This window comes from Triticum dicoccoides, chromosome 4A (genome assembly GCF_002162155.2).
Source record: "Triticum dicoccoides isolate Atlit2015 ecotype Zavitan chromosome 4A, WEW_v2.0, whole genome shotgun sequence".
Lineage (NCBI taxonomy): Eukaryota > Viridiplantae > Streptophyta > Magnoliopsida > Poales > Poaceae > Triticum > Triticum dicoccoides.
Window position 1 is genome coordinate 202,557,900 of NC_041386.1, and position 66,599 is coordinate 202,624,498.

At 49.5% G+C, this 66,599-nt stretch overlaps 1 protein-coding gene across 4 annotated transcripts; it reads right to left on the reverse strand.

Annotated features, from left to right (window-relative positions):
* Window positions 1-4,849: 4,849 nt before the first annotated feature.
* LOC119285639 (SAC3 family protein C-like) lies at window positions 4,850-45,632 on the reverse strand. 4 transcript variants are annotated; one of them, XM_037564977.1, is made up of 7 exons: window positions 45,333-45,632; window positions 45,045-45,145; window positions 20,038-20,259; window positions 19,252-19,473; window positions 19,059-19,144; window positions 18,733-18,829; window positions 4,850-5,357 (listed from the first exon to the last, which is right to left on the reverse strand). In XM_037564977.1, the coding sequence occupies exons 1-7, from the start codon at window positions 45,526-45,528 to the stop codon at window positions 5,325-5,327; spliced, it is 957 nt and encodes a 318-aa protein (XP_037420874.1). In that variant the 5' UTR covers window positions 45,529-45,632; the 3' UTR covers window positions 4,850-5,324. The 4 variants fall into 4 exon arrangements, with proteins under 4 accessions (XP_037420874.1, XP_037420873.1, XP_037420875.1 ...); XM_037564976.1 differs by having other exon boundaries at window positions 4,850-5,360; window positions 45,333-45,631; XM_037564978.1 differs by lacking the exon at window positions 4,850-5,357 and adding an exon at window positions 7,508-10,330.
* Window positions 45,633-66,599: the final 20,967 nt, after the last annotated feature.

The window sequence follows — 66,599 nt, forward strand, 5'->3', positions numbered from 1 at the left end:
GAGAGGGGCAGCAAGGGGTGCCCCAAGTAGGAGTAATCATACTTGGGCGCCTCCCACAAGTCGGCCTCCCCCCCTTCCTTATGCATCGGAGGGGGAAGGAAAGAGAGGGGGAAGGGGAAGGAAAGGGGGAGGCTGAATCCTCCCCTTTTCTTCTCCCTTCCCTCCTTTCCTTCCCCTCCTATTTCGGCCTATAGGAGGCGCATGCCACACACCAACCCCTTAGGGGCTGATTTGTCCCTCTCTTGGCCCATTAGGCCCATATAGTTTGCCGGGGGTTGCCCGGAACCCCTTCCGGTGACTTGATACATAGCCGGTACCCCCAGAACACTTCCGGTCTCCGAATACTATCGTCCTATATATGAATCATTACCTCTTGACCATTTCGAGACTCCTCGTCATGTCCGTGATCTCATCCGGGACTCTGAACAACATTCGGTCACCAAATCACATAACTCGTATAATACAAAATCGTTATCGAACGTTAAGCGTGCGGACCCTACGGGTTCGAGAACTATGTAGACATGACCGAGACACCTCTCTGGTCAATAACCAACAGCGGAACTTGGATACTCATATTGGTTCCTACATATTCTATGAAGATCTTTATTGGTCGTACTGTAATGACAACATATGTTATTCCCTTTGTCATCCGTATGTTACTAGCCCGAGATTCGATCGTCGGTATCTTCATACCTAGTTCAATCTCGTTACCGACAAGTCTCTTTACTCATTCCATACTACATCATTCCGCAACTAACTCATTAGTCACGTTGCTTGCAAGGCTTATTATGATGTGCATTACCGAGAGGGCCCAGAGATACCTCTCCGATACTCGGAGTGACAAATCCTAAGCTCGATCTATGCCAACCCAACAAACACCTTCGGAGATACCTGTAGAGCATCTTTATAATCATCCAGTTACATTGTGACGTTTGATAGCACACAAGATATTCCTTCGTTATCCGGGAGTTGCATGATCTCATAGTAAAAGGAATATGTATTTGACATGAAGAAAGCAATAGCAATGAAACTGAACGATCAACATGCTAAGCTAATGGATGGGTCTTGTCCATCACATCATTCTCCTAATGATGTGATCACATTCATCAAATGACAACACATGTCTATGGTTAGGGAACTTAACAATCTTTAATTAACAAGCTAGTCTAGTAGAGGCTTACTAGGGACACTGTGTTTTGTCTATGTATCCACACATGTATCAAGTTTCGGTTAATACAATTCTAGCATGAATAATAAACATTTATCATTATATAAGAAAATATAAATAACAACTTTATTATTGCCTCTAGGGCATATTTCCTTCATCTACCGCCATAAGATTGTCGACGAACTCCTCGCCCTCGAAGCGGCAAGCGAGCTGCACCGGGCTCACCCCTGCAGCGTGGGCAGCGGCCATAGCAGAGGGGTTGGCAGCAGCAGATGGCGCCGAGCGAAGCGCAGGCGACGAGGACGGAGTCGATGAGGCGCTCAGGATGGGCGAGTAAGAAGTCGTGATGGCCGAGCCCAACGGACGCGCGCCACCACAACCCAAAGACGGGGATTTCACACCCACATTAGCCGAGGCAGGGGCTGGGGAGTTGAGGGAGGAGGCCAGCAGCGGCAGAGCACCTGGGGCCAGGTTCGAGCCATTCTGGTTGACCGGGAGCAGGGGCAAGCCTTCTTCTCGCCTGAGCATGTGGGGGATATCCACCGGAGGGAGACACGGAGACGCTGCCTTGCCCAAGGGAGCACTGGGATCCTCCGCCACTGGTGCCGTTGCCGGCAGGCCCGACACCCCGGAAGAGACCACCGCTGAAGAGCTGACGTCCTTGGACTTCCTGGCCTTGGCCCCCGCCGCATCCCACTCAGCTGTGTTCAGACTCGGGGCCGATTCATCGTTGTCATTGGGATCCTCGTTAGACCGGGGGCGAGGAGGGGAGGGCGGTGGGGGAGGCGGAGCAAGAGGGACTCCGAGCTCACGCTTCACCCGCATCATGAAGCCATTGGGGTCGCGAAAGATTTCAAATAGCCCATTGATCACGGCAGGGTCTCTGCACCAAATCTTGGCCCTCACCGGCGCTCCACGGTGGCCACCCATATCCGGCCAGACAATGGACAACTCGTCGATGACCACAACCTTGCCCACCACACGGAGAAATTCATGCATCAGGTTTGGTTGTTGCAGCTTGTCAGGGATACCGGTGACCCGCACCCAGCATTCTTGCAGCCTCAAAATCGCATGAGGCTCTCGAAGCAGCTCCCCCACCTCAGCCTTGTGCTCACTGATCAGGAGGGTGATAGTGCCGCTCTTCTTGTCCATCCACAACACTTCTTTGGATGGGTATACCACCGAGAAGCAGTTCTTACGCACCTCCGTGATCTGCCAGTCCCAATATGCATCCCACATGTCATCCAAATCCCGCCGAATGGAATCCACCGAAGTTTGCCCTCACGTAACCACCAAAGACGTAGCATTTGTTGGCAGCTCAACTTCTTCATCCATCCATCCCCCCTCAAGCAGGTAGAACCCTTGCCCCTTCACTCCAAAGCCGTACATGACAAGCTCCGGCTTGGCCTGACGAGTCGGGCAGTGGCTCAAAGTGTGGCCCTCTTGTTTGCACACAAAGCACAACGGATCGAACTCGCACTCAATCTGAAAGTGCCCTTTCCGGCCACACTTGAAGTAGAGCACCTCCGAGATATCCCTCTCGCCTGCTGCCTGATGCCGAACCGGCCTAGCCGCCCCGCCCGCACCGTCCCAGGAGTGGCGGTCATCCTTGTCGCCCCGGGCAACACGACCCCACCTCCACGCGAGGCCCCGGAAGACGCGCCCAGCAACATAGGACGGCCCGACTAGGGCTGCAAGGACTGGCCAGGGGGCGCCCGGGAGGAGGGGGAAGTGGAGGGGAGGCCTCCCGCGACGAGCCGCGGCCATGAGCGACGAGCGCCGCGGCGACCGCGAGCCGCGACCCAGCGACGCATCTCGCCCCACCCGCGCCTGTGCCTCAGAGCGCAAGGAGAGCTGAGATCGAAGATCCTGCTCACGGGCGAGCTCACCCTCGTCCACTAGAGGATCCTCCCGAGGCCGCTTGTTGCGCCCATGCACCTGCAGACGCCGTTCCTTCTCCATCTGAATGCCTGCAGCCACCAACGCCGGAGCCGCCGCCGAGAGAAATCGCGCCGCCTTCCCCCAACGTCGGATGTCCCAATGAGCTACTGGATACCCTAACTGGAAATCACACTCCCCCTCCGCACCCACCACCACCTTTTAATACAGGGATGCCGAGCCGGGCCAGGCAAGGTAGGGCCTCGCCCCGGAGATGGCCCACCGAACTGACAAGGCCCACAAACTAAAGGGGGGCGGGCAGCCAGATCCACGAAACTAAACCTAAAAGAGGGGCCCAATTTGCGGCCCACCTCTCTAGAACCCTCATCCCCCACCTCCAGCCTCCTGCCACCGCCCAACGGGGGAAAATCCTCATCGGAGAATGCCGGTGCAGACAGCACCGAAGGGGCCACACCCCCAGCCCGGGGACAGGACAAGTACCAAAAAATTTCGACACGCCAAGTAATTAATCCTATGATGAAGTTTTCATGGATTCATGTTATGGATTGGTTCTCACTTTTTTCTCATAACCTTTTATTATCTGATGATTTTTTGCTTTTTTGTTTTTGCTCTTGATATTTCTGTTTGCAGAACGTTGATTAGATATTGGAGAATTAATGAATTATGCCTACTGCCAAGTATGCCTTCAGAAGTACACGATTCAAGAGATTTTCTATTTTGGCAGAAGTTGGTGTGTCTACTGACACGTGTGCTCTGAAAAATAGTCAATTACTGCGAAAATGCATGCACCCATCTTCTTGCCCTCCACATCCGGACCGATGGATCGGCGTGTTACCTGAGCCAGGCTGAGCCATCCACTCCACCGGTATCCATAGGCGAGTAGACATGCATGCTTTAAATGCACGCACCCATCGTCTTGGCCTCCACATCCGGATTAAGGATGGCAATGGGTCGGGTTTGGATCGGGTTGAACAACATTAAATCCATATCCATATCCATGAAGACAGTCTTTGTCCATCCACAAAAAATCCATGGCTGATAAATTGTGTCCATGTCCATACCCGATGGATATCCATTGGGTCCTCTCAAGAAATATAAATTACACATAACACAGTGTTAACATAAGCTCCTCCATTCTTCACCTTGTAGCAGGCTAGGCCTTACTTATGCTAATTATCAACTTATGGTAAATCAACATTCACTAACAAGCTAAGATCATTCAGTATTTTTCTAATAGTTGTGAATGACGAGTCATTTAACAAGGAGATAAAAATAAGGGAAAGGGCATTGGAGTATATTACAGAGGGGATTGAATGTCAACTAATAAAAGTTACGACGGAGATTGTGCAATTTCTTTTACATGTTTTAGATAACAAAGTGTAAAATTGCAGTGGGACATGTGACTGTGGGGTAGGAATAGCAGATTTTGGCCCATTAAGTCACACTATCGGGTCGGGTTTGAATATATCCACGGGTACAATATTATATCCATACCCTACCCACGAGCAATCGGGTCGGGTTTGGACGGTGTCCATGGACACAAAAGCATATCCAGACCCTGTCCATTCGGATCGGATATCCATGGATATCCATGTCCATGGATAAAATTGCCATCCTTAATCCGGACGCACTCAACGGAAAAAAAAATCCCCATTTCATAGTAGCAGCGACCATTGTCATAGCCCTCCAAATCTAGTGAGAATCCCCATTTTAATGCATGCGGTTATTTTTTGGGTTTCCCCAGCAATCACATCTTGCTGAAAATGAGACCAAACTGAGTTCTGGCAAACTGCAATTTATTTAGATTAAAAAACCGGCACATCGAACATGTCCTAGCAAATATTTTAATTTCACACTTAAGTTACAGTCTGCGAAATGCATAAGTCATAAATTATTAAGAAACAAACATAAGTTTACATTCTACCACATGCCTCTCCTAACTGAGGAACAAGCGTGGAGCAAAGCTCACAGAAAAACACCAGAAAATACTCGGAACTACAATAAATTATAAAAAATCAGTTTTCATATTTCAGCAACACCCATCCGCCTAGTGCAAGTGGTTCGACGATGTCCTTCCATGCTGCAATTCTTGCCCTTCCCAGGCCTCCGCGGTTTTTTGGGTGCATCCCCTCTTTCAGGACACGTAGTCCGCTTCTTTGGTGATGTTAGCCCATACAGAGCATTCACACCGACAGAGTTCCTAGTGCTAATGCATTTTTTGGCAATATCGTCGCCAACATAAGAAATCTCTCCGTTCCTAGGTAATGTACTCCCTCCGGTCCTTTTTACTTTGCTGCGTATTAGATTTGTGTCAAGTCAAACTCTACAAAGTTTGATCAAATATATATTAAAAAATATCAACATATACAATACCAAATATATATTTCATGAAACTACATTGCGTAATGAATTTAAAAATATTTATTTGGCATTGTGAATGTTGATACTTTTTGCTATAAGTTTGGTCAAACTAGAGATACTTTGACTTCGAACAAAATTATATGGGGACTAAAAGGAGAGGAGGGAGTACCAGGAACTAGGCCTACCATGCAGTCTTCAAAACCTAGACCATCCCTCCTCTCGGCAAAAGGTGCTCACCATTAGAGCATCCAGACCAGCAAGGCCTCGTTTGTTTCGCATGGGTCGGAGGGGTTTTCAGGGGATTAACCCCGCGAGGCCCAGAATCCTCGCAAAACCCCGTCGGACTGTTTGGTATGCGAGGTTACATGGGCCCAACCCCCTCGCCTCCCATTCGATCCACGTCTTCCCATGCACTTCAGAACCCTCGAGGGGGGGCTCGAGGATTAGGAGATGTCGCTACTCGACTCGTGAAGACGTCGCCGCCCCCGACTCCTCTCCAAGACTCCGCCGCCCGGCGCCTCCCCAGGATGTCGTCGCCCGACGCCTCGACGCCGGTGTACCTCCACCGACGTACTGGACTTCTCTCTGGTGGTAAGTCCTCGCCTCCCCTCCTTTCCCCTCGTCGTCTGGTTTGCCATCGGCCATGGCTGCTGCATCTTCCTCCCCAGCCACGCGGTCTCCAAGGTGCTTGATCCCCGCCTCGTCCAAACCGGCCGTCACCAAGTCGTGGGCGACGATGTAGGGCTCGGTGCCGGAGTTGCCGGACTTGTAGTAGAGGTGGAGCGGCATGGAGCAGCGTCCACATCCCTCTGCCTCTGCTGCTGCTGCGCAATTCCCTCCGGCGCCGCCACCACCCGTCGCCCCGCCGCCTTCGCCGCCAGTGTCGATCTTTGGCATGCCCGTCTTGGTCATCCCAACTCCACCGTTATGCGTCCGATTCTTTAGAGTTTTTTCTTCTCATGTAATAAGGTCGACGATCACACTTGTGAGGCTTGTCGTCTTGGCAAGCACGTTTGTCTTCCCTTTAACGAGTCTACAAACATTTCCACCTTTCCGTTTCAGTTATTGCGTAGTGATGTTTGGATGCCCCCGGTTGCTAGCAACACGGGCTATTTATACTATCTGGTGATATTGGATGATTTTACTCATTATGTGTGGACCTTCCCTCTCCGTTGTAAGTCCGACGCTCTTGCCTCACTCACCGCCTTTTATTCATATGTCACCACACAGTTTGGTCGTCCTATTCTCGCCTTGCAAACTGACAACGGCAAGGAGTTTGGCAACGTCGCCGTCCGCAATTTACTTGCGTCCCACGGCACCATCTTTCGCCTCACCTGCCCCTACACGTCTCAGCAGAATGGTCGCGCCGAGCGCGTCCTTCATACGCTAAATGACTGTGTTCGCACGTTGCTCTTTCACTCCTACGGGCCTCCTCGGTTCTGGCCGGACGCGCTCGCGACCGCCAGCCTACTCATTAACATTCGCCCCTGTCGTTCCCGCTGGAACTACACCCCTCATCAGCTCCTCTTTGGTGCGGTTCCATCTTATGATGGTCTTCGCATTTTCGGGTGTCTCTGTTATCCTAGCACCGCGTCCACTGCTCCTCACAAACTCGCGCCCCGGTCCCTTCCTTGCATCTTTCTTGGATATCCTCCCAACACCAAAGGTTACCAGTGCTATGATCCAGTCTCCCACCGCGTTTTCACTTCGCGGCATGTGTACTTTGATGAGCACGTGTTCCCGTTTCAGCAGGTACCGTCACCTTCGGAGTCTTCTGCGGCGCGGTTCGTCCCTGCCCCCACCTTTGGCGGACCGCCCAGCCGCGCCCCGGGTCCGGCCCTGCCCGCGCTCCCCGCGCCGGCGGCCCCCGGCTCCTGCCACGGCCCCCGACGCAGCGGCCTCCTCTGCGGCCCCCGCCGCGGCCCCCGCTGCGGACCTCGTCGCGGCCCCCTTGGACGGCCCCGCTGCGGGTCTCGCGGCCGCCCCCGCCGCGGACCCCGTCGCGGCCCCCGTCACCGTGGCCCCCTCGGCCGGCCCCGCTGCGGCTCCCGCAGCTGCCCCCGACGCAGCCCCCGTCGTGGCTCCCGTCGCCGCGGCCCCCGGCACTGCGGCCGCACCCCTCATCGGTGTGGTCACTCGGGCTCGGACTGGGACGCTGTGTCCCAGCACGTGCTACCCGTCGGACGAGTACGCGTGCGCGACTTCTACCTCGACACCGTCCCCGCTCCCCACCTCTGCTCGCGCAGCCCTTCGGGATCCGAACTGGCTAGCTGCGATGCGTGAGGAGTTTGACGCCCTACAGCGCAACCGCACATGGCAGCTTGTCCCGCGGCCACCCCGTGCCAATGTCATCACTTGCAAGTGGGTCTTCCGCCACAAGACTCGCCCCGACGGTTCTCTCGAGCGCTACAAGGCGCGTTGGGTGGTGTGCGGCTTTCGCCAGCGCGCCGGCGTGGACTTCACCGACACCTTCGCCCCGGTTGTCAAACCGGACACGATTCGCGTTGTTCTCCAGCTTGCTGTTTCTCGCGCTCAGCCTGTTCACCAGCTCGACGTGTCTAATGCTTTCTTGTATGGTCATCTCGACGAGCAGGTGTTCTGTTAGCAGCCGACTGGTTTCGTCGACACTGCCTATCCGGACCACGTGTGCTTGCTCTCCCGTTCTCTATACGGGTTGAAGCAGGCACCTCGGGCCTGGTACCAGCGGATCGCGGCCTTCCTCCAGCAGCAGGGGTTCCGGTCCACAAGGTCCGATGCCTCCCTGTTTGTCTACCACTAGGGCCCTGCCACCGCGTACCTCCTACTGTACGTCGATGACATCATCCTGACTGCGTCCTCGCCAGCGCTTCTTCAGCAGATCACAGCTCGCCTCGGCACCGAGTTCACCCACAAGGACTTGGGGGCTCTCCACTACTTCCTCGGCATCGAGGTCGTGCGTCGGGCTACTGGCTTCTTCCTGCACCAGCAGAAGTACGCCTACGAGCTTCTGGAGCGAGCGGGCATGCTTAACTGCAAGCCTGCTTCCACGCCTGTCGATACAAAGGCTAAGGTGTCCTCCGTCGAGGGCTCTCCAGCGTCCGACACTCCCTTCTACCGCTCCATCGTCGGTGCGCTTCAATACCTCACACTGACGCGTCCGGACATTCAGTATGCTGTCCAGCAGGTGTGCCTTCACATGCACACTCCTCGTGACACCCATTGGGCTCTCGTGAAACGTATACTTCGGTACATATGTGGCACCACAGCCATGGGTCTCACCCTGACGGCCTCGCCGGACACCAGCCTTGTCGCCTACTCCGACACCGACTGGGCTGGGTGTCCCGACACTCGACGCTCCACTTCCGGCTACTGTGTCTACCTCGGGCCCTCTCTGATTTCGTGGTCATCTAAACAACAACCCACGGTCTCACGATCGAGCGCCGAGGCCGAGTATCGCGCCGTAGCCAACGCCATCGCGGAGTGTTCATGGCTACGACAGCTACTTCAGGAGTTGCTATGTGCGGTCACCAAGGCGACGCTCGTCTACTGCGATAACGTCTCCGCGGTGTACCTCGCTGCCAACCCTATCCATCATCGACGGACGAAGCACATCGAGCTCGACATCCACTTCGTCCGGGAGCACGTTGCACTTGGTCGTGTTCGTGTTCTACATGTGCCCACCGATCAGCAGTTCGCCGATGTAATGACGAAGGGACTACCCACCTCGACTTTCAAGGGCTTTCGGTCCAGTCTTTGTGTCACCGGCGACGCTTCGACTGCGCGGGGTGTTGAACATGTGTACATGTACGTAGGTCTGGGTCCTGTATGCAGTGCCTGTTGTATCTGTCTCCCTCTGTATGTACGTGTATCTTAGGAGACAAGATACCGGTCGCACCCCTTGTACCTATATATATGTGCCTAGTGCACGATCAATCAATTATCGACGCACCAAATCATTCTCTACAGAAACAGCGAAAATATTTGATTGCAATGCGATTTCATTGTTGTTGTTTATGAAAGCTTTTCGTGATGCGATATGTTTTGGATGGAAGGTTTTAAACCCACCATTCGATATGATTTGATTGGTGCCTTATATGGAAGGGTGCGATCGCTGGAAGGATGGAAGGGTTGGTTTGGTTTTTTTTAACATGGGACGTGTGGGTTTGGTGATGAATTAAAACCACTGTTGGTTTTCGGAGGGAGGGGGAAAATCGGTGGGAGGGAGATCGCTTGGTGGGAAACGAACGAAACCAACGAACGGCCTACGGACTGAGACATTAGGAGTAGAGATACATAATACATGTAACTTTTTTCATCTTATCACTTGCTTGCAGAGCACCCCCATTAATTAATCTGGTTGTTTCATGTCTAAGCATATTTGCTTGCAAGATTTCTGCACTTATTTTTTTCCACATACGTACTAGTATATCTTGTTGTTCATAGATAGATTACTGTATGATTTGTATATATCACTGTCTGTAGGTGTCATAGAGAGATTAATTGTCTGAACTATTGTAGATGTCCTTATCACATTGCTTAGTGGCGCCACACGTGTCCAGGTCCTCGCTATCCTCGCCAATGTTTCGCATATGAAGGGATAATCCTGGTAATTTTTGGGTGTGGAAATGATCTTGCTTTGAACGATGACTTCTAGTCGTTGCATCTGTGTGTATTTGAATGTTGTAATTCGCTGAGCGAACTGTTGTGAGTAGAGAGTACTAGAACATAGGTTGGCCTATTTAGCTTTCTTGTACTAGTCATCTGTCTGACTTGTTGGCCTATTTAAAAAGCTCATCTCCTTTTGTTTTAGCAGGCTCTAGAGAAGCAAGCTGGACAAACTTTTGGCCATTCAAAAACTCGATGATCATGACATCGTAAGAGCAATTCATCTGTATGACAACATCATTCTCATCCTTGCTTAGTCTGTAAAAATATAATTGATTGTGAGCGATTGCAAAAGTACCCTGTATAGCATTATGTTTGGCGTTGTGAAAGATCATGTTGCTATGAAGATATTATTGGTTTCAAGTCATGCTGCTATGAGAGATTATGTTCTTGATGTGAAGAACTGCTGTCACATTTTTATTAGGTGTCATTCACAATTTTATAGCAAGTTTGTCTAGCTATGATGCTATTTAACCTGTAAAGATTGGATTTTTAACTGTTTTACACCTTTTTAACTCAATAGGGCGATCTCTGCCTACCAAACAATGTTTTATATGAAGGGGATTGTGGCTGGAGAGGGATTTGAGGTTTCAAGGGGACCTGAGGGGATTGGGTGGAAGAGGGGGATTCACCAAATCCCCTGAAATCCCTGTTAGATTGTATATGTATACGTAGACTTGTTTATACGTAGACTTGTGTATACACCTTGTACTTGTACCCTTTGGTACTTATATATAATGAGATAGCCGCACCCCCCTAAGGGTGTCGAGCAGTTGCCCAATATTCTGGTTTAACATGGTATCAGACTAAGGTTTTTGTGTCTTCCGCTGCACCTCCTAGCGCCGCCGCCGCGATGGCCTCCTCCAAATGAGATAGCCGCACCCCCCTAAGGGTGTCGAGCAGTTGCCCAATATTCTGGTTTAACATGGTATCAGACTAAGGTTTTTGTGTCTTCCGCTGCACCTCCTAGCGCCGCCGCCGCGATGGCCTCCTCCAACCCCGCCGCCGCCCCGGCTGCCTCCACCGCCGGCGCGCCGATCGCCCCCTCGTCAACCTTCCATGCATCGCCCCCGCTCGCCACAACCTGGCGGCAGCCTCCGCTGCCCGGCGGACCCTCCGCGGGCCCTCTGGTCGAGCAGGGCGGGCAGGAGCAGGGATGGCAGGGCAATCTGCAGTCGCCGATCGCCGCCAGCGGCGCTACTCCCTCGACCATCGCCTTGGCGCCGCCGCTGCTTCGTGGCCCTGCGCCGACTGCCTATGGGGTGGCTCCGCCTCAGCCCTACGGCGCCCCTCCGCCCTACGGCGCCCCTCAACCCTATGGCGCGCCCCAGTCCTACGCCCCGTGGTACGGCGCCCCTGCATCAACATATGGCGCTGCGCCACCGCTGCCCCCTGCCTGGCCAGCATCACCCTACGGGTCAGGGCTTCCGTCATCTCAGGTGGCTCCGTCGCATCTGCAGCCCTATGGGGCGGCTTACGGTGCTGCACCCGTCGTGTCCTCGGGAATCCCGCACGATCCGGTCGATGCCCCAGCTGCTCCTGGCTATGAGGCGTCTTTGGCGCTTGCTCCTCATGTTGCTGATCCGATGATGGGCCTTCATGCGCCACCGACACATGCTCCTGCGAGTTATGCTCCGACGCCATCGCCGTTTTACTTCTCGCATCTCCTTCCGGTGAAGCTTACGCCGGAAAACTACTTGTCATGGCGGGCGCAGGTGCTACCCCTCCTCCGGAGTCGCTACTTGGAGGGCTATGTTGATGGCTCCATCCCGTGTCCGCCGCCGTATCATCCGGCTCATCATGTGTGGGTGGCTCAAGACCAGGCGATACTTTCTGCCATTCAGTCCTCGCTCACTCCGAGCGTATCGTCGCTTGTCATCTTCGCTGTGACATCTTGGGATGCTTGGTCTGCGCTTCACAACAGTTTTGCCTCTCAGTCTCAGGCGCGTGCTCACTCTATCCGCACTGAGTTGGGGGATGCCAAGCTTGATGCCCTCACTATCACGGAGTACTTCAACAAGATGTCCGGTCTTGCAGATACGTTGGCCTCAATTGGCCAGCCCCTCGGAGATGAGGATTTCACCACCCATGTGCTCAATGGCCTCGATGATGACTATGATAATCTTATTGAGAACGTCCATGGTCGCGAGGCGCCTATCCCGCCACGGGAACTGTACGTGCGTCTTCTTGGTCGCAAACAGCGCATCAAAGCGCGTCGGACTGCTTCGAGTTTTGCCTCCGCTAATGCCGCGACCCATGGCAAATCACAGAAGCCGTCGCTCCCTGCCAAGCCGGCAGCTCCATCTCAGCAGACTTCGCGGGGCACCGCGCCATCCATCACAGGCGGATCACAACCGGTGGCTTGCTGCCCCTATTGCGGTGCTCAGCAGGCCTGCCAACTGTGTGGCATTGAGCGCCACATAGCTTCTCGCTGTCATCGCCGCTACAAGCAAGATTTCCTTGGCCTAGGCAACAATGGCAAGGGGAATGAAAAACAGGCGGCCGCTGCGGTCGTGAGTCATGAGCACGGACGTACTCCATCCTACTCGATTGATCCTACATGGTACATGGACACGGGAGCTACGAACCACCTCACCAACGACATGGGCAAGCTTTCCACTCAGGAGCCATATCGCGGCCATGATCAGGTGCACACCGCAAACGGAGCAGGTATGCGCATCTCCCATGTTGGTCAGGCATCCCTTCTTGCACACAATTCGCGAAAACTGCATCTTTCTAATATTCTTTGTATTCCCACTGCTACGCGTAGTTTGTTGTCTGTTCCACAACTTACTCGTGACAATAATGTCCTTGCTGAATTTCACCCTTTTTGTTTCTTTATCAAGGATCGGGACACGAGGGTCGTTCTGCTTAGCGGTCGTCTTCGCCGTGGCTTGTATGCACTTGACGCGCCGACTGCACCTCCCATGCAGTTTTCTCCTCAGGCGTTCAGTGGTGTTCGTGTCTCACCCACACATTGGCATGCGCGACTTGGTCATCCTGCTGTTCCCATAGTCCGTCATGTGTTGCATCGTCATGAACTACCGGTTGTGCCAAATAAAACTGCTGAAACTATTTGTGATGCCTGTCAGCAGGGCAAGAGTCACCAACTCCCGTTTTCAGAGTCTAGTCGTGTTGTGAAACATCCTCTTGAACTTGTGTTTTCCGATGTATGGGGTCATGCCCAAACGTCTGTCAGTGGCCACCATTATTATGTCAGTTTCATTGATGCTTATAGTCGGTTTACTTGGCTTTATCTTATTAAGAAAAAATCTGATATGTTTGATGTGTTTCTACAGTTCCAAGCACATGTTGAGCGTCTCCTTAGCCAGAAAATTATTCATGTTCAAAGCGACTGGGGGGTGAATATCACAACCTCAACTCGTTCTTTAACAAACTTGGGATTGCACATCGTGTGTCTTGTCCTCATACACATCAGCAGAATGGGACTGCTGAACGTAAGCATCGTCATCTTGTAGAAACTGGCATTACTTTATTAGCTCATGCCTCCGTACCTTTTAGGTTCTGGAGTGATGCTTTCTCCACTGCCTGTTTTTTGATCAATAGGCTGCCCTCACGACTACTGAATATGAAAACTCCGCTTGAACTCTTGCTCAATGAAATCCCAGACTACACCTTTCTCAAAGTCTTCGGGTGTGCATGTTGGCCTCATTTGCGTCCATATAACAAACATAAGCTAGAGTTTTGGTCGAAAAAGTGTGTTTTTCTTGGGTATAGTTCCCTTCACAAAGGGTACAAATGCCTACATGTTCCCACCAATCGTGTCTACATCTCTCGTGACGTTGTATTTGATGAGAATGTGTTTCCCTTTCATGCACTTCCGAACACCTCTATCACTCCTATGTCAGACGTTTCTTCTACCACACCTACGCCTGATCAATTTGTGGATGTTGCAAATGCTCCTGTGTTGCTTCCTAACCATGCTACAGGTGTTGGACGTGGTGCTCGTCTTGAGCTCCTTGAGGAACAGGCACCGACGCACGCTCCGAATCTGGAGGATGATCGCGTGCATGGGGCATGCATACCGGGCGGTACCCAGCAACCCGCCGGAACTGCACCGCAGCCGCCTCACGGGCATCGCCCTCGCCCACCTCGCGGGCATCGCCCTCACCCGCAGTCACCTCGCGGGCATCGCCCTCGCCCGCCTTGCGGGTGTCGCCCGAGGTTGCTTCGCGGGTGGCTTCTCCTGGGCCGGCCACTTCCTCTCCTGGCACAGGTGCCTTGCGAGCGGGGAGGCGCTTGATCGCGTCCCAAACCTCCTCCACGCTGAAGGGAGCGTCCAGGCTCGCCAGATCACAAGGCTCAATGAGCCCCTCCAGGTTGAGCGTAAGGTCGCGGTCGGCGGCCGTGCCCAGGATCTCGCCAAAGTGCTCGAAAGCAGCCTGCGCCATCGCGTCCTGGTCGGTGAGCGTGTGCCCATCCACGGCCAGGCTGAAGATTCGATTCTTCTGACGGCGAAAGGAGCATTGCCGGTGGAAGAATCCCGTGCTAGCGTCGCCGTCCTTGAGCGTGGCGATGCGGGCACGCTGCCTGGCGATGGTGCGCTCCAACGAAGCGAGGCCAAGGTACGAGACCTTGAGGCGCTTTCGCAGCCAATCCTCCTCCGGAGTGAGAGCTCGATCCTCCTGGGCCTTGTCAAAGCGCGATATGAGCTCACGAGAAATGGCCAACTTGTCGCGAATACTGCCTGTCTTCTTGGCACTCCAGCTTGTGAGCCTGCGCGCCGTGGCCTGGAAGCGCAACATCAATCGATGGAAGGGGTCAGGGTCATGGACCGAGCCCCAAGCTACAGCCACCGTGTCGTGGAACCCATCAAGCCTCAACCAGAAGTCCTCAAAATGAAAACGTCTATGCGCCGTGAGCATGGGGGAGCAGTCCAGCAGCAGGGGGGAGTGGTCCGAGATGACCGACGCAAGGCAGCGAAGGTGACATTCGCCGTGAGCATCCTCCCAGTCCGAGGTGCAGAGCACACGATCCAGGTGCACAAGAGTGGGAGGGGACTGCTCGTTCGACCACGTGAAGCGGCGCCCGTTGAGGTAGACCTCCTTAAGCGCAAGGTCATTGACGAGGCGACGGAATCTGCCCATCATACGACGATTTAAGTTACCGTTGTTCTTGTCCACGTCGCGCAGGATGAGGTTGAAGTCTCCGCAAAGCATCCAAGGCCCGGGACAGGCCGCACGAATCTCCCGCAGCTCAAGCATGAACGCAATTTTGTCCGCGTCGTCCTGGGGTCCATACACTACAGAGAGCCACCAAGGGATGCCCGAGGCCGTGGCCACTTTGGCCGAGAGGGCATTCGTGGTGAACAACGGGTCCGTGATAGTCACGACCCTGCTCTTCCAAGCCAGTAAGATGCCGCCCCGCGTGCTAAGAGCCGGGAGGTATGTGTAGTCATCAAACTCTGAGCCAAGGGTGTCAAGAACAACAGACGAACAGAGCAACTCCATCTTAGTTTCCTGCAAGCACACAATGGAGGCAGCGGTGGTATCCAACAGCGAGCGAATGGCGGTGCGCCGGCTCCGCGAATTCAGGCCGCGCACATTCCATACAGCAATCTTAAGGCCGTGATCCATGGAAAGTGGATCGACGGGGAGCGGGCAGGAGCCGCCTAGGATGTGCAGGCGACCTCGACATGTGCTGGCGCGATCGGCGGGCAGGATAGGCATGCTGGGATCTCGCGGTCGACCAACGCGGCCATGGCCTTGAGCACCTGGAGCGGGATGGGCATCGCAAACATGCCATCGTAGGCCTTCATCTCGGCGGGGGTTATCTTCTGATTCGTCCCAATGATCCCCAGGGTGCGCAGGATTTGGACCTGCGCACGTCTCTCGGCAGTGGGTGGCGCCGCCGCCGGGCGGGCAGTGGCAGCCGAGCGGCCGCGACGGGGGGAGAAGTTCAGGGGCCTGCGCGGCCTCCTCCCAGGCGTCGGCAGGGCCGCATCGATGTGCTTGGTGGCGGCGGCCAGAAATTCCCCCAACGTTAGGGAGCTTGGCGCAGCGGGACGGGCGCGGGAACGGCGCATGGTGATCGGCGGGGATGCGAAGCGCTCGGCAGCAGGCAGATTCGTCCCCAGTTGGGCCCTCGCAGGCGTGCGGGCCTCCAAGTTGAGTCCCGTTGCGGTGATCGGGCTTTGTGGCCTCTGCAGAATAGTCACCTGGGGCGAGAGCCCAGTGTCCTCAATGGGCTGGGCCTGGGGCGGTAGAGAGGCCTTGGCCTGGGGGAACGAGGTGGGGCGCTCCTCTCCTCCACCCACGACGCGCGCATGGGGCCCGAAGGACCGATCAGCGGGGACAGGGTCGTCGTCAGGTGGGGGTGCAGGCGAGACGCCGCTTTGCCCCGACAAGCAGGCCGGCACAGGCTGTGAGGTTGGTCCCACGCGCATATCGGGCAGATCCCGACAATTCCTCGGATCAGGAGCATCAGAACCAGGGCCCATACAATCCTCCTCGGGGGCATCCGATGGTGTGAGATTCAAATCTCGGGATCCTTCCGAAGTGTTCTCCGCGAATGGGGGCGTGCCACTTGGTCCGTGGCCTGGCTCCACGCTGGGGATTGGAGCAGCCGAGGGGCCAGGCAGGGGGCCACCGACAGGCGTCCTTCGCGCATCTCCGTCATCTCCTGCAGCAACAGAGGCCCTGCCCGCCTGGGCCACTGCCAAAGCTTGCTTTGGCTTTCTTTTGCGCCTCCCTTTTCTGGCGCGGCCACGCATGTTGGTGGGGCCATGCTGATCGCGCTGCTGCTCCAGCTGACCACGCTGCCCAGGCCAGGACTCTATGGCGCGGCCGCGACGGTGTACGGACGGCGGCGCAACCGCGAAGGGCGGCGCGGGCCATGCAGACGCGACGGACAGACCGTCGGTGCGCGCAGCGCGGTTCCCAACCCGCCACCCCAGGGAGTCGACAGCCATGCCATCAGCCCGGCCGGCCGGCGGCGCCTCCGAGCGTCGACGCTTGCGGCCGCGGCGACGCGCAAAGCCAGGGCCCCTGCCACGAGCAGGGCCGTCGCCATCACCGGCGCCACCGCCGGCCGGTCCGTCGCCAGCGCCAGCACGGGGAGCTGGGGCGCCGATCCTCTCCGCACGAGCCAGCGCGATGGAAATCGGGTAGGTGAGGGTCCGGATGGCAGGCGCCTCCGAGCCCACGCGCGCGGGGATCTGTTCCACGATTTCCAGGATGGCGGCGCGGCGGATGTTGGCAGGATCATGCGTGCGCCCTGCCAGCCGGAAGACGGCCAAATCAGCCCTAGAACGCGTGCCGGGGTGGAGTCTCTCAATCCAGCAGCTCTCCCCAAGAATATGCTCGGCCGTCGAGAGGTGCCATGCCTGAGCAGGGATGACCTGGAGCTCAAGCTCGACGCGGTGCTCGAACTGGCCGGAGCCCGCATGAGCCAGCTTGCTCCAGGGTCGCACGGAGAGGGAGAACCGCGGGGAGCGGATGAAGTGATCACCGTTGAGGCGATCCATGGTCGAGCGCGAGTTGAAGAGGATCAGAAAATCTTCGGGGTGATGGACGTGAACTGTGAAGTCACCGTCGACGAGCTCGAGGGAGGAAATGAGCACGTCGGCGACCTCGGCAGCGGACACGGGTTGCCTGTTGCCAGTAATGGAGGCCACCATCGCGCGGGTGAGAACCACCTCGGCCTCCTCCATCTCAACCGAGTGCGACATGATGACCCGCACCGGTGCGGGGGCGGGAGCCAAGGGAGCGCGGACCACCGGAGCAGCAGGTGGTGGCGGCGACGGCGTTGTGGCCCGAGGCGCAGCCCCGCGAACAGCAGGGCCCGAGCGGCCGGAGTCGGCCCGGGAGTCTTCCCGGCGCCGGGCGTCGCAGGCGCGCGACTCGTGGCCGGACTCGAGGCAGCGGCGGCAGCGGACGTCGTTGGTGCAGTCCCGCACCCGATGACGGTGGTCCAAACAGCGGAAGCAGAGGCCGGCGACCTCCTCCGGCGAGGGGCTGCGTCGTCGGGGCTGAGGGGAAGGCACGGCCTCCTGGCGAGGGCGGCGGCGGCGATTCCGACGCCGCGGAAGCTGGTAGCCTTCCGCGTCGACCTGGACGCCGCCAGGGGCGCGGAAAACCTCGGAGCGGGGGCCGAGGCGACTCGCGGCAGGCTGCCTAGCTGTTGCAGCGGCATGAGCGGGGGTTGGGAGCGCATGCGGCGTGGGGGCGGTCGGCGGGGAGCGTGCGACATCGCTGTACGAGCGCGTCGAGGACTCGCCCTCCGAGTCGGACCAGCGGCCGCCAAGGGACACGCGGTCGTCGGAGGGGGTCGCCCGGCGGTCGGCAGGGTCAGCACTGGGGGTCGCCATGGCCTCGGGGAGGGGGGGTGGGGGGGAGGGGGGAGGTGGGAGGGCTACCGGCGGGGATTCACCGGCGGCTGGGACGAAGCGGGCGGGGGAGCTAGGAGGAGCGGGGCGGGTGGGGAGCGCTCCTCATCGTATAATCATTTGTCCCTGACCTGATGAGTATTCTTGCTGAAAGGATGAAAACAGAAATGTAAATAGGCATCAAAAGCCACAGCAATGCATATCTTAGTAATAAGTAAACATGCTTCTAAAAGTTAGAAATGAATGCTGCATCAATAAAACGGGTCCGGAAGTCAATGCAGATGGGAAAGAATAAGGATTCCTCTGTACTTACCTCATTGAGGAAAGGTTCTACCAAACACAACTGAAGCTCGGTTGCTTCAGCTGCTATCATGCAAAAGAAACGCTTGAAATTCCCAAGGTGGTAGCATCTACAGAAAGGAACAAAAGAGACGTGCATCATTTCAGTTATTTACAAAAAGGACATGAAAGAAGTTAGTTGTGAATGTGAAATTGACACTTGTTAGATGTCCACAATCATATAATGGAGATTGAAAAGGAAAAGAAAGCCATGAAGACCCTGAACCGAGTTACACGAACAGATATGGGAGCATGCACCAAAAAGGTCATACACAATGAGACATAACATGTGTAAGTTACCTCAATATAGTTCTAGCAAATATCATTTCCTTTGATCGTACTATTGAAGCTGGTAATTGGCTGTACCAAAAAGAGAGTGAGTTTGCCTGGAGATAAATAGAAAATTAGGCTAGGGTAATGGAAAGCATAACGATCATGCATAGGCGAATAATGCAAATCAGATATCTAGCTGGCATAAGAATGAAAAACATACCATATTGGGTATCTTGCAACCCAAATGTAGAAGCACAAAGAAGGAATAATACCCGGCCTCTTTATTGCTTTGGGAATTGATTTTATGAATTGTATGATACATATCAAACAGAGAAAGAAGGCATTTCATCATTTGTTCCGTGTTCAGGTAACACAAGGAAGATGCATCAGAATTCTGGCAAGACCTCGCAAGTCTTTGATGGGACAGAATATGAAACTTTATCTGCAGAAGTGGGCAAGCATTAGATAAATGCTGTGAGCAAGAATACTATCGTCTACAATTCACACAACTATATTCCTCCAGCTGGAAACAGAACTGATGCCCGGAAACATAGCTATGAAAGATAGTAGCATCTAAAGTACAAAAAGACACTTAATTGCTAAGACAAATGAAGAAAATGCATGAGAACTAATCTAAGCATAGTTGGAGAAGGAACATATATTTTTTTAAACAACTCTGGAAAATAAAGAGAATCTAAACAATCATTTGGCTGGATAATGTACTCTATCTGATTCCTTTGCATATGAAAGTCTAGGTAAACAAGGCTGCCATTTTAGACGGAAGAAAAGATGGTTGCTCTGTAAGCACTGAACATCTAATTTAAGAAAGATCACACAAAGCAAAAACTAGTTCCACCTTACCACACCAAAATTAGCTTCTAGGAATAATAATCTAAACTAATCAAAATCTTGTGTTACATAATTGAACATTTGAGCCGAAGTACCATGAAAACTGGTAAAAGTAACAAGATAAAGATGTGAGGAAGGAATCGGGATTGGACTGTACCACGTCCTCATATATGCGAATAGCTTGATCATTCACCAAATTCTGTATACTAAGATCTTGTCTCACAGACCTTGTTCTATCAAATATGAAATCATGAACAATCTCAAATGGGTACTCTGAAGAATTTAGTAAATGCAAAAGATAATCCATCGTTTCTCGTAAGACTGGAAGAGGGCGTATATCTGATGCCTGTGTGCCGGTAGAGGAGATAGTTCTGCAAAACTAGCAGGAAACCAAGGGTTAGAAGGGGATTAAAAATCACAGACTCCTGCTAGTTTTTTTTATTAATAACCTCTTTACATATAATCAACAAAGTCATCCAGACAAACAGAAAAAAGCATAGATAAGGTTTGTAAGAATGTATTTGGTGGCTAGATTGGCTCCATGTTGCTTTTCTACAGTAGATAGTTTACAATGTTCACATAGTAGACAGTTCATGATTTTCTAGCCAGTGTCAACAATGTGTCACTTAACTTTGTATGCGTTACGCTCTGTTTAAGAATTCGTCGGGTTAACCAGTTAACTTGCCGATTAATCCCTACTCGTAGGGTCACCGAGTAGCCGATAAACTGATTAATCATCCAACTAATTGATTAACTTGCCGATTAGCCTATTAATCCCCTACTCGCTAGCCAACCGAGCAGCTACCAGTTAACGATTTCCTCAACAACAGCATGGAGAGAAAATGTGTAAAAAGAAAACAGACTGGAGAGAGGGCATCCTTCTACAGCACCCTGGGCCTTCCTGTGTTGCTCCCTAGCCGGCCCAGCCCCAGATAGCACCTGCCCACTTACCTGTTCATCTCAGCCCGCAGCAGCCCACCAGCGCCGATCCCATGTTCTTCTTCTTCCCTTCGTACGGCAGAGCATCCAGCAGGGACACGTCGGCACCTCCTCTGATTTGACGGCCGGAGGCGTCCCTAGGCTGCTATAAGACCACCCCGGTGCCCTAGACCTCCTCCTCCCTCCATTCCACCCTTCTCTTCCTCCTGCCGCCGCCAAGGTAAGCCACACCAAATCCTCTACCGCCGCCGCCCGCGCCGTGGCCGAGGAGAGCTTCAACGCCGGCCCTTTCTTCCTCCACACGCTCCGCGACACCTCCACGACCTCGTTTGACTACCTCCCCGTCATCCTCTTCTTCCCCGTCGGACGCCGCACGTTCTCCATCGTTTCCGGTCGCCTCCGACCACCTCTCGTCAGTCCAGGCGCACAGCGTGCCTGTGGTGAGCATGCTCTTCCCATGCACCGCTTTTCCCCCTCGTTTTCTCCCTATCTCGTGCGAATCGACCGGAGCCCGAGGCACTTCCGCCATGGCATGGTCTCCGGCGAAGTTCCGGTGACCCTTTGCTCGGGATTGTTGGGACGGTTAGGCCCGCAGGATCCGGTAGATGCATTCCTTACACGGACATCTGTCAAGTGTTTTGTTCCACTCATGCTGCCTTAGTTTCCGTCATACCGGTGTTATGTTTCTTGATTTGCGTTCCTTACACGGACAAGGTTTATGGGCCCCCCTTGACAGTTCGATTTGAATAAAACTCTTCCAACAAGGCCCAACTTTGGTTTTACCATTTGCCTAATAACAACTAAAATTTGCATAGGGAGTAATTAACCCGAGGATTGTTAATCAACAAACCGGGCCAGGTCCAAAACGGGCGGCCTGCCAGGCCACCACGGGGTAACTCGAGGTCTGGTTTTACTCGTAGCTTGTCCCATCCGATCGTGGCCTGAGACGAGATACGCATGGCTCCTATCGGGGTGTCGGCACGTCAGGAAGTCTTGCTGGTTTTATTTTACCATTGTCGAAATGTCTTGTGCACCGGGATTCCGAGCTTGATCGGGTTGTCCCGAGATGGAGATTTTCCTCCGCGGATCGTGAGAGTTTATAATGGACTAAGTTGGGACACCCCTGCAGGGTTTAATCTTTTCGAGAGCCGCGCCCGCGGTTATGGGCGACTTGGAAATTTATGATATCCGGTTGTAGAGAACTTGACTCTAAATCAAATAAAATACACCAATCGTGTGTGTAACCGTGATCGTCTCTTTTCGATGAAGTTCGGGAAGAGAACACGGTGGGGTTATGATTGAAACGTAGGTAGTTCAGGATCACTTCTTGATCATGTTAATTTGCGACCGATATGCGTAGTCACTCATCTTATTCTTGCACTCGTAAGCTAACTACTCATACATGCTTAGTGCTTGCTGCAACCTCACCACTTAACCTTGCCATACCCATAAGCTTTGGTAGTCTTGATATCATGGAATGAGATTGTTGAGTCCTCGTGGCTCACAGATTACTACAAATACAGCTGCAGGTACCTATGAGACAGACATAGGTGATGCCACAGAGCTCCAGTGGGAGTTTGACGAGGATCGTGGGCGTATGTACGTCTTGTTTTCGGACGGTAAGTAGTCGCTCTTAGTCGGATAGATCTCGGGGTCTGTAGCAGGGTCGGTTATGTCATTTTATCGTTTGTTTTCGTTTGTAGTCGGACCCTGTCTTCATTTGGATGATGTATGAATGATTGCACTATATGTTGTAGACATGTGGCGAGTGTAAGCCTCTACCTAGTATTCTCATCTATTCAGTAAATGATATGTGCGAAGATATAACCATTCTTGTGACGGGCTCAATATGCGCTTATGCCCCTAAGTCGTGCCTCAACATGTGTGGGATATAGTCGCATATTGGGTGTTACATTAGGACACAGTCCCAACTAATGAAACCATCTATTTTACTCCCTTGAGGTGATTGGAAGGTGGTTTTGTTGTGACGTACCATTCCGGTCAGCAAAGAACTAAAAAAATGTTAGTCCCACATGCCATATTGGAATCATCTTCCCTCTATCTCTCCGGAAAGCAGGTCATTCTACCCATTACCTCTGTCCCTTAACAACAAGTCAACAACAACAACAAAGTTTTTAGAGCATCTCTAGCAGACCCCTAAAAACGCGCCAACCCGCAAAATAACCGCTCGTTTACAGTTTCGGGCGAAAAAGTGGCCCGAGCAGACACCGTATCGGCCCGCGACCTATAAAAAAATTGCAGGGAGCGGAAAATCTTCGCCCTGAACCTTTAGATTCACAGGGGGAGGCCGATCCGAGCTCGACCCCTATCGGTTGTGAGATTTGGTGGGAGGGACATTTCCACGCGGTTGTTCCCGCTTCCTCTTCCCTCCGCCGCCAACCACCTCCCTCCGCCCGCTCAGAAGCACCTTCACCGGCTTCCCTCCGCCGCCATGGAAGCCTCCCAGCCGTCGGCCGTCACCATGGATGTCATCCACGCGCCACCCCCTTCGATAGATCTCGTCGTCGGCCATGCCGCGCCCGTCGCCGTTCAAAGGTCCACCGCGCCACCCCGCAAGCGGCAGGGCAACGTCATCGTCCAGGGCGGCGCTCCCACAGCACCCGCCGGGAAGGCACGCGCACCCGCCGCCTCCGATGCGAACTTGGTCGGGCACCCACCGACGAAGAAAGGGAAGGTTTTCGATGCGAAACGCAAGAAGCTCGCCGGAAGACCTACCCCGCCAACACCTCCCCCGATTGCCCCGGCAAGAACTACCCCCAGGATGCCCGTCGACGGCGCTGCTGCCGCCACCGCCGAGGTGTTCGACGGAATGGGCGCAAGGTCTGATGCTTCGATTTCTTGCACTTCTTTCACTTTTCTCCATTGCGCGTGTTCTTGACTTGTTGAGCGAAATTGTAGCGCTGGTTTGCATGATGCGACTGCCGATTTCGTGCAAATGTTGGACGACAACACCGTCGACATCGATCAAGCCCCGATCGCTGATTATGGTTACAATGAGATGGATGGTGGCGTGCACGATCATGATGAGGAAGAAGATGATTTGGAGGAGGTTGATGAGGGGGTGTTCGACGAAGTGCAAGCAAAATCACGCGCAAGATGAAGAATTACACCCCATTTGAAGATAAAATATTGATCAAGGCTTGGGAATCGGTGTCTCTTGATGCGTGCACCGACACCGACCAAACCGCCAAGCGGTATTGGCAAATGATAGAGGATCAGTACCTCCGCATGATGGCAAAGTATCCCAACAGGACGCCACGCACCTTTCGGTCTCTCCAAGGTCGTTGGGACGTGATCAAGCTGATTTGTAGCCGTTGGGCTGCTTGCTTGACGCAAGTCCGCAATGAACCTCCAAGTGGTGCCATTGAATCCGATTATGTGAGTTTGTTTTCATGTCGCAAGTTGTGCAAATCTTTTGTAGTCATCGGAGTGGTTGCATAATTTGACATTGTTTTCATTTTGTATAGGACAAAATTGCGCAAGAAAGGTACAAGGATGTGGAAGCTTCTGGTAAAAAGGCATTTCAACTAGAGCGTTGTTGGGAACATAGTTACCAGGAATCCGGGTCGCCCGGGTCGAGGAACGGGGTCGAGGGTCGCGGGTCAACACCCCTCCGGAACATGGTTTGACAAGGGGTATACATCTTCGGAACGCTAATCAGGGACGTGATACGTCTCCAATGTATCTATAATTTTTTATTGTTCCATGTTGTTATATTATCAATCTTGGATGTTTTATAATCATTTTATAGTCATTTTATATCATTTTTTGGTACTAACATATTGACATAGTGCCAAGTGCAAGTTCTTGTTTTTTCCGTGTTTTTTACATCGCAGAAAATCAATATCAGACGGAGTCCAAATGCCACGAAACTTTACGGAGAATTTTTATGGGCCAAAAGGAACACAACGGGCCCTGGCTGCGCCTAGGGGGTGCCCCGAGGGGGGCACAACCCACCAGGGCGCGCCAGGAGGCCCAGGCGCGCCCTGGTGGGTTGTGCCCATCTCGGGTGCCCCCGGACCGCCTCTTTGCTCTATAAATACCCCCAAAATCCCACAACCCTAGGGGAGTCAACAAAATATTCATCAAGCCGCCGCAGAGTCCAGAACCACCAGATCCAATCTAGACACCATCTCGGATGGGGTTCACCACCTCCATTGGTGCCTCTCCGATGATGCGTGAGTAGTTCTTTGTAGACCTTCGGGTCCGTAGTTAGTAGCTAGATGGCTTCATCTCTCTCTTGATTCTCAATACAATGGTCTCTTGGAGATCCATATGATGTAATTCTTTTGCGGTGTGTTTGTTGGGATCGATGAACTTTGAGTTTATGATCAGACCTATCTTTTTATATCCATGAAAGTTATTTGAGTTTCTTTGATCTCTTATATGCATGATTGCTTATAGCCTCGTATTTCTTCTCCGATATTTGGGTTTTGTTTGGCCAACTTGATCTATTTATCTTGCAATGGGAAGAGGTGTTTTATAGTGGGTTCGATCTTACAGTGCTTGATCCCAGTGACAGAAAGGGAAACGACACGTATGTATCGTTGCTACTAAGGATAAAATGATGGGGTCTATCTCTACATAGATAGATCTTGTCTACATCATGTCCTCGTTCTTATTGCATTACTCCGTTTCTCCATGAACTTAATACACTATATGCATGCTGGATAGTGGTCGATGTGTGGAGTAATAGTAGTAGATGCAGGCAGGAGTCGGTCTACTAATCTTGGACGTGATGCCTATATAATGATCATTGCATGGATATCGTCATAATTATTTGAGGTTCTATCAATTGCCCAACGGTAATTTGTTTACCCACCATTTGCTATTTTTCTTGAGAGAAGCCACTAATGAAACCTACGGCCCCCGGGTCTTCTTTCTCATATATTTGCCTTTGCGATCTACTTTTTATTTGCTTTTATTTTCAGATCTACTAAACCAAAAACCCAAAAATACTTTGCTGCAATTTTCCCTTATTTATTTTATTTGGCGTTCGATCTATCAATCTACTACAAATTTATCTCACGTCCGTTTGCCTATCTTGAGGCGTCGTACCACGAAAAGGATTGACAACCCCTTTAACACGTCGAGTTGCGAGGATTTATTATCTCTGTGCAGGGGTTGTTTACGTTGTGTTGCTTGGTTCGATAACCTTGGTTTCGTATCTGAGGGAAATACCTACCACCGTTGTGCTGCATCATCCCTTCCTCTTTGGGAAAATACCGACGTAGCTTCAAGCGACATCAGGACGCGGATCGCAATCCAAAGGGATTCAGGTCGATGACCTCGGTACGATACATGGGTCATGGACTCGTGGTAGACAATCCCGATGAAGTTGGAGGGAAAGAATCCCCTTTACGATCTGATATGGTTCCTTGTATTGCGGAGGGAAAAATTCCGCAACAAAAAGATTACTAAATGAGCCAAGTCAGCCCTTATGGCGTGATTTTTCTCATCTGCCATTATTACTTTCCACGAAGAGTTTGTCAACCAATTATCCCCAAATCCCGGTCCGGCAAGGATCAAGATCCGAGCCTCCCACCGTCGCCTCCACGTTCTCCTGTTTGCCCTTCCCACCATTCTTCTGCCTCAAACTTTCCTAGTCGGCGTCGGAATCCAAGCGGCTTGCAGCTTGCGTAAGTGCGAGACAGGAGATGCGCATACGGCGGCGGATAGCTCGAATGCCGGCAGGCGAGCAGGGGATCGCGGAAGGTCGGACTCCGGCAGGCCGGCTACTGGCGGAGTTCAGTATTTTGCAGTGCCTAGTGAGATTGCCTGGTAAGCATCAGTTCCCCATGAATTCGTACGTGTTTCTAGCAATCTTGCATTCTGCTTCTTGGAGTCTTGCACCTCAGTCTGGGTCAGCGTCCACCGATCGGGGTCGTGATCCGGCAATCGATCCAGCTCGACCCGGCGTCGTCCCCGACCCTCGATCGGGGTCGATCGACCCCGGGACATGGACGCGCCACCGACCCGCGAACCAGGCTACTATGGTTGGGAACTTCTTAAAGATAGCGAGAAGTGGAAGGTGATTGACAAAGAATCCCCACCGAAGAGAGGTGCACTCACCAAGATGGATGATGATGATGAAGATGACGATGGCCCAAAAACAAGAACAAGCCCGATGGAAACAATAAGGCCAAGGACAAGATCAAGAAGGAAGCGGAGGCATCAAGCTTGCGGGACAAGCTAGATCACATGATCAAGTTCAATGAGGTATTGGTGATCAAGATATTGGAGGCAAGAAAGGAGTTGGCCGAGAAGAAGGCTCAAGAGAAGCAAGAGAAGTGGCAACTACTCAAGGAGGAGACCGTGCGCAAGGCCCGCCAATGAGAGAAGAGCCATGGCCAAGCTCCCTCAGGCCTCGTTTGTTTCGTGTGGGTCAGAGGGGTTTTCAAGGGATTAACCCCGCGAGTCCAAAATCCCCGCAAAACCTCGTCGGCCTGTTTGGTCCGCGACGTTACATGGGCCCAACCCTCTCGCTTCCCGTTTGATCCACGTCTTCCCACGCGCTTCAGAACCCTCGAGGGGGGGAGGGGGGGCTCGAGGATTTGGAGACGCCGCCGCTCGACTCGTGAAGACGCCGCCGCCGCCCGACTCCTCTCCAAGACTCCACCGCCATGCGCCTCCCCAAGACGCCGCCCGACGCCTCGACGCCGGTCTACCTCCACCGGCGTACTAGACTTCTCCCCGGTGGTAAGTCCTCACCTCCCCTCCTTTCCCCTTGTCGTCTAGGGTTTTCCATCGGACATGGCTATTGCCTCTTCCTCCCCGGCCACACGGTCTCCGAGGTGCTTGATCCCCGCCTCGTCCAAACCGGTCGTCACCAAGTCGTGGGCGACGATGTAGGGCTCGATGCCGGAGTTGCCGGACTTGTAGTAGAGGTGGAGCAGCGTCCACATCCCTCTGCCTCTGCTGCTGCTGCACAATTCCCTTGCATCTCCATCTGCTCTCCTGTTAATTGATCGCGTCCCTGTGAGTATACTGCTCTGTTCCTCATACTGTTAATTGGTTGTGTCCCTATGTATATATCTGGTGACTGTCTGTCTAATTGTCTTCAATTCATGGATTATCATTACCTGAATTTGTCAATCACGTGTGAATGAAATTAATGGAGAAAGGATTCATTCTTCTTCAGACCCTTTTTCTTTCTTTCTGATTGAGTGAATGGATACTGGTGTGGATGTGTCTTTCTGAATGCATGTGCACTTTTAATTAATTTCCTTCTGAATAGAGACTACGGTGATCTAAATGGCTGATCGGCTTCCGTTTGTGAAACGGAATTCGGTTCTTGCAACGGAGAAAGTACTTGACTTAAACATTCACTTGTAGTAATTGCACACTTCTTTCTTTGTATCTAGAGGTAAGTTTTCTTGGACTAAACAATAGTAAGCAAATTACTTGTTTCTTTTCTTCAATTTCTTGTCATATAGACATTTACTGTTTTTGTTACTTGTCATGTGGTAGTCAAGTTGTTGGTCTGATTCTTGTATTTCTTAATGTCTTTGATAGAGGTAGTTTTAATACTCTTGCTTTTTATTCTGATGGATTCTTTGGACCTATCTAGGGATATGAACCAATTGCAGTTTGTAAGCTCAAGTCTGTTCTTGATGGATGCTATTGTTCCATCAAGTCTGGATGTAATAGTGAGGTCTTTTTGATAATACATAATACATGTAACTTTTTTCATTATCACTTGCTTGCAGAGCACCCCGTTAATTTTCTAGAAGAATATTAAGTTTAAATTCCATATCTGTTTGACATGATTAATTAATCTGGTTGTTTCGTGTCTAAGCATATTTGCTTGCAAGATTTCTGCACTTATTTTTTTCCACGTACGTACTAGTATATCTTGTTGTTCATAGATAGATTACTGTATGATTTGTATATATCACTGTCTGTAGGTGACATGGAGAGATTAATTGTCTGAACTATTGTAGATGTCCTTATCATGTTGCTTAGTGGCGCCACACGTGTCCAGGTCCTCGCTATCCTCGCCAATGTTTCGTATATGAAGGGATAATCCTGCTGATTTTTGGGTATGGGAATGCTCTTGCTTTGAACGATGACTTCTAGTCGTTGCATCTGTGTGTATTTGTATGTTGTAATTCGCTGAGCGAACTGTTGTGAGCAGAGTACTAGAACATCGGTTGGCCTATTTAGCTTTCTTGTACTAGTCATCTGTCTGACTTGTTGGCCTATTTAAAAAACTCATCTCCTTTTGTTTTAGTAGGCTCTTTGGCAACTAGAGAAGCAATCTGGACAAACTTTTGGCCATTCAAAAACTCGATGATCATGACATCGTAAGAGCAATTCATCTGTATGACAACATCATTCTCATCCTTGCTTGGTCTGTAAATATGTAATTGATTGTGAGCTATTGCAAAAGTACCCTGTATAGCATTGTGTTTGGTGTTGTGAAAGATCATGTTGCTATGAAGATATTATTGGTTTCAAGTCATGCTGCTATGAGAGATTATGTTCTTGATGTGAAGAACTGCTGTCACATTTTTATTAGGTGTCATTCACAATTTTATAGCAAGTTTGTCTAGCTATGATGCTAATTAACCTGTAAAGATTGGATTTTTAACTGTTTTACACCATTTTAACTCAATAGGGCGATCTCTGCCTACCTGTTTTATATGAAGGGGATTGTGGCTGGAGAGGGATTTGACGTTTCAAGGGGATCTGAGGGGAATGAGTAGAAGAGGGGGATTCACCAAATCCCCTGAAATCCCCTCCTCCCCAAACCTCTCAAATCCACTCCTACCAAACAAAGCCTCAAGAGGAGAACAAGATCATGATGATGAATCGAAATGAGATGAATGAGGTCACCAAAGAATGGCATGATGGCAAGGTTGGAGATCTTGGAGATGAGGAGGCTAGCCGCAAGAGGCCATGCGGTGCCAATGTTCGGCGGTGGTTCGGCAAGTGGTGGTGGCAATGGTGCGGTGAAGACTTCATCTTCTGATGATGATGACGATGGAGTGATGATGGGTGATGATGGGTGCGATATCTTTTGGGTTGTGGCGCGAAAACTATGTTCAAATGTCGCCAAAATTGTGTTTGAATTCTCGAAATTTCTGTTTTATTTGTCAAAATCGCCGTCAATTGCATTGTGTGGTTTTACGGTTTGAGGGCCGAAATCGGCAGCGTGCGGAACAGAGCCCGCAAACCAGAGCGGTAAAAGAGAATATCCAGCCCACAAACCAGAGCGGGTTTGCGGAACAGAGCCCCGATATTCTCTTTTACCGCTTGGGTTTGCAGGATCTGTTCGGCCGCAGCCAATTTCGGCCATTAAAATGCGCTTTTCTCGGCCCTTAACCCGGTTATAAGGGTTGCGGTTTAAGGGGTCTCCTAGAGATGCTCTTAGTCCCAAACAAGTTGGGGTAGGCTAGAGCTGAAACCCATAAGATCTCGCAACCAACTCATGGTTCTGACACATGGATATCAAGCTTCCACGCACTCCTGTCCATGGCTAGTTCTTTGGTGATACTCCGATCCTTCCCTCTTAACGGACTCCTCCCATGTCAAGTTTGATCTACCCCAACCTGTCTTGACATTATCTGCACGCTTTAGCTTTGTGCTATGCACTGACGCTTCTGGAGGCCTGCGCTGAATATGCCCAAACCATCTCAGACGATGTTGGACAAGCTTCTCTTCAATCGACGCTACCCCAACACTGTCTCGTATATCATCATTCCGGACTCGGTCCTTCCTTGTGTGGCCACACATCCATCTCAACATGCGCATCTCCGCCACACCTAACTGTTGAACATGTCGCCTTTTAGTCGGACAATACTCAGCACCATACAACATTGCGGGTCGAACCGCCATCCTATAGAACTTGCCTTTTAACTTTTGTGGCACTTTCTTGTCACAGAGGATGCCAGAAGCTTGGCGCCACTTCATCCATCCGGCTTTGATTCAATGATTCACATCTTCATTGATATCCCCATCCTTCTGTAGCATTGACCCCAAATATCCAAAGGTGTCCTTCTGAGGCACCACCTGCCCATCAAGGCTAACCTCCTCCTCCCCCTCGTGCCTAGTAGTACTGAAACGCACCTCAAGTACTCAGTTTTAGTTCTACTAAGTCTAAAACCTTTGGATTCCAAGGTTTGTCTCCATTGCCCTAACTTCCTATTGACCCCATCCGACTATCATCGACTAGCACCACATCATCCGTAAAGAACATACACCATGGGATATCTCCTTGTATATCCCTTGTGACCTCATCCATCACCAGGTCGAAAAGATAAGGGCTCAAAGCTGACACCTGGTGCAGTCCTAACCGACGCCCGCAATTCCCATCTTCTTCGTTCGCAATGGTGACGCCCACCCAGCCTTGCGACGCCTTATCACTAGTGGAAAAACGGCTAGCCACAACTTCTGTTTGTGGAGCGCCATTTTTCATCAACGCCAGCACTATTTTTTCCAAATAGTGCTGGTGTCTGCCAAATTGGTACGCCAACTATAAGTTGCTATTGCTGACGCTGGCAATACATCCTACGCCACTACTATGCGGGCCCAGTTGTCGTGACCAGTTGCAGCATATTGGTGGCATGTGATTTATAAACACGCCATAAATACTTTACATTGTGTTGTCGTGTCTTCGCCCGAAACACCAGCACTAAGTTGTGCCTATATATATGTTGGCAGCCCCTTCTTTTCACATTCACTTCCATTCTCCACAAAATTCTACTCCCTCTTAGTCGGCTGCTTTGGTGACAATGGACCCAGCGGAGCTTGTCGAATCGGCACGAGCCGCCCATTCGAGCCCACGTCGGCGTGGCTCGCAAGTTTGGGACTCCACCGCCTTGGCCGAGCTCTCATCTGGCCAATGCGGCCAGCCCTGTCTGGCGAATCATGCCGCTGCGCGACGTCCCTTCGACGATCCGGCAGCTATGCCACCGGCGCCGAAGCTGCCAGGAATCGAGCGAGGGCACCTGTGCTGCTTTTTTGCGGTTGTGGACGCCCTGCTAATAAGCATATGTCGCACACACAAAGTAATCCAGAGCGAGAGTTCTACATCTGCAGTAACCGTGGAAAGGTACGTAATATATATGACAGAAAATACCTCGATATTCTGCTAATTTGCACAATTCGCGATCATTAATATGTGTGTGTGTGTATTGTGATCCATAGGCGTCAGGGACAAAATATTGCTACACATGGATACGAGTGAGTTGCTCGAGTACTCCATTGGTGAACTAAGACAAGCTGAAGACTGATGTGATGCGCGGCCAAATCCAAAAATTCAAGATGCTTCGATATGCCCTTTTAGCTAGTGTTATGCTTGGCCTCGTTCTCCCTGCTGGATCGGTGGCAGCTTTTTTTCTCATGGGAATCATTACACTTATGATGTTCTTAGTCTAAGATCAAGAGTGTGTACACTGTAGTACTAGAAGTTTATATATATATGTGTGTGTGTGTGTGTGTGTGTGTGTTATTATTTTCATCCTTCAACTATTATGTATCTATGCTAGATTAATGAGATCGATTGATGCTGGAAAATAAAACAATAAATAATAAAGAATAGGAAAATAAAACAATAAAATAATAAACAATAGGAAAATAAAACAATAAAATAATTAGTAAAAATAACAATATAATAAACAATAGGAAAATAAAATAATAAAATAATAAACTAAACATCCATATACATATAAAAAACAATATGTGTAGAAGATAGTAATGGCGTTGGCCTCGTAGGCCAATGCCAGCAATTACCCCACCGCCCTCCGCAGGAGATATTGATTAAATTACACACACACCCCCAACACCCACACCGTCGATCCCCATTAAATCACCGCCGCCCCCATCACCCTCGCCTCCCCTGCTTCCACCGCCTCCGCCTCCACCGCCAAAGTCCCCATTGCCGTCGCCTCCACCGCCGAAGTCCCCGTCGCCGTCGTCGTCGCCTCCGCATCCACCCCGGCCACCGCCCCCGTCCCCGTCGCCCTCGCCTCCGCATCCACTCCTCGCCGTCTACCGCCGCCGCTGGTGAGTTCTACTTAGTGTAGTGTAATAGTAGTGTAGAAAATTATCGAATTTTGTGTATACGAGTAGTATAAAATTTTAGTGTAGTTGTAGACTATGATTTTAGATAGTGTAATTTATTAAATTTCTAGTAGTGTACTTGTGGTGAAATAATGTAGTGTAGTTGTAGACTATGATTTTAGATAGTGTAATTTTATTGTATTTCTAGTAGTGTACTTGTGGTGAAAGAATGTATAGTGTAGTTGTAGACTATTGTATTTCTCGTTAATATGCCCATTTTTTACTAACTTGTTTAGTTATATATATATATGCATCGTCACAGATGGCACCGAAGTTTCGTGGTGTGCGACAAAAGGGAAATAAGAACTATGCCACCATTAGGAAGGACAATGTCGTCCACGAACTTGGCCATTGGGACACCCCGGAGTTAGCGGCGCGCGCTTATGATGCCATGGCAGTAGAGTTCTTTCAGGAAGGGGCGAATCTGAACTTCCCTGAGTGTCGTGAGTTCGTGATGTCCCTCGCGCCTAAGGACATGAGGATATGCACTAGGGTTGAGGAGAAGGAGAGCAAAGAGGCCGAGATGTAGTTCTTCGACCCATTGGTGAGCGAGCTTGCGAGAGATGACAAACTCGTGGAGGCCAACAAGATGATGTTACTTCAGTATGCAGCCAGGAAGAGCGCAGAGGAGGATGCCTTGGAGCGTGAGGAGGGTCAGCAGGGGTGTCGTCGTAGGTCGACTAGGCACGACCACGAGGCCGGTCCCTCTGGCCACTAGCTTAGCGCGCGCTACCTATTTCATATGAACTGTTTAACTTTATGCATGTTTTATGTTTGAACTACGCATGGTTTGTAGAACTGTTTTATTACAAGTACGTATGTGTTAATAACTAGTGGGCGGATAGCGCTGGTTTCGTACTAACTGCTTATTATGTTGCTTTATATTTGTGTGCATCTTAATTATGTATGCTTATTTTTCTCAACTTCATGCATGAAAGCAGTAGATGGATGCCCCATGTGAGACCTGTGGTTCGGTGAGATGTCGAAGGGATAAGAAGTTCTTCATAGATCAGCCGAATGACTTCCTCACTAGGACGGTATGTTTTAGTTGAACATGTTTTGATTGAGTTTCATGCATGACAAGACAATTGTGTAACTAGCTAGTTACTTCTTTCTTTCAATTTTGCTCAGGTCATCCCTTGCGGGGCAAGGCATGACTTCTTAGAGAAGTTTAAAGTTCCAGTTGATGCCACCATCACATTCTAGTATGAAGATGCTGACGGCCCAAAAATTCAATTGTCTTGTCACTAACGATGCAAACTGCACCCGCTTTGGTTGCCCTGGTTGGAAAGCCCTTGCAGATGCTTACAAGACGGAAGCTGGGGAGAGAGCCACGTTGACATCCCTCCGCACCCCCCTCTGCTCACCGATCTTTTAATACCCGTTGATCCCTGCCGATAACATTCCCCCTAGCTGTGCAGAGGTGTTGCTCCTGTTCAGTGTGGAAGTGATGGAAACAACGACAGAGATAGATCTGCCATAAGTAAAATTAGCAATCAAACAAATGGGAACTAGCATGGCAGGTAATATTGAGATAATGAAGCAGCACAAAGGTTGTGGAGGAGCAACTCCACCTTGCTGCTATATGTTAGACCTTTGAACCTGAGCATTGATAGTTGTGGATGACACTAGGAGAGTTGGGACAATTTTCGTTGGTTTATTTCTTACACAATGCCATGCCAACCTGAGGGGTTGGGGTTACATACTTATAGGCTGCTAGCCAGCCAAGCATATGCTGAGATGCTACTAAGATGCCAGTCTAAGATGCTATCCTAACTGCCAGTCCTTGATGGTCAGGAACTCTATCCTAACTGCCACAAGGACCATGTGCTGCAGCCCCACAACGACCCTAGTACACAGACTTATCCAACATTCTCCCCCTAAGTCTTGTACGTCGTCTTGTGGGAGTGTTGAATCATCCCGATCCTGGAGCAAAGCTCGAGGAACTTGACCCTCCCAAGAGGCTTGGTGAGCAGGTCTGCGAGCCGATCCTTGGTGTTGATGTAGCTCGCCTCGATGCTCCCTTCTTCCACACAGCTGCGGATGAAGTGGTACCTCAGCCGGATGTGCTTGCTCCGTTCGTGGAACACGGGGTTCTTTGCCAGGGCCAGGGCGAACTTGCTGTCCACCAGGAGCTGCACCGTTCTGGTGTCTTGAACGAGAAGATCATCAAGCAGTCGAGCGAGCCAAAGCGCTTGAGTGCAGGCGGTGGAGGCCGCTATGTACTCAGCCTCACAGCTAGACAGGGCCACCACCTGCTGCTTGACTGATTGCCAGCTCACGAGACACTTGCCGAGGAAGAGGAGGATCTCGCTCGTGCTCTTGCTGGTGTCGATGTCGCCGGAGTGGTCGCTGTCGCTGTACCCGACGAAGTGTGCTGCCCCCGGACACCTAGGGTAGTGGAGGCCGTGGTCGAGGGTCCCTGCTATGTAGCGGATGATCCTCTTCACTGCCTGCTGGTGTTCCGACGTCGGTCGCTCCATGAACCGACTGACATAGCCGACGGAGAATGCTAGGTCCGGCCCTGTGTGGGTGAGGTAGCGAAGGCTCCCCACAAGGCGTCGGTACTGCGTAGCATCCACTTCCTCCGTCGTGCTGTCGCGGCTCAGTTTCAGCCTCTCCTCCATCGGAGTGAGAGCTGGATGGCAGCCGGTGAGCCCAGCTAGCTCAACGATGCGCTTGACATAGGCGGACTGTCGAAGCGCAATCCCGGAGTGATCCTGGTGCACCTCAATCCCTAGATAGAAGGAGAGGAGCCCCAGATCACTCATCTGGAAGGTGGCCTTCATGTCTTCCTTGAATGTCGCCACCTCTGCATCTTTGGTGCCGGTGATCACCAAGTCGTCAACATAGACGCCCACCAGCAGGGCATTTCCTCCACTGCCCCGTCGGTAGACAGCGGCCTCATGCGGGCTTTACTCGAAGCCCATCTTCTTCAGCGTGGAGTCCAGCTTGGCGTTCCACGCCCTAGGTGCCTGCCGTAGGCCATAGAGGGCCTTGCGCAGGCGGAGTACCTTGCGCAAAACGCGGTGGCTGATGCACGTAGACTTCCTCCTTCAAGTCACCGTTGAGGAATGCCGACTTGACATCCATGTGATGGACACGCCAGCCCTCCTGGGCAGCTAGCGCAAGGAGAAGTCGCACGGACTCCATCCGTGCCACTGGAGCGAAGGCGTCGTTGAAGTCGACTCCTTCCTGCTGCAAGAAGCCTCAGGCCACCAGGCGAGCCTTGTGCTTGATGATGGCGCCGGCTCCATCCCTCTTCAGCTTGAACACCCACTTAAGGGTGATTGCGTGGTGACCACGAGGGAGGTTAGCGAGCTCCCAGGTGCGGTTTTGCTCGACCGCATCCATCTCCAACTGCATCGCGGCGCGCCATGCCGCATCTCTCTCGGCCTCTACAAAGCACCGTGGTTCGCCGTCCTCACACGCGAGTTGTAGCTGCGCCTCCAGGTCACGTGCCATCAGTCCCGGCACCGGCTGGTCGCCAAGTAGGTCATCCATCATGCGATACCGCAGCTTTTCGCCTCCATACCACGCGTCGACCCGCTCCTCGTCGTGACTCAGCGGGGAAGCGAACTTCATCGGGTTGTGCTCTGCGTGAGCTGGTGCTGATGAAGATGAACCCGGAGTGGTGACCGCCGGGGCTAGAGTATGCGGCGTCGCCAGTTGTGGTGCCGTCGGCGTAGCGGGCACCGGAGTCGATGTAGTTTTGGGGGCCGGGGTAGACGTGCCCGGCGGAGAGGAGCTGCTTGCTCCCCCGGCTTCCTTGAAGTGAGCGTACTCGACAATGAAGTCGTCATACGTCGGCGTCGTGCCGTCGTCCACCGCCTTGTCCCATTGCCACCCTCGCCCTTCGTTGAACACGACGTCTCGCACCGTGCGCACACGCTGTGTCTTTGGGTCGAGGATGCGGTAGGCCTTTGAGCCCTCCACGTAGCCGATGAAGACTCCCGGAGTGCTCCTGTCGTCGAGCTTGCCGATGTGGCCAAGCTCCTTAGCGAACGCAAGACAGCCAAAGACCCGCAAATGGGAGACCGCCGGCTTCCGCCCATGCCAGGCCTCATACGGTGTCCTGTCGTCGAGTGCCTTAGTAGGCGAGCGGTTGAGGATGTAGGCGGCTGTCAGCACCGCCTCTTCCCAGAAAACAGCCGGCATCCCTCGCTGCTTGAGGAGAGCCCGAGCCATCCCCACAACCGTCTGGTTGCGCTGCTCGACGACTCCGTTTTGCTGCGGGCTGTACGACGCGGAGTAGTGGCGCTAGATGCCCTCATCGGCGCAGTACGACGCGAATTCAGCCGCCGTGAATTCGCCGCCGTTGTCAGTGCGCAACACGCGCAATTTGCGGCCGCTCTCCGCCTCCACACCAGCCTGCGCGCGCCTGATGGCGTCCGCCGCTTCTCCCTTGCTGCCGAGAATCATCGCCCACATGTAGCGAGAGAGATCGTCGACGAGCAGCAGGAAGTAGCGTCGACCTCCTGGTGTGGCTGGCGTCACCGGGCCGCACAAGTCTCCGTGCACGAGCTCCAGCTTCTCCTTGGCCCGAAAACTCGCCTGTTGGGGAAAGGGGAGTCGTCTCTGCTTCGTCAGTACGCAGATGTCGCAGAACTGCTCCACATGGTCGAGGCATGGCAGGCCTCGTACCATCTCCTTGGCACTTAGACGCTTCAGGGCCTCGAAGTGAAGATGCCCAAAGCACTAATGCCATTGCCACGCCTCGTCGTCCCGACGGACAGCGAGACAGACCGGTTGTGCCACCTACACATCAAGGACGTAGAGTCGATTTCCACCTCTGGGTACCTTGGCTAGAAGGCGACCCTGGCGATCCCAGATGCGTAGGACCCCATGCTCAATCAGCACGCGTGAGCCGTTCTCATCCAGCCGTCCCAAGCTGATGATGGAGTTCCTTAGCGCGGGGATGTAGTAGACACCGGTGAGCAACCGGTGCTCTCCCGTCTTGGTGGTGAAGATGACGGAGCCGACGCCCTTAATTTCCACAGCGGAGGCATCCCCAAACTTGACGGAGCCTCGCGCATCGGAATCGAGCTCGGCAAAGAATTCCCTTCGACCGGTCATGTGGTGGGTGGCGCCGGTGTCGAGGCACCACCCCGTAGTCTTGTCCTTCCCGGACGCATCGCCGAGAAGAGCGTGCACCTTTGGCTCGTCGAGGTGGATGAGAGCTTTTTCGACTGGTGTCGCTGACGATAGCTCAATGCTTGCATGCGCCATGAACAGAGCCGTCTCCTCCTCCTTCGCTTGTGCGACGTGAGCCTGGCCTTGTCGTGGTTGCCGACACTCATTGGCCCAATGGCCAAACCGGCCACAGTTGTGGCAGCTGTTGTCTTGTGCCGGCTTGGGCTTACCAGCGGCGCCGTCCTTGGCGCCTCCGCGGGCGTCCCCTTCGGCACGTCCTTGTGCCCTGCCCGGGGGGCCTCTTCGCGTCTTACGCTGCTTGCCACGCTTGTGGCCGCCCGTCGTGGAAGAAGGCTCCCCCTTCTTCCTGTCACCAAGGCTGGCATCCCATGGCTCCCGAGTTAGGAGCAGCTTCCCGCCGGTGGTGATGGGCCCCGAGGAAGGTTGTGGCTCGTCGGTGTCGACGACCTTGAGGCGACCTATCGCCTCCTCGATTGTCATCGTGGAGAGGTCCAGCAAGGACTCGATCGACTGAGCCATCTGCTTGTACTTCTCGGGGATGCACCGAAAGAGCTTCTCGACAGCTCTCTCCTCGGTGTAGGTGGCATCACCAAACTTCACCAACTTCTACAGCAGTGTTGAGACGGAGAGCAAAGTCATCAACGTCCTCACCTGGCTTGAAAGCCAGGCTCTCCCACTCCTTACGAGGTGCCTGCAGAGTGGACTTGCGAGCACAGTCGCTGCCGATGCGTGCCGCGGCGATGGCGTCCCAAGCTTCCTTGGCAGTCCGCTTGCTGGAAAGCGAGAACTGCATCTCGGGCGGGACCGCGGCGATGAGGGCGTCCAGCGCCCGTCGGTCCTCTTGGTGGTCGACGTTGCTGTCCTGGACTGCCTCCCACATGCGCCGCACCTGGAGCCTGACCTTCATGATCCCGGCCCACTCGACGTAGTTGGTTTTAGTGAGGGTAGGCCACCCAGCACTGGGACCAACATCCCTGACCACAGTCCGGACCTTGTAGAGGCCGCGGTCCTGGTCATTGCAGCCGCCGTCGCGGTGCGCACCTCCACCTGGAGCGCGGGCGTGCTCGGCTGCCCACTGCACCGTTCGCTCTTGCGCCACTTTGGCGCGGTCTGCGTCAGCGCCGTCGTCCGCAGGCGCGGAGCTGCAGGAGCCGCCGCGGAGTGCTTTGGCATCCGTCGTAGCCTCACGTGTTGCGTCTGCTGCTGCTGCTTCTAACTCCGCCCTGGCTGCTTCTACCTCCGCTCTGGCTGCTGCCAGCTCCGCTGCAACCAGCCTTGACACCCTTGCTGCCGCAGCAGCTGCTGCTACAGCTGCTCGCACACGCTCCTCTGCCACGGCGCGCTCGGCCTCCTACCGGCGCCGCATGCTCGAGGTAGCCATGTGCTGAGAGCGACCTGCAGACATGGCTCGCTGCAGGGGGGCTGTTGCGTGAAGAGGAGGCTGTTGAAGACGAACTGCTGCTCGACAGTCCGGAGGGAGGAAAGTAGCCAGAGGCAGATAGAGCAGCTGCTTCTACCGACTTGGGCTGCTCACAGGAAATGCTCAGGGTACAAGATAACGAGGCTCTGATACCACTTGTTAGACCTTTGAACCTGAGCATTGATAGTTGTGGATGACACTAGGAGAGTTGGGACAATTTTCGTTGCTTTATTTCTCACACAATGCCATGCCAACCTGAGGGGTTGAGGTTACATACTTATAGGCTGCTAGCCAGCCAAGCATATGCTGAGATGCTACTAAGATGCCAGTCTAAGATGCTAGTCTAAGATGCCAGTCTAAGATGCTATCCTAACTGCCAGTCCTTGATGGTCAGGAACTCTATCCTAACTGCCACAAGGACCATGTGCTGCAGCCCCACAAGGACCATGTGCTGCAACCCCACAACGACCCTAGTACACAGACTTATCCAACACTATAAAGTGTACATTACAAGTGTTGAAGAAACAACTTCAAATTGCAGAGCTAGATATCGCTCTAGAGGCAAATGTAGGTCGATATGGCAGCAAGAGTTCAATCCAGAACTCCTAGAGCACAAGATCTACTCCAAGATCTTAGATAAGAACAAGTTCTATTATAGGTAGTGGGTACATAGTCTGCCGTTACAAAGTAGAGGTGAGGACCTCTATTTATAGGGCTTTGGGAAGTCTTCACATACTTCTACTTATAGCTGGAACACTCTAGAAAACATTATTTAGCATTCACCTCTTTACTCACAACTACTTATAACTAGAGAACTCTAGAAACAGCAGGTAGGGTAAAGAAAAGAAAAGAAATATGAGACCACAACAGAAGTATCTAGAAGTCGCTAAACAGATTTGACATATGATTATATTTTCATTTTCCTCATCATTCCGCCTGTTTGTTTGGAACTCGCCCTCGAGTTATCTTCATAGAGCGCTTCTTTTGGATGGTAGAGAGTCAAGTCTGCGACATTGAAAGTGTTGGATATACCCATGTCGCTTGGAAGATCTATCACGTAAGCATTATCATTTATCTTCCTCGCGATAGAGAAGGGCCAATACCTTTGCTGCCTATGTTTCCCTTTAACACCTAAAGGTAGCCTCTTTTTTCGGAGGTATACCATCACCTTATCACCAACTTGGAATGATTTCGGCCTCCTTTTTGCAGTCAGCAAGTTGTTTATATTTCTGATTTTGTGCTTCCAAAACACCGCGAATCTCTTCAAATAACTCAGTGTAATTATCAACAAAGAACAATGTTGATTTTGAGTTTCCCCTTGAGGGTAGCTTCACCAGGTCCACCACATGTGTTGGAACTTTAGTGTAGACAATGAAAAAAGGACTCCTTCCTGTGGATCCATGCTTGGAGTTATTGTAGGAGAACTCTGCAAGAGATAAAACCAAATCCCATTGTCCCTTTCTTTCTCCCCAAATTTGTTCACCACTTCTGTTTGTCCATCTGTTTGTGGATGAGCAGTGCTAGAAAATTTCAATTCGGTGTTGAATTGCTTCCACAAAGTGAGCCAAAATGCAGCAAGAAACTTGCTATCACGGTCTGAGACAATGGACCTTGGAACTCCATGAAGTCTGACCACTTCTCGGAAGAATAGGTTTGCCACATGATGAGCATCCGTTGTCTTGCAGCATGGGATGAAATGAGCCATCTTAGAGAATCTATCCACGACCACAAATACAGCATCACTTCCTCGTCTTGTTCTTGGCAAGCCCAAGACGAAGTCCATAGAGATGTCCTCCCATGGAGCAACAGGAATAGGCAAAGGCATGTATAACCCTGTGTTCTGGACTTGGCCTTTGCAGGCTTGACATATGGGGCACCGCTGAACAAACTTGCCAGCATCCCTCTTTAGTTGTGGCCAAAAGTAGCGAGCTTTCAGGTTAGCGATAGTCTTGTCCCGTCCAATATGGCCACTAAGATCACTTGAATGGAGTTCTCTAATTAGTTTTTCACGCAGAGAACTCCTTGTGATGGTCATTTTTGAAGAGATAGCCATCATGCACCAAATAGTCGTCACCTAATGGCTGGCCCTCATGTGCTTCACCCAAACATGGCCAAAGTCTTCATCATCCTCATACAACTCTCGCGAAACCTTCCCTCTTTACCTTCAATTGCATCTGAAAGTGATTTGTATACTTTATTGTGACCATCCCTCGTCGGTTGCCCGCGGGGCCTACTATCAAGAAGTGTATCCACGGCTTCTTGTACCATTTTTCCTGGCACATTACTAAATCTGCTGGCGCTAATTCACTTCTTTTTAATAGATCCTGATCAATAAAATACTTAGGTTTTTTTATAGTGCTGATCGAATTCGATAAATTTTTACTTCGCATAAGTTCGGGCAAGAGAGTAACTGAGACTGCCGATACTAGGTTTAGAGAAACTATACCATAGTTCTATCCTCAAACTAGGGTTAGGGTTCCTTTATTTGATCCATGCCTGGAAGTTCAGCTTCAAAAGAAGTCAAGAGGCATGCACGACGACTCAAAGCATCGGCCACTTGGTTAGTTGTCCCAGATTTATGCACGATGAGATGGTTAAACCTCTCTAGATATGATGCCCATCTCGCTAGCATGCGGTCAACATGCTTTTGATTTCTAAAATGCTTCAATGATTGATGGTCACTATATACGATGAACTCTTTTGGCAGCAAATAAACTTCCCAAGTTTTCAAGGCTTTGAAAACGGTGTACAATTCTTGCTGATAGGTGCTCCATTTCTGCCTATCTTCGCTTAACTTCTCAATAAAGAAAGCAATGGGCTTCCTTTCTTGAGATAGAACAGCTCCAATGCCTACTCCACTCGCATCACACTCCAACTCGAAAGTCTTGTTGAAATCAGGTAGCACCAAGACAAGAGCTTGTGAGAGTTTTTGCTTGATCTCATTGAAACTAGTTTTAGCCACTTCTGTCCATCGAAACTTTCCTTTCTTCAAGCACTCGGTAATTGGTGCCATGATAGTGCTGAAATTCTTCACAAATCGTCTAGGCCATGAAAACTTCTTACCTGAGAAATTGTCTTTGGAGTTGGCCATTCTCGGATCGCTTCAACCTTGGGAGTCATCAACATGAATACTGTCACACGTTACGACGAAGCCTAGGAAAAGAAGTTGTGTTTGCACGAAAACACATTTCTTCAAGTTGACGTAGAGCTCATTTTCCCTTGGTACTTCTAGCAACTTCCGAATGTGATCAAAGTGTTCATCATCATCCTTGCTATAGATCAAGATGTCATCGAAATAGACCACAACAAAGTGGGATAAGAAGGGTCGAAGGACTTGATTCATCAAGTGCATAAAGGTACTTGGTGCATTTGAGAGTCCAAATGGCATGATTAGTCATTCAAACAACCCTTCTTTTGACTTAAAGGCTGTTTTCCATTCATCCCCGGGTCTGATACGGATTTGATGATATCCACTTCTTAAATCTAGCTTTGTGAACACTCTTGCTCCACTAAGTTGATCCAACATATCATCTAGACGGGGAATAGGGAATCTATACCTTACAGTGATCTTGTTAATGGCTCTACTGTCCATACACATGCGCCAAGATCCATCTTTCTTTGGCGTGAGCAGGGCTGGTACAGCACATGGGCTAATACTTTCTCGAATGTGCCCCTTTTGCAGCAATTCCTCCACTTTCTCCTTCAATATATCATGCTCTTTTGGGCTCATTCGATAGTGTGGAAGATTAGGAAGACTTGCTCCCGGAATTAAGTCGATTCTATGTTGAATTCCTCTCACCGGTGGCAGGCCTTGTGGCTCTTCAAGTATGTTCTGAAATTCTGCCAATAAACCACGTACCTTTGCTGGAATTTCAACAGTCAGGTGCTCTTCTCCTTTTACAACAAGTGCAGCACACATATCTGCCTCCTTCAAGTCTTCCATAAACTCATGAGAGGTATGGGAGATAACTAACATAGTTTTCCCCTCCTCCTTGGAGGTATTACCTTCAGTTTTGTTTGGTAAAATAATGATCTTTCTCTTGTTCCAAATGAAAGAGTAAGAATTTGTGCAGGAAAGACCGATCGCGAAGTTCCTTCCTAGCTTGGCCTCCACGGTCCCTCTTATCTTTACCGTTCGTTTGCCTCAGGATTTGTGCAGGAAAGCAGAATCACGAGCGCGCAGCTGTTCGCTGCACTTTCATTAGCTGATGCGGTCCAGTCTTGTCATGTCTGTGAACTGAAACGTTGCTGCAGCAGCAGGCTTTCTTGCTATGAGACAAACTCATACTAGTTGACCTGATGTCCAGCATCAAGCTCCCATGCAAGTTGCAACTATTATAATACTTTTGTACTAGAGTATCACATTCTATAGAAAAGAAAAACACATTTCTTCATTCTTTTGTACGAGAAGTTGGACTAGGTTATCATCTGAATATTTTGTTGCAAATTACAATGAGGAAAAAAGTTTCATGTTGACAATCAAATGTCTACCTCTACATCTCTCACCACATGCCCGAATAGAAATTATAAATTATATGCTTAATATATGATGTACTGAATTTATATGCTAAATAGAAATTATAAAATCCCCACAATTTATTGTGTCAAATATATGATGCAATACCAACTCTCTCTCTACATATCTCTCTCGGAGGGAGGAGGCAAGGGATATAAGGCAGCAGTAATTTTGAGACCATGATTTTTTTCTAGATGACGATGTGGCTTCTCATGTGGTTCACAGAGGATCCCGCTGAAACGTTCTTAGGATCAACTCCATTTATTACTGCGTGATGGAATCCACGGGTCCAAACAACACAAGAATGGACAAAAGCATGCCAGACTAGTCTGACGGACCCGTCATGTCGTGTACAGTACCCTGACTCGCGCCAGACCATTAAGCGCTGAGCGCCAGACACAGCTTCTAAACTTCCGTTCCTGGGCACACATCTCTATGCATCGAGGCCCATATTGAACGCCTAAGATAGTGGGTACCGCGTAGCTCGCGCTACAAAAAACCGCTCTCAAGACCGATCTGATAGGAAGAGGAGATATAATATACTTAACATTAACAAGCCTTGAAGTTTGGGGTTGTAACTTAAACTCGGCATTGAGTTCAGGATTGTAATGTGCACTTCCCTCAACAATACTCCCTCCATAAAGATCTAAACGCTCTTATATTTCTTTAGAGGGAGTACAAGTCTAACTGTGTTACAGGCGCAATCTCAGGACGATCGCAAATTCAGCCTGTGTGTATTCCGGCAGTGGTTGGACAAAAAGAATGCGGGTCAGGTGTGCGCAGCAATTGTACACAACTAACATAAAGAGTCCACTGTTCACCTGCAGCCTATCATTGCCAACGCTAATTTTCAGTTAAGCAAAACTTCATGCCAGGCTAACTACCACATGGAACAAAACTAATCTCACCATTTGCATCATAGAAACAATCCAAGCACATAAGGACCAAAAGGGACTACCCATAAAGCATCAGGCTGAACCAACAGCATGTATAAATCAGGAATAACCTCCACGCGTATATGGATAATTGGAGATCATGGACGGCTCACCTTCTTGACGGCGAGGGAATGGGACGTGCGCATGGGGTCGCTGCTCACACGCTCAAACACGGCCAGATCTCGGAGCCGCTCCCTCTGCGCTCTCTCTGTAGCTGCAACAGAAACATTAGCAACAATGAGTTTAAACGTCAACCAATTGATGAAGCTAGACCACTGATCGCGTAATTTCGTCGAACAGATGGTCGCGTCAGCTCCGCGAGAACCCGGTGGGGAGCTTCGGTTCTCCGAACAGGTCAACGGCTCCGTGCAGGCTGAGAGAAATTGGACGAAGGGTGTTACCCGGGCACATGTCGGGACAGGTGCCCACGATCGGCTGGGCGTCGCTGGGGATGACCGCGGCGGCGGGGGCCGTGGAGGGAGGAGGTTGTGTGGAGGGGCGGCCGCGGTCTTCACACCGGCCCGGCCATCCTCGGCCTCGGGCGTTGCCGCGCGCGTAGCTCCGGCCCCGATTGCCCGCCCCGTCGCGCCGATCCATGCTCGGTTGAGAAGGAGCTTCGCCCCGTGCCGCGATCTCGGGGATAGCTCGGTAATTTGTCACCCATGCAAACGCGACGCTGGCTGAGGGCAGCGTGTTTGGTTCAGGGGAATTAGAGATGTCGAATGGGAGTTGAGGAGTAAGGAGATTAAAAATTTACTGTTTGATTAGAAGGAATGAGAGTTTAAGTGGGAAGGGAACTGGGAGTTGGGGAAGCCAATTCCCACCGAATTTTTCTCAGGGAGTACCCTGTTAATTCGTGAGGAGAGTTTATCCCACGCCAATTCCCATCATATGCCAAACAAGGGAATGGGAGTAAAAATCTACTTCCCATGCCTAATCCCTTCATAAACACTCTTGTGCAAACTACCATTCCCTTACCCAAGTGTTTACCAAACAGGCTGTGGTTGATAAGACAATCTTATCTTAAGTCTTGCATGTAATTTAGAGATGACAAAAAAGTATGTCTATAATGGGTTATATCTTAGCCTTATCTTCAATAACTAGCAATTCCTTGAAACATGGTGAGACAAATTGTGCTAAAAGATCATCTCTTGTCTTATTTTAAATAAGAGAAGACAAGTCTTTTCTTACGAGTTCTCTCTCCTTCACCTCATCATTTATCCTACGTGGCACTCCTAAGATAGCATTATTGTACATGCCCTGAGTGTAGTGTGTGGTTGCGACGAAAACTCGCTGGCGCAGACGAGCTTTTTCTCGAGTACCATGAGTGTGTGTACTGCTCTCTATTTCTAATTTCTAATGTTTGAGTTGGTTCAATAGTATTCATGGTTTATTTTCGTTCCATCATTTTCAACCATTTTATTTCGCTGGTTTTTTTTCGTCCTTTCCCCACTCTATTGGTTTAGTTTCGCATGTCCTATCACACAACGAAAAAAATCTGAATAGATCAGAACTTTTCATGCTGACGTAAGTCATTTAAGTAATATCTTTATGTGAAAGAATCAATCACGATCAATCTCTAAAAATCAAATTTAAATTAATTACCTTAAATCATTTCATCACATTAATATTTTTTCGCGAATACGCTAAGGATGCATATCTTTGCATTGATAGAAGGAGAGTGTTTACAGCATGAGATTAGGACGACCCACTATGCCATGTACACAAAAGGGAGGCATGGAAGTGGACGTCGAGCAAACAGACGGGGTTGCTCATCCCCAAGAAAACTCAAGCCTATCGCTCAGGGAAGATGTTGGTGATCGCGGCGGCGCCGGCCTGGGCCCAGAGGCGCGCTTCGTCCTTGATGGTGGAGCACAGGTGGGAGACAGAGGGTCAGTCCCCGTCGAAGGTGCATTTGTTCCTATGCTTCCAGATCCACCAAGCGGTGAGGATGATGAGGGAGGATAGTCCTTTTCGTGTGGCCGCGGGCGCGAGAGCACAAGAGGAGGCCCACCAGGTAAGGAAGTCGGTGTCTCCGGTCGGCAGATCAGCGGGGAAGCGAGCCCAAGCAAGAACATCGTACCACACCTGGCGGGAGAAGGAGCAGCCAGCCAGTAGGTGTTGCATCATCTCATCTTCTTGGTCGCAGAGGGCACAGGCGGGCTCATGGGGCAGGCCATGTCTCGCGAGACGTTCGGCCGTCCAGCACCTATCTTGGAGGGCAAGCCACATGAAGAACTTGACGTGAAGCGGAGCCCATGATTTCCTCGTGAGCTTCCAGTGTGGTTCCTCACAGGCACCACGGAAAAGGGCCTGGTAGCACGAGCTGGCAGAATAGGTGCCTGAAGAGGTCCAGCGCCAACGTATGGTGTCCGGAGAGTCGGTAAGCTAAAAGTGCTGAAGTGCCCGCCAAAGCTGCACATACTGCACCATGGCCTTCGGGTCGAGAGTGCCATGGATGTCATGAACCCAGGAGCGTTGGGATAGACCATCTCGGACCGTGCGAATCTTGCGCCGTCTCTTCGGGATCAGTTGAAAGAGCTGAGGAGCGATCTCGGAGACCGAACGACCGGCAATCCAGTGGTCAGTCCAGAACATGCACTTGTCACCTCGGCCAACGCTCCAAGTGGTCGAGGCACGGAAGATGGCGCCGACAATGGCATCGTGCGGGATATGCAAGTGGCTCCAGGGGCGCGAGGGATCGGTGCCCTGAAGCCAAAGCCAGCGAGCACGGAGGGCGATGCCCACATCCTGTAGGTCGCGGACGCCCAGCCCGCCAAGATGAATAGGCCGGCAAACTCGCTGCCAGTTGACCATACATTGACCGCCATTGGCATCCTTGCATCCGGCCCAGAGGAATCCACGGATGATGCGCTTGACCTTCTTGAGAATGGTATGGTTGAAGGCGATGGTCGTGAGGAAGTGAGTAGGGATAGCGCAAAGGACATGGCGAACGAGAGCCAGCCGGTCACCACGAGAGAGCATGGATGCGCGCCATGTAGATAACTTCCGCTCGAGCTTGAGCACGATGGGCAGCAGGCTGGACGAAGACGGCTTGCAGATTGAGAGAGGTAGACCCAGGTATTGCACAGGGAACTGCGTTACGGGGCAGTTCATCACATTAATTAGAAAACAAATAACCAATTTTAAGAAATCTCATTATTAAAGCATTTATGTACCTACTTAATTTGTAATGGAATATTATCTTATTATTAAAGTATTTATATACCTATTTAAATTGTAATCGAATATTATCCAATGGCAGCAAACAAATGTGGACGCCTAATCTCATTTCCGTCGTCCTGCCCTACCGCTCGAAGAGTCCGAGCGCCGACACCACCACGTAGCCTCGTGCCCTACCCCATCCCGGATTCCTCCCTCTCCCTTACTCTCTGTCTCTCGTGCACGCTCACGCAGGGGATGGCCGCTCGGTCGCTCCCTGTTGGGGAACGTAGCAATTTCCAAACAATTCCTACGCACACGCAAGATCATGGTGATGCATAGCAACGAGAGGGGAGAGCGTTGTCCACGTACCCTCGTAGACTGAAAGCGGAAGCGTTATAACAACGCGGTTGATGTAGTCGTACGTCTTCACGGCCCGACCGATCAAGCACCGAAACTACGGCACCTCCGAGTTCTAGCACACGTTCAGCTCGATGACGATCCCGGGACTCCGATCCAACAGAATGTCGGGGAAGAGTTCCGTCAGCATGACGGCGTGGTGACGATCTTGATGTTCTACCGTCGCAGGGCTTCGCCTAAGCACCGCTACAATATTATCGAGGATTATGGTGGAGGGGGGGCACCGCACACGGCTAAGAGATCAATGATCAATTGTTGTGTCTCTGGGGTGCCCCCTGCCCCCATATATAAAGGAGCAAGGGGGGAGGCGGACGGCCTAGGAGGAGGGTGCGCCAAGGGGGGAGTCCTACTCCCACCGGGAGTAGGACTCCTCCTTCCCTTGCTGGAGTAGGAGAGAAGGAAAGAGGGGGAGAGGAACAAGGAAAAGGGGGCTGCACCCCTTGTCCAATTCGGACCAGAGGGGGGGCGCGTGCCTCCTTCCTTTTGGCCTCTCTCCTCTATTCATGTATGGCCCAATAAGGCCCATATACTCCCCGGCGAATTCCCGTAACTCTTCGGTACTCTGAAAAATACCCGAATCACTCGGAACCTTTCCGATGTCCGAATATAGTCATTGAATATATCGATCTTTACGTCTCGACCATTTTGAGACTCCTCGTCATGTCCGCGATCTCATCCGGGACTCCGAACTCCTTCGGTACATCAAAACTCATAAACTCATAATATAACTGTCATCGAAACCTTAAGCGTGCAGACCCTACGGGTTCGAGAACAATGTAGACATGACCGAGACACGTCTCCGGTCAATAACCAACAGCGGAACTTGGATGCTCATATTGGCTCCCACATATTCTACGAAGATCTTTATCGGTCAAACCGCATAACAACATACGTTGTTCCCTTTGTCATCGGTATGTTACTTGCCCGAGATTCGATCTTCGGTATCTCAATACCTAGTTCAATCTCGTTACCGGCAAGTCTCTTTACTCGTTCCGTAATACATCATCCCGCAACTAACTCATTAGTTGCAATGCTTGTAAGGCTTATAGTGATGTGCATTACCGAGTGGCCAGAGATACCTCTCCGACAATCGGAGTGACAAATCCTAATCTCGAAATACGCCAACCCAAGAAGTACCTTCGGAGACACCTGTAGAGCACCTTTATAATCACCCAGTTACGTTGTGACGTTTGGTGGCACACAAAGTGTTCCTCCAGTAAACGGGAGTTGCATAATCTCATAGTCATAGGAACATGTATAAGTCATGAAGAAAGCAATAGCAACAAACTAAACGATCAAGTGCTAAGCTAACGAAATGGGTCAAGTCAATCACATCATTCTCCTAATGATGTGATCCCGTTAATCAAATGACAACTCATGTCTATGGTTAGGAAACATAACCATCTTTGATCAATGAGCTAGTCAAGTAGAGGTATACTAGTGACATTCTGTTTGTCTATGTATTCACACATGTATCATGTTTCCGGTTAATACAATTCTAGCATGAATAATAAACATTTATCATGATATGAGGAAATAAATAATAACTTTATTATTGCCTCTAGGGCATATTTCCTTCAGTCTCCCACTTGCACTAGAGTCAATAATCTAGTTCACATCGCCATGTGATTTAATACCAATAGTTCACATCACCATGTGATTAACACCCATAGTTCACATCGACATGTGACCAACACCCAAAGGGTTTACTAGAGTCAATAATCTAGTTCACATCGCTACGTGATTAACACCCAAAGAGTACTAAAGCGTGATCATGTTTTGCTTGTGAGAGAAGTTTAGTCAACGGGCCTGCCACATTCAGATCCGTACGTATTTTGCAAATTTCTATGTCAACAATGCTCTGCACGGAGCTACTCTAGCTAATTGCTCCCACTTCCAATATATATCCAGATTGAGACTTAGAGTCATCTGGATCAGTGTCAAAACTTGCATCGACGTAACCCTTTGCGATGAACCTTTTGTCACCTCCATAATCGAGAAACATATCCCTATTCCACTAAGGATAATTTTGACCAATGTCCAGTGATCTACTCCTAGATCACTATTGTACTCCGTTGGCAAACTCAGGGCAGGGTATACAATAGGTCTGGTACACAACATGGCATACTTTATAGAACCTATGGCTGAGGCATAGGGAATGACTTTCATTCTCTTTCTATCTTCTGCCGTGGTCGGGTTTTGAGTCTTACTCAACTTCACACCTTGTAACACAGGCAAGAACTCCTTTTTGACTGTTCCATTTTGAACTACTTCAAAATCTTGTCAAGGTATGTACTCATTGAAAAACTTATCAAGCGTCTTGATCTATCTCTATAGATCTTGATGCTCAATATGTAAGCAACTTCACCGAGGTCTTTCTTTGAAAAACTCCTTTCAAACATTCCTTTATGCTTTACAAAATAATTCTACATTATCTACGATCAACAATATGTCATTCACATATACTTATCAGAAATGTTGTGGTGCTCCCACTCACTTTCTTGTAAATACAGGCTTCACCACAAGTCTGTATAAAACTATATGCTTTGATCAACTTATCAAAGCGTATATTCCAACTCTAAGATGCTTGCACCAGTCCATAGATGGATCGCTGGAGCTTGCATATTTTGTTAGTACCTTTAGGATTGACAAAACCTTCTGGTTGCATCATATACAACTCTTCTTTAATAAATCCATTGAGGAATGCAGTTTTGTTTATCCATTTGCCAGATTTCATAAAATGCGGCAATTTCTAACATGATTCAGACAGACTTAAGCATAGATACGAGTGAGAAACTCTCATCGTAGTCAACACCTTGAACTTGTCGAAAACCTTTTTGCGACAATTCTAGCTTTCTAGATAGTAACACTACTATCAACGTCCGTCTTCCTCTTGAAAATCCATTTATTCTCAATAGCTCGCCGATCAATGGGCAAGTCAATCAAAGTCCATACTTTGTTCTTATATATATGGATCCCATCTCAGATTTCATGGCCTTAAACCATTTTGCGGAATCTGGGCTCATCATCGCTTCCTCATAGTTCGTAGGTTCGTCATGGTCAAGTAACATGACCTCTAGAATAGGATTACCGTACCACTCTGGTGCGGATCTCACTCTGGTTGATCTACGAAGTTCCGTAGTAACTTGATCTAAAGTTTCATGATCATCATCATTAACTTCCTCTCTTGTTGGTGTAGACATCACTGGAACTGATTTCTGTGATGAACTATTTTCCAATTCAGGAGAAGGTACAGTTACCTTATCAAGTTCCACTTTCCTCCCACTCACTTCTTTCGAGAGAAACTCCTTCTCTAGAAAGGATCCATTCTCAGCAACGAATGTCTTTCCTTCGGATCTGTGATAGAAGGTGTACCCAACTGTTTCTTTTGGGTATCCTATGAAGATTTACTTCTCCGATTTGGGTTCGAGCTTATCATGTTGAAACTTTTTCACATAAGCATCGCAGTCCCAAACTTTAAGAAACGACATCCTAGGTTTCTTGCCAAACCATAGTTCATACGGTGTCGTCTCAACGGATTTAGATGGTGCCCTATTTAACGTGAATGCAGTTGTCTCTAATGCATAACCCCAAAACGATAGTGGTAGATCGGTAAGAGACATCATAGGTCGCACCATATCTAATAAAGTACGGTTATGACGGTCGGACACACCATTACACTGTGGTGTTCCAGGTGGCGTGAGTAGTGAAACTATTTCCCATTGTTTTAACTGAAGGCCAAACTCTTAACTCAAATATTTTACCTCTGCGATCATATCATAGAAACTTTTATTTTCTTGTTATGATGATTCTCTACTTCACTCTGGAATTCTTTGAACTTTTCAAATGTTTCAGACTTGTGTTTCATTAAGTAGATATACCCATATCTGCTCAAATCATCTGTGAAGGTCAGAAAATAACGATACTTGCTGTGAGCCTTAGCACTCATCGACCGCATACATCAGTATGTATTATTTCCAATAAGTCAGTTGCTCGCTCCATTGTTCCGGAGAACGGAGTCTTAGTCATCTTGCCCATGAGGCATGGTTCGCAAGCATCAAGTGATTCATAATCAAGTGATTCCAAAATTCCATCAGCATGGAGTTTCTTCATGCACTTTACACCAATATGACCTAAACGGCAGTGCCACAAATAAGTTGCACTATCATTATTAACTTTGCATCTTTTGGTTTCAATATTATGAATATGTGTATCACTACGATCGAGATCCAACGAACCATTTTCATTGGGTGTGTAACCATATAAGGTTTTATTCATGTAAACAAAACAACAATTTATTCTCTTACTTAAATGAATAACCGTATTGCAATAGACATGATCAAATCATATTCATACTCAACGCAAACACCAAATAACACTTATTTAGGTTCAACACTAATTCCAAAAGTATAGGAAGTGTGCGATGATGATCATACCAATCTTGGAACCACTTCCAACACACATCGTCACTTCACCCTTAACTAGTCTCTGTTCATTCTGCAACTCCCGTTTCGAGTTACTACTCTTAGCAACTGAACCAGTATCAAATACCGAGGGGTTGCTACGAACACTAGTGAAATACACATCAATAATCTGTATATCAAATATACCTTTGTTCATTTTGCCATCCTTCTTATCCACCAAATACTTGGGGCAATTTCGCTTCCAGTGACCAGTCCCTTTGCAGTAGAAGTACTTAGTCTCAGGCTTAGGACCAGACTTGGGCTTCTTCACTTGAGCAGCAACTTGCTTGCCGTTCTTCTTGAAGTTCCCCTTCTTCCATTTGTCCTTTTCTTGAAACTAGTGGTCTTGTCTACCATCAACACTTGATATTTTTCTTGATTTCTACCTTCGTTGATTTCAGCATTACGAAGAGCTTGGGAATCGTTTCCGTTATCCCTTGCATATCATAGTTCATCACGAAGTTCTACTAACTTGGTGATGGTGACTAGAGAATTCTGCCAATCATTGTCTTATCTGAAAGATTAACTCCCACTTGATTCAAGCGATTGTAGTACCCAGACAATCTGAGCACATGCTCACTGCTTGAGCTATTCTCCTCCATATTTTAGCTATAGAACTTGTTGGAGACTTCATATCTCTCAACTCGGGTATTTGCTTGAAATATTAACTTCAACTTCTGGAACATCTCATATGGTCCATGACGTTCAAAACGTCTTTGAAGTCCCGATTCTAAGCCGTTAAGCATGGTGCACTAAACTATCAAGTAGTCATCATATTGAGCTAGCCAAACGTTCAGAACGTCCGCATCTGCTCCTGCAATAGGTCTGTCACCTAGCGGTGCATCAAGTACATAACTCTTTTGTGCAGCAATGAGGATAATCCTCAGATCACGGATCCAATCCGCATCATTTCTACTAACATTTTTCAACTTAGTTTTCTCTAGGAACATATAAAAATTAAACGGGGAGCAACATCGCGAGCTATTGATCTACAACATAGATATGCTAATACTACCAGGACTAAGTTCATGATAAATTAAAGTTCAATTAATCATATTACTTAAGAACTCCCACTTAGACAGACATCCCTCTAATCTTCTAAGTGATCACGTGATCCATATCAACTAAACCATGTCCGATCATCATGTGAGATGGAGTAGTTTCAATGGTGAACATCACTATGTTGATCATATCTAGTATATGATTCATGCTCGACCTTTCGGTCTCCGTGTTCCGAGGCCATATATGTTATATGCTAGGCTCATCAAGTTTAACCTGAGTATTCCGCGTGTGCAACTATTTTGCACCCGTTGTATTTGAACATAGAGCCTATCACATCCGATCATCACGTGGTGTCTCAGCACGAAGAACTTTCGCAACGGTGCATACTCAGGGAGAACACTTGTACCTTGATAATTAGTGAGAGATCATCTTATAAAGATACCGTCGAACTAAGCAAAATAAGATGTATAAAAGATAAATATCACATGCAATCAAAATATGTGACATGATATGGCCATCATCATCTTGTGCCTTTGATCTCCATCTCCAAAGCATCGTCATGATCTCCATCGTCACCGGCATGACACCATGATCTCCATCATCTTGATCTATATCAATGTGTCATCACATGGTTGTCTCGCCAACAATTGCTCTTGCAACTATTGCTATCGCATAGCGATAAAGTAAAGCAATTATTTGGCGCTTGCATCTTATGCAATAGAGAGATAACCATAAGGCTTCTGCCTGTTGCCGATAATTTCAACAAAACATGATCATCTCATACAACAACTTATATCTCATCACGTCTTGACCATATCACATCACAACATGCCCTGCAAAAACAAGTTAGACGTCCTCTACTTTGTTGTTGCAAGTTTTACGTGGCTGCTACGGGCTGAGCAAGAACCGTTCTTACCTACGCATCAAAACCACAATGATAGTTTGTCAAGTTGGTGCTGTTTTAACCTTCGCAAGGACCGGACGTAGCCACACTCGGTTCAACTAAAGTTAGAGAAACTGACACCCGCTAGTCACCTGTGTGCATAGCACGGTGGTAAAACCAGTCTCGCATAAGCGTACGCGTAATGTCGGTCCGGGCCGCTTCATCCAACAATACCGCCGAACCAAAGTATGGCATGCTGGTAAGCAGTATGACTTATATCGCCCACAACTCACTTGTGTTCTACTCGTGCATATTGCATCAACGCATAAAACCTAGGCTCGGATGCCACTGTTGGGGAACGTAGAAATTTCAAAAAAATTCCTACGCACACGCAAGATCATGGTGATGCATAGCAACGAGAGGGGAGAGTGTTGTCCACGTACCTCGTAGACTGAAAGCGGAAGCGTTATAACAACGCAGTTGATGTAGTCGTACGTCTTCACGGCCTGACCGATCAAGCACCGAAACTACGGCACCTCCGAGTTCTAGCACACGTTCAGCTCGATGACGATCCTCGAACTCCGATCCAGCAGAATGTTGGGGAAGAGTTCCGTCAGCACGACGGCGTGGTGACGATCTTGATGTTCTACCGTCACAGGGCTTCGCCTAACCACCGCTACAATATTATCGAGGATTATGATGGAGGGGGGCACCGCACACGGCTAAGAGATCAATGATCAATTGTTGTGTCTCTGGGGTGCCCCCTGCCCCCGTATATAAAGGAGCAAGGGGGAAGGCGGCCGTCCTAGGAGGAGGGCGCGCCAAGGGGGGAGTCCTACTCCCACCCGGAGTAGGACTCCTCCTTCCCTTCTTGGAGTAGTAGAGAAGGAAAGAGGGGGAGAGGAACAAGGAAAAGGGGGCTGCACCCCTTGTCCAATTCGGACCAGAGGGGGGGCGCACACCTCCTTCCTTTTGGCCTCTCTCCTCTATTCCCGTATGGCCCAATAAGGCCCATATACTCCCCAGCGAATTCCCGTAACTCTCCGGTACTCCGAAAAATACCCGAATCACTCAAAACCTTTCCGATGTCCGAATATAGTCGTCCAATATACCGATCTTTACGTCCCGACCATTTCGAGACTCCTCGGCATGTCTCCGATCTTATCCGGGACTCCGAACTCCTTCGGTACATCAAAACTCATAAACTCATAATATAGCTGTCATCGAAACCTTAAGCGTGCGGACCCTACGGGTTCGAGAACAATGTAGACATGACCGAGACACGTCTCTGATCAATAACCAATAGTGGAACCTGGATGCTCATATTGGCTCCCACATATTCTATGAAGATCTTTATCGGTCAAACCGCATAACAACATACGTTGTTCCCTTTGTCATCGGTATGTTACTTGCCTGAGATTCGATCGTCGATATCTCAATACCTAGTTCAATCTCGTTACCGGCAAGTCTCTTTACTCGTTCCGTAATACATCATCCTGCAACTAACTCATTAGTTGCAATGCTTGCAAGGCTTATAGTGATGTGCATTACCGAGTGGGCCTAGAGATACCTCTCCGATAATTGGAGTGACAAATCCTAATCTCGAAATACGCCAACCCAACAAGTACCTTCGGAGACACCTGTAGAGCGCCTTTATAATCACCCAATTATGTTGTGACGTTTGGTGGCACACAAAGTGTTCCTCGGTAAACGGGAGTTGCATAATCTCATAGTCACAGGAACATGTATAAGTCATGAAGAAAGCAATAGCAACAAACTAAACGATCAAGTGCTAAGCTAACGAAATGGGTCAAGTCAATCACATCATTCTCCTAATGATGTGATCCCGTTAATCAAATGACAACTCATGTCTATGGTTAGGAAACATAACCATCTTTGATCAACGAGCTAGTCAAGTAGAGGCATACTAGTGACACTCTGTTTGTCTATGTATTCACACATGTATTATGTTTCCGGTTAATACAATTCTAGCATGAATAATAAACATTTATCATGATATAAGGAAATAAATAATAACTTTATTATTGCCTCTAGGGCATATTTCCTTCACTCCCCGCAGGCTGCCACCATCCTCCTTGGCATCGTGTCATCATCACCTTCGCTAGGTATCGAGGGTTCCAAGAGCTCGGTCTGATCCGGCGTTGTCCGGTTAAGAGTCGTGGTCGCCTTTGCCTCTGTCGCATCGAGCATCTATGTGGCCATGGCCGTGCAAATCGTGTAGACAGTTGTCGATGGTGGCCTCTCTATCACTATGGCGCACTGATTTCCCATGTATCCGCCGCATATGAGGACCTCCTCTGGCAAGGACACCAGAGTTGACTCATTGTTGAGGACAGATGGCCACTGCCACGAGGTGACAGTTGCCTCATCCTGTAAGGAGGTGGGTGACGTCGCCGCCATTTGTCACGAACCAATATGGATGCCGCTTTCGCTGTGTTGGCATGCTTCTCCTAGATCCAGGGCCGGTCCTGGGGAGGGGCGAACGGGGCGGCCGCCCCGGGCCCCCCAAAAGTTAGGGGCCCCCTCCAAGTATACGTACGTACAGGCATACAGGTCTTGGAGTGGAAAAAAATTGGAGTCAATCTCAGCGCCTCGCTAAGCCTTTGGCGTGCTAGCCTAGGAAACTAAAAAAAGATATGATGGGCCTGGTACATGCATGTATCGTGGAGACCGGAGAGAAAAAGAAATGGTTTGATTCGCTAATCACGATTTCTTTCCCTAAAAAACTACCTAAAATCTAAAAAGTGGGCGCGCGCTTGTTGGGGAGAACGAGTGGCCGCTGTCACTCGCATACGTACATGCATGTTTTGTCTGCTAGTGCATGTGCCTGCTGGCATTAAATGCTGTTAGACTTGTCACATGTAGCGGAATAAACAGATTCACCTCTATTTATTTTGGGTTTCAAATTTTTTAAAAGTCATATCTTTTAAACCACGTGTCGGAATTCAGATCCGTCTTTACCCTTGGATTTCTCGTGACAAGATCTTTGAAACTAGATCCCACATGGGTATGTTTCGACGAAATTTTTTTGATGCCAACTTTCTTGCTATATGGTGCAACTTTAGTACTGTATTGTGCAACTTTAGTACTATATCGTGCAACTTTTTTCAAAACCAATTTTTTGATCTGCATGATTCAACTTCCATGAGGTTGTAATCTAGAAACCATGACAATTTTGATGTGAAACTAGTCTACTGTCCCGACCATGACAATTTTGATGTGTAATGTAATCTAGTTGCACAGAAAATGATGTTTAGTTGGCAGGAAGACTAGTTGCACACATATATGCTTTGTTGGCTTGTAATGTAGTCTACTTGCACGCACATTAATGTTTAGTTGACTTGTAATGTAGTCTAGTTGCACACATATTAATGTTTAGTTGACTTGTAATGTAGTCTAGTTACACACACATTGATGTTTAGTTGGCAGAAAGACTAGTTGCACACACACATATGATCAGTTGGCTTGTAATGTAGTCCAGTTGCACACACATTGATGTTTTGTTGGCAGGACACTAGTTGCACACACATATGTGCAATTGACGTGGCAATGTAGTCTAGTTGCACAAATATTCATGTTTAATTGACAGGAAGACTACTTGCACACACATATGCTCAGTTGGCGCGACAATGTAGTCTAATTGCACACACATTGATGTTTAGTTGGCAGGAAGACTAATTCGTCGAAATATCCCCATGCGGGATCTACTTTTGAAGAGGACATCGCGAGGGTTTTAATGGTGAAAACAGATCTGAATTTCGACACGCGGTTTAAAAGATATGTCTTTTATAATTTTGAAAGCCAAAAATTAATGCACAAAGAATGAATATAAGGAACATTAATGCAGCGGCATGCAGACATCTATCACGTGAGAAGAGACTATGTAGGGATGATTAATTAGCATTGTCCTTTTTAATCAAGAGATGATTACGTATACTATTTGAAAAGAAAACAGGTCGCCGAGGAGCGCTAGCGGGCGCCCAGCCGCCCGCTAGACGCGTCCAAAAAACTAATCACGATTTCCTATAACTTCGGATCGGTCTTTCCCTAACCTTTTGGTTGTTCCGTTGTTCCTGTTCGTCTAATCCTCTTCGACACAGCCTCCTCACGAACAACCCGACGACTGCAGCAGGTACTTCTCCACACACCCTCTTCACTCGCATGTTCTTCTACCTGTAAATCATGTTTCTTTTCTTTCTAATCCTGATTCCCAACTTGTTGATTGATCGAACAGGTTAATAGGAGGGATTGGACTTTTTGCCTCACTTTTACGTTGGGGTTTGATGATTTGCGCTTGTTGTTAGGGTAAAGATCCAATTTCTCCGTTAACAGGGAATTATTATTAGGGCGCTCAAATCATTACGCACAGGTAACTAGATTAGATTACAGAGAGAATTTACCATACTATGCTCTAGCAGATTGTCATTACATTAGATGATTTTCTATACAATATTTTAATTAGCTTTGCACTAATTTTATAGCTAATTTGTTCCTTTCAATTTCAGCAGGGGTCATGTCGAGTTCAGGTAGAATGTGGCGGATGAGGAGATAGAAGAACTGAGAGGATCTCTTTTTAAATATTAAGAGAGCGATACAAGCACTCCAAGAAATTCAGAAGAGTTGGCGATAGTTCTTTCGGGTGACCAAACTAATGTCAATCAGGAAGATGATGGTCATACTCTTATAGAAGGCAATGTTGACATCAACATGGATGATAGCAATGTGAGTGATCATGAGCTCATATTTATTTTTATTGCATATCAGATTTTCTTTACTATGCCTGTGAAAAAAAGTTTTTCAAAGTTAAAATTGTTGAAAAACTACCTGAGATCTACAATGTCGCAAGAAAGGTTAAATAGCTTGGCAATTTTAGGCATTGAGAAAAAATTGCTTGATGAAATTGATATTGATACTATCATTAGCAATTTTGCATCTCAGAATGTTAGGAGAAATTTTTGAACGTAATATGTAATACATTATGTGATATGCGCAATCATTTTGTATGCACTTAATTATTTTCTTTGATAAAAATTATATCTACATATGATGATTACCAATTAGACATTTATATTAAGGGCCCAAAAAGACCCCGGATTGTAGTTTCGCCTCGGGCCCCCAAAACCTCAGGACCGGCTCTGCCTGGATCGACAACGAATATCAGCTCTACTGGGGTTAGGCTTTCCAAATTCCAATTAGATCGGCTTATTAGATTGTCCAATGGACATAGCATGGAGTAGTGATGTACATCAGGTTTGTGGGTGACAATGGTTTATATCTGTTGGATTCCTATAATCGCTTACCTGTAGACCTTGCACTATATTTTACACCAGGCACGCAAGCTAGAAGTGGATGAGAATTTCTGCACGATCCTCAGATTGCTTGAGATTGCACTGACGTACGTACTCTCCATGATAATGGAGGAGAGAACATCGTTTAATTAATAGTAACAAGAAACAATCATCAATTGTGAAAAATAGCTGGTGTCAGATATATATGCACCGCTTTGCTAGCTCCAATAAATCTATTGATTACTCATGCTGCTTCATTTGGTTTGTTAAGAAAACATGAAAAATACTTTAAAATTATTCTAAGTTGTATGACACCCAATAAATATATTTATTAGTCATGCTGCTTCAGTTGGGTTGTTGTTGACATTGACATTGATAACTCTACTGCCATGGTTCATACCCAAGTCTGCATCAGATGATCAGAATACTAACTATTGTAGGTGATGCTCTTTCTTCCCAGTTTTCACTTTTCATTAGGGCCTTATATAAGGTTGATTGACTGGTGGTATGCTTGTTCTGGTCCCGAGAAAGAGGATGAACAGAGAATGATGATCGATTGCTGCTACCACACTGTACATATTGTGAATTGGCAAGTAGTACAAAGTACAAACTGTACAATGTTTGCCTCAAAATAAAAGATTGTACAACCGATACAATTTGTCATATATAAATTATGCTTTTTCATGCTAAATTTTATTGTTGTTATTTGCAGATGAAGTGGATACTACCGGTGTGTTACTATATGATAATGTGGGCATACGATAAAAATGAAAGTATCAGTGCAGTAACCATACTGCGGACATTTTTGTTGCTTAACACCAATCGTTGGGCTACTCTATTAGCAAGAAGTCAATTTGTCAGTGGAGACATAGCTGCAAGGATGCAGTATTTCAACTTTGAGGTTTTTTAAGCTTTTGGATTTTAGATTATAGTTGCCATCAGCAAACAGTTATGCTCTTGTACTAATGTCTGTCAGTTATCTTTAATCTGTAGAACTTTGTAATTAAATTTGTTGGATATTCTGATTTGGACAATTGGATTTAGGGAGAACCCACTTTGATTACTTTTCACCATTGAATTTACGTCGTATCACCATAGGAACATACGAGAAGACCACAGTGGAGACACACTAGGTCCCGTCACCCTCCTCTCACCCTCCTGCCTCAAGACCATCATTTGTCTTATGCATCAACGTGTTTATATTTTTTTTGTTTCTGATTACATGGAGTGGCAAAGATGAATTTACAATGAAGTTTCACATTTATTTATTTTATGCATATAATTAATAATGTTTTCGGTTTTATAACCCATGATAAGAACGGTCAAATTATAACCCATAATCATATAAGAACCGGAACATACCTCTCTGATTGTGAATACATTCTTCTTCATTAAATGCCAAAAGTCGCACTTATGTGGTCTTCAGTAAGTAGTTCCTGGTTAGTACACCATGGCAGTTATCATGTTGAAATTGTTAACATTGTTGTTCGCACATTAATATTGAACATTACCTACACAAAGCTTGTCCAAATTCCTATACATAATGGTATGTCCTTTCTCTCTACCATTCCCTTTTCCGCAGAACAGGGCTACTAGGTTTCACGCCCTCCCTTATCCCATCCGGCCTTCGTCCTGTGCTCCTAGGTTCCACCCCATGGCGATACAGACCATTATAGGTAATGTGGAATTTCCTTGCGGTTAGTAATGGGTGCGACAAGGCGCAAAAAAGAAAAAGAAGTAATGGGTGCGGCAACTACCTTTGAGTGTTTACCATTTTCCGGTCTACACATATGGCATTTGCTAATTAACTGTATTCTTTTTCTTCCTTGAATAGTGCCTGTGAGAATTGTTTCATTTTTAAAGCAGACAATATGCCATCTTTCGCCGTACATGAGGACCATTTTATTGATTTCCTAAAGTTGAAAATAAAAACGTCAAATGTTGGTAAAGCGAGAAGATAAAGTTTGGGATTTGACAACAATACTAGAGTAAGGGTGGATGAAGAGATAGAGGTAAAATTTGGTCCCATAGAGAAAAGACCCCGCTCGAGTGCCGCTCCTGGCGGCACCAGGGCACCAAACATAGCCGCCAGAGGATAGGCCAAATCAAGCGGCCTGCCGCCACTGCCGTTGGCGCTTGCATGGCAGCGGCGGGGCACCCATACATCGTTCTGACAATGGTGCTGGGAGCTTGCGGCTGCGGCCCCGAGGTTGGTCGCGACACTGGTCTGGTCGATGTGACTGCAGATGCGGCGGTCCCCTTCGGCTGCGTGGGCGACGACAAGGCAAGCGGGAGATGGGTGTCCTTCTTCATGTTGCTTCGGGAGCGGCCTTGGGGCGCCTCGACGACATCTGGCAGGGACGGCGTGGCGGTTCGTAGCGCTCCGACGGCTCCTAGCTGTGGATCCGACGGTTGGCTACTTGCTACCCACTCCAAGGGTGGGGTTGTGGCTGTTGCGGGTTTCTCAGGCTATGGCCTAGTAGCTCTTCTCTGTGGGATGGGGCGGGGTGGCGGCCCCCTCCAGGCTTGGTGCGATGAATCTGGCCATCTTGCTAGCCCGACGTGGTTGTGACATGGTGGATGCTGCTAGAGCGATGGCCCCAGATTTGGTGTTAGCGGCTTTGGCTGGGGGGGAGGGGTGGTGCGTGCATCTAGACGTGGTGCATCGTGGGACCCCATGACAAGTTCATTGTCGGCCTCGGCAGGATGGGGTTTGTTTGTTGTGCCGGTGCGAGCAGTTGATGGTTGAGTATCCCGGGAGAAATCCTATGTTTGGCCTTTGCCGAGTCCGATGACGGCGATGCCCGTGGGCGTCGTGCTCTTTCTTGGAAGCGTTGTTGCTGTGTGGTGCTCCTCTCGGCCCGTCCCCATGACCTTGTCTCCGGAGGGAAAGCTCAGATCCTCGAGATCAGGCGACAAAGGGGCCTTCACGTCTTCTTCCTTCTTTGGGGCATCGTCTCAGAGTCCGCCACTACCCGGAGACTGGTGGATGGCGACATGATCGCCGCATGCTTTGCGGCATCTTCGTCGTGTAGTTTGTTGAGGCATCCATTTCGGGGGAGATGGTGTTTGTTTGGCAACAATGATGGAGTCAAGAGGAGCTTCGTTCGTGGCTCGGGCTTCGGTACTCAGATCTTCTCGACGTGTCCGAGGTGCTCTTTCACTGGTTGTTTGGTTGCTTTGAAGTCAAAGCTGCAGCGCCGCAAGTTATGCACATTTCCCTTGTGATGCTCGTCGTCAGAGTCGGAGTTATCGGTTGTTTGCGCGTGTGGCCTTCTATTGGCATGTGTCATCATGGTTTCGGTGCAGCTGCTTGTGGGGTTGGCTTCGACAATGAAGGTCTATGGTGAAGTCGGAGTTGCTCGTTCGAAGGTAACCGATGATGATGATGACGCTTGCGACTACTCGCCAGATGTCTTTTCCTCTTTGTAGCTTTATGTTATATGTCGATAGCCAGGTTGGCTAGTGTACCCATGTTATGTGGGTTGGATATATCAGTTTTAGCATGGTTTCTCGTCAATTAACAGGCAATTCTCACTCTCTAATCAATGAAAATGGCAAGTCTTTTGCCTCGTTTCAAAAAAAGAGATAAAGGTGAATGGGGAGGAGGGACGACAAGAGATAGGTCGCTTTGTTTTTCACTGATGGTTAAGGAGATGTTGCCTCCACGAGAAGAAAGACAAGGATAGAAAGAATTGGGCCGCATTCGATCTGGAGGTATCCAAAACATAGGATTGGAAGCATGTGTAGGAATAGAAGATAATTGCAGCTACAAAATGGAGGAGCAAGAAACCAGAAAAAAGCTTACAACGAGGCCCGCGACAACGTTTAAAACGGAAGATGATTGCAGCTATAAATTGAGCATTGTTTACATATTCATTTTCGGCCCGTGGCAACGCACGAGCAGTCTACTAGTATATATTAAAGAAGGAATGGAGTGAAGAACCCCTCCACGATATTGTTACACGAAATTACATGAACAACATCACCACCCCTACACCCTACTCTCTACTCTCTACTTCTCAGCACTTGCTGCACTAGCCCGCCGTTCCACCTGATTGAAGAAGCCGACAAGATCTCCTTTAAGTAGTCGCGCTTGTTTCCAATTCCGCCCTTCCTCTGCAAAGCGATGGAGCACATGGTTCATCGATGGCGTAGCTCCCTCGAACACAATTGCATTGCGATGTTTCCAAATCTCCCACATGGCTAGAATATGTAGAGCATTGAGCATCCGCTTGTGTTCCTCATTTGTGTTTTGGATCGTGCACCATCCCGCGAGCATGTCATTCATCGTGGGCACCCAGCCTAGCTTGCCCATAGCCTGGAAAATCACATCCCAGATATGTATAGCAAAGACACATCGTATGAGTAGATGATCTATGCTTTCCTCCTCCTGATTGCACAACGGGCAATGGTCCTGATGGTCGAGTCCTCTCCTCGCTAGGCGGTTGGAGGTCCAGCACCTATTCTGCAGGGCCAGCCACACGAAAAAGCTGCAGTGCAGCGGAGCCTTAGCTTTCCATGTTAACTCCTCCGTTGGATCAATTTCCCGGCCCCAAAACTTTGCTGCATAAGCTGATCTTGTGGTGAAGGTGCCATTCATCTCCTAGGACCACACGACCTCGTCTTGCCTCGTCTAGTCCAACTCCATGCCGGTAATCCAAGTCCACAAGGTAAGGTACTCAAGTAAGGTCACTGAGTTTACCTCTGGGTCCACATCACATGCCCAAGCATTATCTTGAAGTGCCCTGGCGACCATGCAGGTTGATCGCGTTCGGGCCCGTACTCGAGCATGAATGTTGGGCGCAATGTCTGCCACACAACATCCGTCCAACCATCTATCCTCCCAAAACAAGGTGCTCTGGCCATTGCCCATAGTCGATCTCGCCATAGAGCTAACCAGTTGTCGTGCCGTTGGCAGTACTTGGATTTGAAATTCCGCCCAAGGTCGTTCCTTGTCGTACTTTTGTAGCCACGACCACCGCGCTTGCTAAGAGGTGTTTAGCCACTGAAGGTTAGGGATGCCAAGACCTCGCGCTCATTTTGGCGAGCACACTTTCTCCCAGGCTACGACGCAGTTTCCACTGGGTGCATTTGCCTCAGCGCACCAAGGGAATCATCGGCAAATTTTGTTCAAGGATGCAATTGTCTTCTTTGGCAAGTCAAGGGCAAGCATTGCATGTAGGGGCATTGCACAAAGAACCGATTGAATCAGCAGTAGCCTCCCACTCTTGGGCATTTTAGTTGCTTTCCACCTTGGCAGTGTGCCAGCCAACTGGTCCACAAGGTATGAGAATTGCATAGCAGATTGCTTTCTCAGGGTCAGGACAAGGCCCAGATATTTGCAGGGGAAAGAACCGCTAGGGCAGCCAAGGGCCCGTTCCACCATTCCATAGTCTCGGCCGAGCATCTAATCGGGAACGCTGCACTCTTTGTCAGGTTTACCTTGAGTCCCGAGGCCTCACCAAAGATCTTCAGGAGCGACGCACAAGTGGACAAGTCCAGCTCATTTGGTTTGGTGAAGAAGACCACATCATCAGCGAACATTGACAGACGTTGCTTCATCCCAGATCTTGCTAGAGGAGCTAGCAGCCCCCTTGAGGTTGCAATCTCAAACATACGGTGCAACGACTCCATGATCATGATAAATAGCATAGGGGATACTGGATCTCCCTACCTCATCCCAATGCGGTTTGAGATTGGCCTTCCTGGAGTTCCATTCACCATGATGCGTGTGGACGACATCGATAGTAGCCCGCAGATCCAGTCCATCCATCGAGCCCCAAAGCCCATAGCCTGAAGCACTTCCACTAGGAAAGGCCATTGCACCGAGTCAAACGCTTTCGATATATCAAATTTAAGCACAACTGCTGGCTCTCGAAGGGCATGAAGCCTCCACGTAGTGCATTGAACAAGCATGAATTTATAATGGATTGATCGTCCCTTAACGAAGGCGCTTTGATGATTTCCTACTAGGAGGGGGCACTACTAGGAGAAGGGCTATAGATAATATGGACACCAATGGCGCACCAGACATGTGGTGCGCCACTCCTATATAGCAGTGGCGCACCATGTGCTGGTGCGCCATTAGTGTCTATCACACTAATGGCGCACCACACCAAGGGTGCGCCACTACTAACATAATTTTTTTGTTATTTTTCCAAAAATACTAATGGCGCACCTGGTCAGAGTGCACCATTACTAGTTTTAACTAGTAATGGCACACCACTCACCCCGTGCGCCATTACTAACAATTTTTTTCCAAAACTAGTAATAGCGCACCTTGTTACAGTGCGCCATTACTATTCTTCCCCCCTCTATCCCTTTCCCCTCGCGGCCCCCCGCGCCAGATCCCCCTCCATCTCGATCCCCCTCGCCGCCGACGACCCCCCACACCCTCCCCCGCTCCACCGCCACCGCCGACCCCCC

Bases quoted from the DNA above. Each gene is read 5' to 3' on its own strand.
- LOC119285639 (XM_037564975.1), bottom strand. From the start codon at position 45,528: ATGGATCGGCGCGACGGGGCGGGCAATCGGGGCCGGAGCTACGCGCGC. The intron at 19,145-19,251 runs GTATGTTTTTCA...ATTTATCTCCAG, and splicing joins GTTGCAAGATACCCAATATG to GCAAACTCACTCTCTTTTTG. The intron at 18,567-18,732 runs GTAAGTACAGAG...TCATCCTTTCAG, and splicing joins TAGAACCTTTCCTCAATGAG to CAAGAATACTCATCAGGTCA.